The sequence below is a fragment of the Trachurus trachurus genome (genome assembly GCF_905171665.1).
Source record: "Trachurus trachurus genome assembly, chromosome: 1".
Taxonomy (NCBI): Eukaryota; Metazoa; Chordata; class Actinopteri; order Carangiformes; family Carangidae; genus Trachurus; species Trachurus trachurus.
The window spans coordinates 4,176,944-4,248,634 of NC_139891.1; the positions used below are offsets into that span (position 1 = coordinate 4,176,944).

Consider the following 71,691-nt stretch of genomic DNA (forward strand, 5'->3'; position numbering starts at 1 on the left):
TTATAAGCAGTTTGAAAGATGTGGATGCTGACCACAAGGACAAAATAGCTACATCTGATATGGATCATGGGAGATATCTTATTGTTGGCTGCATTAGACTTATGACCAATCTCTCTTTTTTTTAAGCCCCCATCTTTACATCACCATGGAACTACAACTGTAAATCACCCTGAAGGCTCAAGAAATGTCATTTATAGGCTACTCACCCTTGAAGGCTAAAGGAGTCCTTTAAGAGTCAGAAACCCATGGTGAGTAATAGCAAGAATACTCTGGAAAACTCTCCTTTGATTCGATTGAACATATCAACATGTTTATTTGATTAACATGAACCCACCAGAATATTCGGCTAATTTGATCTCGTGATTTATTTATTTATTTCACTAATGTATTGGCGGATTAACAGTGACGTCCGAGGGAAGACGTCATCGTGCGTCATTTTTTCCGCTTCCGCCTCCCCCTGTCTTCTGTGAAGTGTTCATGCGTCTCCAGCACCATATAGATTTTTTTTTATAATAGCCTTATAATTTGATTAATTCCTTGGGCGTAGAGAGCTTTTTTGTTCCCCCTTGCGTGATCAATGAGGTCTAACGTAGCTCTACGCGCATGCGCACTGTGGAGCAGCGACCTGCACATCGAGCGGTCGGAATCAGAGATGTTCAAAGAAAGTGAGATGCAGTCTGTACCTACTTCCGTGTTCGCTGACTACGTTTGGCCCCTCCTCTGTGCCCCTCAGAGAGCAAGTCATCCACAGTGGGCCCATGGATTACAGCTGCTGATGGAAACAAGAGCCCTTGACAAAGGTGCATTTAGCTGCTTCTTGTACCCGTTGTGGAAAGGAACAGTTAAAACAGCAGGGTAAGCGTCTCTGTACCATAACCTCACTTCCTTGAACTTCAACAACATATCAGAGGGAATATTAGGCTACTCATTATATAAAGATGTCAAGCAGCGTACTACAAAGCGAAAACAGATATGTCTCCAAACTTTCCTGTTACATTTAGACTTCCTTGTGTAAAGGGCCTGAGAACAGCTACACCAAAACGCTGCCTCAGTAAAATCTAATGTTATATTTTATCAGTGCTGAATATATTCCTTAGATTGCCCTCACAGAGGTCCTCTCTTCTTTAAACCTTCAGTTCTCTTAGAAAGTAAGACAAAAAAAATTATCTTCTTGTATTCCTTTTATTTCCTTAAATTTTTACTCCCTGTCTTATTACCTGAACTCCCTTAGTTGGTTTAGTTCCCCATTTTATCTCACAGTTTTACTCAGATGCTCTTGGTATTACTTTTACAACTTCTTCTATTTTAACTCTTGTATCCCATCTTATTTCCTTTTATCATGTATACCCCCTCCCCCTTTTTATTTATTTTAACTAATTAACTGCATCCTGCATTTTCATTTGAGTTCTCTGGTCTCGAGTTGTTGTTGGGGTCTTGTATTGCTTGGGCGCTCCATCTGCTGGCTTGTGACATTTGTATGTGACTTGTCATCTGTGGTCTTATATGTTGCTTTTGTCAAGCACATTTTAACTTGTGTTTAAAGGTGCTACATAAATAGAGTTTTTATTATTATTATTATTATTATTATTATTATTATTATTATTATTATTATTATTATTATTATTATTATTATTATCATCATTATTATACTCTCTATATGTTGCTGCTATTTCCTCTGTCGTGGGCTCCACAGCTGGCTGTGCATCGGGGCTCGCGGCTGTGCGCTTGTGCGACGTCCCTGTCGGTGAGTGATTATCTTGACATGTAAACACTCTCTGGTGAAGCTAGGTTAGCGAGGTAGCGGTCGGCCCAGCGTCACAGAGCGTCCTGCCTGATCTCCAGCTGCTTCTCTGTACAATGTTCAAGTCTCAGTGGGATTAGAGCCGCCGTCCTGCTCGTGTCTGCGACATGAGAGTCGCGTGGGAGACGTGGAGCTCGTGCCGTCCGCTGTCACCGTTGTTTACACTCCTCCACGGCTCTGTAGTACTGGTTTCCGCACATTAGCATCATCGGCCAGCAGCGATGTACAAGGAGGGGGGCGAGGCGCAGGACGACTGCGGCTCCCGGGAGGAGTGGACGCTGCTGTTCTGGACCTCGGTGGCCGTCATGGTCCCGGTCATCATCACGCTGTGGTGCAGCGCGCAGCGCTCCAAGCGGAAAACACACATGAAGGATTTCTTCCGCAAAAGCAAACACGGCTGGCACTACACCGACCTGTTCAACAAGCCCACCTACTGCTGCGTCTGCTCGCAGCACATCCTGCATGGCGCTTTCTGCGACTGCTGCAGCGTGTGCGCCGACGAGCAGTGCCTGCGCCGCGCGGACCGGAGCCTGCCGTGCAAGGAGATCATGGGCCCCCCCTCGGGCCCCCCCTCTGGAGGAGCCATGGAGCACCGCTGGGTCCGCGGAAACGTCCCGCTCGCTAGTTACTGTGCGGTGTGCAAACAGCAGTGTGGAACCCAGCCGAAGCTCTGCGACTTCAGGTAGGTAGAGTCAGTGGCTCTCTGCAGCTGCAGCCACATGTGCAGGGAGCCCTCAGCCAGATGTGAGGCTGTTGGTTGTGTTGTATTTATAGCTTTTGCAGTGTGCAGATGGTTACTACACACTGACATGTCTGCAGTGTTGGGCACGTTACTTTTAGTAATTTCCCCCAAAAAGTAACTGAGTTAGTAACTGAATTAGCGTTTAAAAGTAAGTAATTACCAGGAAAACTAACTATTGTGTTACTTTTTTCTGTTTTTTTAAAAAATAAAATACTCAAATATGTTAAAATTACTTGGAATCGCCCCCCTAACCATAACAATAACCCCCCATTTAGCCTATCTGGAACTAACCAACCCAGTGGGTTGCTTAGTTCCAGATAAACAGCTTTTATCCGACTAGTTGTTGGACCAGGAAAAAAAAGCGTATAGGAGATAGTTCAACATTTTACCAGATTCGCCTATTGCCATAATCCTTGGCTAAAGGTTCATTACCTTTAATGATCAGTGCATGTTGTTTTGAGATCAGCGGGGCAGAGACGCGAGCTGCTCAGTGAACACAATGGAGGTGAATGGTACAGGTCCCCCTGTGTTTAACTATGTAACATTACTACGCATGAAGCAAATACTCACTTGCGCTCCCTCCGCACAGCAGCCGTGTCTGGAATGTAGCCTAGTTCAGTCACTCCACTCCAACATATACACAGACACAATAATCCAGTTCCTGCTGCTGCACAGCGACCTCTCACTTTAATCTGTCTTTCATTTATTCTAATGGACGGCTGCTGCTCTGTGGGATTGTAGTCACAAAATGGCATAATCTGACTCTGTCAGTTAAATTACTCCACTAATCCCAAATGACCCTTTTACCCCAACCACCTTCTCAGGTCCAGTGATGGGATTAGCAGCGTTACTATAATGGCACTACTTTTTTTCAGTAACGAGTAATCAAAAAAGTTACTGTTGCCCCTGTCATAACGCCGTTACTTACAGTAAAACGCACTGTTACGCTACTGGCCGTTACTTGACTCAAGAAGTCCTGTCACAAAATAATACACCCCTATACACATTTTGCTTCAGTCTTCAAGCTGTTTATCTGGAACCAGTGTTAGGCTATAGTTACTAGTTACTTTCCCAAAAAGCAACTAGTAACTGAGTTTCTACATTATTAAAGTAGGATTACCAGGAAAAGTAACTATTGCCTTACTTCTGTTTTTAATTAAATCCTCAAATATGTCAAATTACTTGGACTTTCCTTCCTGTACCCTGTTTATCTTGATGAACTGAAAGAAAGTGTATTATTTTGTGATGGGACTTCTTGAGTCAAGTAACGGCGAGTAACGCCGCATTTTACTGGGGGTTATAAGTTATAAATTAGTTCCAGATAAATGGGAGGTAAGGGGGGCGAGTCCAAGTATTTGACATATTTGAGCATTTTATTTAAAAAAGTAACGCAATAGTTACTTTTCCGGGTAATTAATTGCTTTATAATGTAGCAAATCAGTTACTTTTGGGGGAAAGTAACTAACTAAAACAAATGACTTATTAAGTGCCCAACACTGCTGAAGTTAGGGGCCAGTGTCAGAGACGGAGCAGCACCTCTGAGCCTGCAGATTTAGTGTGTCTTTCTTTACAGTGGTTGCATCAGTGTCGTGTCCCTCTCTGTCCGTCCCTCAGGTGTGTGTGGTGTCAGACCACGGTGCACGATGACTGCATGGACAGCCTGCAGGACGCAGACCAGTGCGACCTGGGTGAATTCCGGAGCCTCATCATCCCTCCTCACTACCTCTACCGTGTCAACAAACTCCGCCGCAGGCACCCGGACGAGTACAGCAAGGTGCAGACTAGACTAGAGGATGAGTCGGGGCTGTTTGGAGGAGAGGCAGTGTGTTTTTCTGTGACATCCCAGAGCTGAGATGTCCCATGTGCTTGTGTCTCTGCAGCTGGCGTCTTCCTGCGGCAGTGGCTGGACTCCAATGTTGGTCTTGGCTAACACTCGCAGCGGTAACAACATGGGGGAGGCTCTGCTGGGAGAATTCCGCACCCTCCTCAACCCAGTGCAGGTCGGTCTGCAGCTCCCGTTTGTCACAAGGAACTTTGTTCTGCATGAGACACACGACAGTAACCGTCTCTCCTCACCTCTGCCCTCCAGGTGTTTGACCTGTCTGAGCTGAGTCCTTCCAAAGCCCTGCAGCTCTGCACCCTCCTGCCTCCTGGCAGCGTCCGGGTGGTGGTGTGTGGAGGAGACGGCACGGTGGGCTGGGTGCTGGATGCCATAGATACTATGAAGCTAAAGGTGAGACAGGGCTGTCTTTTTACACTAAATTAGATCAGATTTGATTTGAACTTTATTGCCATTACACTTGTCATGGCAACAAAATGCAGATTGCATCTAACCAGAGGTGCATAAGCAGATCAGATAACAATATTTACAGTTTATACAGAATGTACAAAAGTACAATGGTAGACACTAAAAAAATAGTGCAAGCAGATTAAAAGAGAATACTTAGTGGTTCGCAACCTTTTTTGGCTCGTGACCCCATTTTGACATCATAAATTTCTGGCGACCCGTCAGTCAAGATGTGCCAGCTCAGATATTTTTATATGCTGCATTTTATATGAACTTGATTTACATTCAAGAAAGATTTACATTCTGCTTTGTGGCTTGTCTGTGAAACGTGCACTGCTCTCCCCGACTCCGTTGTTGGAGATCTCCACACAGTAATAGAAATACACTCCCCCCCCCCCCCCCCCCCGCTCCACTTGAGCGCGGCTGAACCCGGCTTGAGCTCACAGGGCGCGAGGCTGCTGCAGCCGCCGCTCGTGCTGACAGCTGACTGAGGGAGATGCTTTGGTTGGGTTTAGGCAATGAAGAAAGGAGTTGGTTAAGTTTAGTAAAAAGACCAGGTAGAGGCTAGACAGGCTAGAAGTATAATGAACATATGTCATTAATATGAAGTATTTGCTTGTTTTGCAGTTAATTATGCACATGATCCATTTCGACCCCAAAAAGGAAAAAAGGATCAATGCGCACCGCATTTCCCCCAATAGCCTTTTCGGAATAGCGGGGTCTTTAGAAAAAATAGAAAACCCCGCTATTACGATGAATGGAAGTCTATTGTCGGAAAGGCGGGGCTTCGGAAAGGCGGGGTGTAACCACATTTTAGATTAGCTGGGCTAACCGTTAGCTGTTAGCCGTTAGCAGTGTCAATACAATAAACAATAACTTTATAAACGGCCCATGAAAAAAATATTTTTCCCAGCGGATATCCTAGTTCCAACATGACTGAGCTAACCGGAGTAGTTTCATGTCGTGTCCGACAAAGGGAGGGTTTTGACAGCTGACGTCCTGATGTTAGTTTGCTGCTGCTGTTAACTTAGCTGTCAGCAGCAGCAAAGCTAACAACTACGACAACCATGACTAATTACAAAAACGTGCACACAGAAATAGTAATGTTTGTTCAATAATTCGTTTTCTACACTTAACAAACATCAGATTTAGTCAAAACGGTTTTGGCAGCCCCGAGCCCCCACATTTGGTGCCTACACCGGTGGCTAACGCTACCAGTTAGCCGCTCGCTAGAATGCTACTAAAACCCACTTCCGTTGGGGGGGCGACCGCCATTCCGAAGGACCGCCATTCCGACGGTCTGCCAGTCCGAAAATTCCCGAAGGTCCGTCATTTCGAACTTCCCGAGGGGCCGCCGTTCCGAATGTGTTTTATTTTGAAAATTGACCGGATTCTCTCGTGGTTTGACTTCCTGCCCGGCTTGACACGACGCGCCGCGGGGACAGCGCCTGACCGGCCCCTCCCCCTCCCCCTCCCCCTCCGCCTCCAAAGTTTCACCCAGGTGCGAGTCTGATGCATTACATCCATGGTCTGATGCAGCCGTGGCACTCCTGCTGAAAATAAATGTCCTTGCTCTGTGCTTTGGTTAGGTTTAGGCAATGTAGAAAGGAGTTGGTTAAGTTTAGTAAAAAGGTTAGGTAGAGGCCAATAAAATCGCAGTTAATATGTATCTCCCCCGGGAGTCGAACCCTGATCCACCGCGTCAAAAGCAGATGCTCTGACCACTACGCTACCACCACAATTAGGCTTGTTTACTCCGTGCCGTAAACCATTCAAGATTTTTTCAGGTTCGGAATGGCACCCTTTCTTTCAGATTCGTAATGGCACCCTTTTCCCATAAATAATTAAGGGTCGGCATTCCGACAAATTAAAGTAAACGTTCGGAGTGGCGGCCCTTCGGAATGGCACCCTGGAACCCTTCCGTTGTGGTGTGACGCAATGGATCATGGGAAAATATAGTCGTGGATAGGATTTCTTGGTTTCCCTCATCAAACTCATCAAATACACAATCCAACAACTCCAAAACGCTCTGGTGGACAAGTTGTGACCTGCACATTCACCACGCTATGAGATAATAACAGAACATTACCAGACAGAGTTGTTTTAGGGAAATTCATGCAAAACCACTGATGCGCTTTCCCGTCGGAGGCAGTTTTTCGGCAAGCAGTCTCTGCATCTGCCTGTACTGAACTGAATCATTTAACCCTAACCCAAATAATCAGCATTTCAATGTTATAACAAAATTATTTTAACCTTTGACCCTTTCCTGACACCTTTGCCAATATTTCCAGGTGGTATTGGCGACTCAATGTCCTCATTGTCAAGCTAAAAACATTAACATCCTTGCTGCTTTTACTTCCTCCTGTGTCAGGGTCAAGACCAGTTCCTGCCCAGAGTGACCATCCTGCCCCTGGGGACAGGAAATGACCTGTCCAACACTCTGGGCTGGGGTGCAGGCTACGCCGGAGAGATCCCTGTGGAACAGGTTCTCCGCAACATCCTGGATGCTGAGGTGGTTAAAATGGACAGGTGGGTGTCTGACAGTGGGACATCATTTCATCAGCTGCTAACACAGAGGATCTTCTGACATGTCAACAACTTTATTGTTGCTTAGTGATGAAATAGCTCCCAAGTTCACTCAGAGGTCTGGACTCATGATGTTTTCTTTTCTTCCTGCTGATGATCTACATCAGATGGAAAGTGCAGGTGGCTTCAAAAGGCCTCTACTTTCGTAAACCAAAGGTGAGTTCGTTTTTTTTTTATCTCTTTTTTACTCGCTAATATTTTAGTAAAATGTTTGCAGGAGTTTACTGTGCACTTGACTAACTTCATAAAACCTACTGTCTACTCCATGTCTGCCTCAGGTTCTGTCCATGAACAACTACTTCTCCGTGGGGCCCGACGCTCTGATGGCGCTGAACTTCCACACACACCGCGAGAAAACGCCCTCCTTCTTCTCCAGCCGCATCATCAACAAGGTCTGAACCACTTCATTTGAACACATGGATCATGTGCAAATTTTTACACGTGAATTTGAATGTGAATGGTAGAGAGCTCGTACTAATGCCTACCTTTCTCTTTTCCCCAGGCCGTTTATTTCCTGTATGGAACCAAAGACTGTTTAGTGCAGGAATGTAAGGATCTGGATAAGAGGATTGAGGTACAGCAGCTTGTTTATGTGCTGAAGCTTCATGCTAATTCTGCCCTGGAATCACGTTTTGTTACTGCTTGTGGTACTCTTTGATAAGAAGAACTGACGTCTGCCTCAGGCTTTTTTCAAAGTGAAACTCTCTTGAGTTACTAAACCGTATATGGAAATAATAATACATGTTTTCAGTCGGGATGGCAATTTTCCTATTTCCTTTCATCAGAGATATTTTTTTGGTATTTACGCCTTTATTGAGTACGTAGAGATAGAGAGAGAGGTGATGACATGCAACGAAGGGTCGTGGGTCAGATTCAAACTTGCTTGATTCATGGTCTGTTCTTAAAGGGATAGTTCAACATTTTGGCAAATTGGCCCATTGCCATAATCCCTACATATATGTTGAACTATCCCTTTAAAAAATGCTTAATTGTCGGTGCAAGCTATTTTTTAGAATGGCGGAGCAGAGCAGCGAGCTGCGGAGGCTAATGGAATTTCTTGGTTTCCCTGTTTCCCCCGTTTCTCCGTTGCATAGCTCTGAGCAGCTTGCGGCTCTGCCCCGCCATTCTAAAAATAGCTTGCACCGACAATTAAAGGTAACGAACCTACTCCTAAATCTATAGGGATTATGGCAATGGGCCAATTTGCCAAAACGTTGAACTATCCCTTTAAAAAAAAGTCCCTACGATTTGGACAGTGCTCTTGAACATATTGTGATTTTGATAATATTTACATTTATTGTTCTGTGATGATGAAAAATATTCCCCTCCTGGATTTGACATTATAATTCTCATATTTGGTATTGACTGATAAACCCCCAGCTGCAGTGTCAGAGCAGACAGTAAGTACAGAACCGCTCCCTATAAAACTACAACGTCTGAGCTACACCACATGTCAACATTAAACAAAAGAGACAACGTGTTCATTATCAAATTGGGAGGTGCTAAAGGATTTTTGATCTTTTTTTTTTTTTAAGTATATTTTTTGGCGTTTTTGCCTTTATTTAATAGCACATAGTGAGATAGACAGGAAAGGAGGAGGCAGAGAGAGGGGGAATGACATGCAGGAAAGGTCTGCCCAACGCGGGACCCGAGCCGGGGACGCCTGCGTTGAGGACTGTAGCCTCTACATGGGGCGGCCGCTTTAACCACTGCACTGCACCACTCCATGGATTTTTGATCTTTTAGTCTGAGCTAAATCATCTCTTAAAAAATAGGTGAAAGTTACACTTCTCTATGTGTGTGTGTGTTCCCCTACCACAGCTGGAGTTGGATGGAGAGAGGGTGGCCCTCCCCAGTCTGGAAGGCATCATAGTGTGCAACATTGGCTACTGGGGTGGAGGCTGCAGACTCTGGGAGGGGATGGGGGATGAGCCGTGCCCCCCCACACGGTAAGACCTGCACCTGCACAACCGTCAGGGAGAGTTTTCCTCAGTCAGATGTTCCTCAGGAGCAGAAGATCATCTGTGATTGTTCACCTCTAGCCTCTTCTCGAGTGCTCCTGGTTACCATAACAACTGATAGTGAGCAGCGGTGTTGTTTCTGGTGTCCCCCTGCAGACTGGACGACGGCCTGCTGGAGGTGGTGGGTGTGTTCGGCTCCTTCCACTGTGCACAGATCCAGGTCAAGCTGGCCAATCCTGTACGACTGGGACAGGCCCACACTGTTAGGGTGAGGAAATGACACACACACACACACACACACACACACACACACACACACACACACACACACACACACACACACACACACACACACACACGCACACACACACACACCCTTGTTGCTCTGCCCTGCTTCCTGTTTACATCAGTAAGTGGCTTTGAAAAAAGAATGAGAGGTTGAAATTAGTTTTTGCTGCTGTTACTTGAGAATCTAATTAGAACTAATCTGATTTAACACACACCACCCGGCTGCTGCATGTGTTCATGAGCCTGATGAAATCTAAAAAAAAACCTCCTGTTGCCTCATTCACTGACTGAAAAGGTTTCCAAAGCACATGGAAGTGAGCTGTTAGTGCGGCAGTCTCCATGGTTCTCACTGAGAACACGATGCATTGGAGGGAGGAGAGTGAGTGTGACCAGAACCACAGCTACAGGGGAGAGATGGAGTAACTTATTTGACTTGTGTTTGAATCCCTTTCATATTTATAGTTTGGTACATACAGTTATCAGGAAGACAGGGTTTCAAACGAGAAAGAAAAGAAACTTTGTGAATATCAGATCAGCAGATAAGACAAGATGATGAAAGGGTTAGTACATTTCTGTAACTTTAATGGCCCTTTTTAAAGAAAGAGAATTCTGTAGTGCTTTAGTTTTAATATTTTGTGGGTTATTGGGTAGGCTGAGAGACTGAGCCTGGTGTAATCAGAGATTTTATAGAGCTGCTTACACCCATTAATGGAAGTGTGCACACATTTTATATTGTAAATTAAAATCTCTATTTTATATTTGCTATGAATTCTGTTTTAATCATTCATTCATTTATTTTTACATTTTTACATGATCTTATTATGACTATTGTTATCATTATGATTATTATTATGATGATGATAATTATTAATAGTAGTAGTAATAGTAGTAAAATATTGGATGTAAATTTAGTTGTAGCCATGGAGACAGAAATCAAAACAGAGCAAAAGCATCACAAGTGAGAAATTAATACAGGTGCATCTCAATAAACTAGAATATCATGGAAAAGTTCATTTCCAGTAGTTCAAGTCAAATAGCCCCAACCAAGTATTGAGAGCATATAGATGGACATACTTTTCAGAGGGCCAACATTTCCATATTAAAAAAGATTTTTGTTATACTCTTTTTTTTTTAAATTCTGAATTTTAAGTCTTCATTAAATGTAAGCCATAATCATTACAATTAAAATAAATGTAATAAATTAAGACATGAAATGTTCCATTCTGTGTGTAATAGATCTATATAATGTATTAGTAGACATAGATCAACTTTTCCATGATATTCTAATGTATTAAGATGCACCTGTATAACTGGTGTGGTTCCCTGTGTGTCCCACCTCTCCAGCTGGTTCTGAAGAGCTCCAAGATGCCCATGCAGGTGGACGGGGAGCCGTGGGCCCAGGGCCCCTGCACCATCACCATCACCCATAAGACCCAGGCCCTCATGCTGTACCACAGCACAGAGCAGACGGACGACGACGATGACGAAAGCAGCGCCTCCGAGCCGGAGAGCCCCACCCCTCAAGACTCGCCCAGGCCCCCGGGGCCGGCCTCCGCTCGTGCATGACCCGCCCTCAGACATCATGTGGTCCGAGGCTCTTCTTATCTGAGGTTTCTGTCCGCTTTCGTCAGCCCAGTTTCTATTAACCCCTCATCTGCAGTGGCTTGTAGTCGTCCTCCTCTAGGGTTTCTCAACACTCCTAATCCTCACATCATGTCGGTGAGAGTTCTTCATTTCTTGTGTAATGGTTGCAGGTCTTCTCTGAGGTCAGACTGGTTGGATTTTTCTTTGGGCTGGTGAGAGTTGTTTTTGGTCTTTAACCTCCACACTCCACACTCCACGTATATTGTAAGCCAGAGCTCAGGCCGTTCCTCCTCCTCAGGTGTGAGGTGGACAGTGAGGAGGAGGTGAATGTTACGGAGAAAGATTGCTGTTTATTTGCACTGATCCCTTGTGCCATAGATATCTATAGTCTATTCTAATGTATTTATTACACTGTATTTACAATTGAATGCTTAGTGCAGCCCTGCAGGTTATCAGTGAGCCATTCTTAACAATTGTCCAGGTTCAATTAAGAAACACCCTCAAAGCCATGTGCACCCTGACAGGTGGTGACCTCATGCCACAGGAGAGAACAGCACAGGACTGTTGACAGGATGGAGAGGAAGTTTTGCAAAGATGTATTGTCCGTTACTGAAATTGCATCACACAAAAAAGCACAAACAACAAACAGCAAACGTATGTCGCGGAAGCCAGAGTGAGAGAGGCAGCTGGACGAAAAGTGAAACTGCAGAAAGTATGTGGTAAATTTCACTTTGGGCCTCCTCATCACTGTTACAGGTTTTTTTTAATGTCTCCTGCATTTGAAAGTTTTGAAATGTGTATAGGTCAAAAGGTAAAGAGCAACGGCTCTGTTACACCTGTGATGTGCTGTCAATCACTGGACGTCCATATTGGTTTGTTTACTTCATCATGCACTGTCTCAATCAGCTTAGCAGATGTTTATTCCCATTCAGTCTTGAGGCTATATGTAACTTTACTGTAGGAGCCACAGGAAACAGGCTGACTGGTGGAGGTTTATTTTCAAAATTCAAGTAACTGTTGTTCTAAAGGTTTTTTTTTTTTGTCTTTTTCCTCCCCTCTTTTTTGTGTTGCACTGTTTTGGCACTTATGCTGATAAACACCTTACACTGCTTACATACATGAAACCACAATGTGTCTACCTATGGTGTTAACTGCTGACGACATTATGCTCTCTTTTTGTTTTACCATATTATCACCACAAGGTGGCGACTAAGACAGTGTTATAATGACATCACCATCACATGCATGTACTTTTTGTATGTGAAGTGTTTGTGTGTCAGAGTTTTACTGGTTGTATTTTCCTGCGTTCTCCATGGTGTGTGTCAGAGGGCATCTTGTCTGAGTCAGCCTTCCTGTAGGGGAGTTCTCTTCACCATTGGAGGTGAAGTCTGTAAAATGTTGCTTTATGCTCTCCAGTGAACCTGGAGCCGACACGATGCTCATGAGGCTGAACAGGGATCAGTTTATTTTGCCACGTGATGCCTATGCTTTTTGGAATATGCACGTAACCCGAGCCTCATGATGTCACCACCCTCCGTTTGTTTGGCGAGTGTCTTGTTGCTAAGGACAGCCGTTTCCACCCATTACCTTATCGTCCATGTTTACCAGAACTGTTTGTTTTGTGTTGCACTGAATTTCGAGTGTAACTGGTGTCAGGTTGTTGTTGTTTTTAGCCACGTTAGCAGAGTCCTGATCCTGATCTTATTGATCCTGTGAGGACTGATATTTTATTTGGGCCAATGAAACATTTCAGTTCATGACTTAATAGTCCAACCACTGACCCAACCTGTCCTAGACTTGACTGTAGGTTGAGACTATTGAGCATACTACATCCAACTGCACAGATGATGGTAACATACAAAAGGTCTTGCAGCTTAAAGCTACACTACCATCTAAAATGTTTGGACACACCTTCTCATTCAATGGTCTGTCTTTATTTTTGATCACTTTCTACATTGTAGATTCAAACTTAAGACATCAAAACTATGAAGGAACACATATGGAATTATATAGTAAACACAAAAGAAGTGTTATCTGACCTTAATTTAATTTAATATAAAACCTTTATTCATATCTCAGGATATAAATAAAGGACCAAAACCTAGCTGAGGTGGTTTGGGATGAGTTGGACCACAGAGTGAAGGTAAAACAGCAACAAGTGCTCAGCTCCTCTGGGAACTCCTTCAGGACTGTTGGAAAACTGTTCCAGGTGACGACCTCATGAAGCTGAATCAAAAGTGTGTAAAAAGCTGACATCAAAGCAAAAATATGGCTACTTCGAAAAATCTAATATATAAAACATCTTCTGCTTTAACACTATTTTGTTTACTTCCATATGTGTTCCTTAATAGTTTTGATATCTTCAGTGTGAATCTACAATGTTGAAAGTAATAAAAATAACACATAAGTCGCTGACTCCCCCCCTTTATGACCGGCAACTTCACTATTTCTACTCTCATTAGCAGAGTTGTTGTTGGACACCTGTATGCCCACGTCAAATAGCACAGAGCTGAAGTAGCTGTGCTGGCTCAGAGCTCAGAGCAGAGAGGGAGATGGCTACAGACGACAGCAGCAGAGAGTAGAGATTCAGTCAGACTGATTCAGATTAATGTCAGTATAGCTCCTCAGCTGTTGGCAGTGGACAGGTCTTTGTTTGCCAATATATTCAGCAATCAGTATACCAACATCACTGTATTAATATGTAAAACAGGTTTGGGTTATTCACACTAGAAACCAAAACAAACCTGATGACGCAGCGTTAAACAGTCTGCGTGACAGATGTGCAAACAGAGGATAAAACTTGCAACATTATGTAACATGGCTTTCGTGAGTGTGTAGTCAACACAGAGGGCTGCTGGCGTGGCTAGTGACTCGTTTAATCGTGGGGTGGAGGCATCTGACCCAGATGTTATAAGTTTTGAATGCTCCCATCTGTATTACCTTTGACCCTGGCAGATATACGACTGTATTTAACAGACAGAATTTGGCGAGAGAGTCAAACTGTCACATTGTTAATCTTGTTAATCAGATCATTAGCGTTAGCACTGGGCCTCTGTATTCAAATCTAATCGATCCTCACCTTTTACTATGTTGTGTGTACCAAAATGCTTTCGTTATTATCAATATGTTTGAATAGGATTACTTTTATTGCTGTCAGAGATGTGTGTAAAAATAAGAAAAACCCCGGAGGCTGGTGAGAATGTGCAGGAAACATGATGTTAAAGCAGCCTGATGTGGCCTCTGCTGAACACAAAGGAAAAAAATCCAGAGGAACAGTGTCTGGGAGAAACACAAGCTTTTATTGGTAACTAACAATCATGTCAATCATAGCTGTTTACAAAGATGGAGGTAAAGAAGGTTTTGGCGAATTTGCTACTGTCAGTGAGAAAAACTGATTTTGATTGAATTGAATGTAATGAATTTGACATTCCCATAAATATTTTCATACATAAACCATGTCTCTGTTGTGTTCAGTACCAAACAGCTACCACCACAAATTTAACACAACAATCATATGTATAGTAAATGACTTGAAATGATGGTGTGTTCATGCTTATTCTGATTATTTCAACAACAGGACAGTGCCACAGACATTCTCCACATCCTGCACCTCACTGTCCCTCATCATCTCAGGACTAATTCTTTTTCTTCGGCTGTGGATGGTGTTTGTCTGAAGGATGGTGGCCTTTGGGATTATCTTTCTTGGCGGAATCAGGTCGTGCCCCGCCTTGTTTATTCCCACCAGGAGTACTGGGTTTCTTTTTCTCTTGGTCTAAAAGGATAAAATATAAAAAGGTTGCTTTAATAGTTCTGTTCATACTGAAGAAACAAAGGAAACTAGGTCCCAAAAAGGTGCATAATAACATTTTAGCTCTCAAATAAAATCTTGATCAACTACTCTGATAAGGTCTGTAAAGCTTTCATATTTACTGAACAGATCCACATTGCATTTGAATAACCTCCTGGTGAGACAGCTTTGGAGAAGCTTTAAATTATTCACTAAATAAAATCCGTCACCTCACATGAAAACTTCACAGTTTGTTTCAACATTACAAGAAGTCATATAGTTCACCTCTCTAATTTGAGCATCACCTGAAGTTATGAAACTCTCAGAGCATTGGATTTGGAAATAAAGAAAACAGTTCAGTAAATGATAACAGTTCCAGACCAGACGAGATTTGCAATAATCAGTAATCTGAATTACCTAATAATCCCAAATTTGCAGAGAAAGTGTTTGAGATGCATGTGCTCCCTCCCTGCATCATTAAATGAGGCTACTGTAACACTTATTCCTAGAAAAGGGAGGGACTTTAGGACCAGCTGGGCTCAGAAAGGCCGCTGTCACTGATAAACACAAAGCAGAAAATCTTTGCTAATTTTGGCCTCAGAGCAGAAGTGATATTCCCACCCTGGGCAGGGTTCAGGAAGCAACCCAGCCTTTTTATGTGTGTGCCTGTGCCTGCGTATGTGCTTGTCTGTTGCTGTCTGTTGTATAAAGTGTACTCATAGTTCACAATGTGTGGAAGCTCCTGAATGTGCAGTGATTACAGTGGATTTCTGCTGACAGGAAGCTGCTCTCAAAGCCAGAATCACAAAAGGAAACGCAAACACCTTCAAATCCTCGCTAACAGCTTGGTACAGATGACAGGTAGTTCAGTAATGCAGGGCTATGGTGAACAGAAACAGTCTGTATAATAATAATATAAAAACCTATACTAGATAGACATTCTCAGTTTTAGACGTAACACATGATGTTTGACAGATGTGCAACATGCTTCCAGTTCAGATAGCAAACTTAAAACGTAAGAGGAACAACTGTTACAGCAGCAGATCATAATATTCAGTTAAATCACGCTCCAAACAAAAACTGAATTTGAAAAGAAAAAATAAACAAGCTACTTTTTTATTTGGCAGATTGTAATGTGTCAATATTAAATGGTTACAATGTTGTTATATCAATAAAGTCTGAGGAATCATAAAGCTGACCTGGTGCAAGACTACAAGAAGATATATTTGTAACATAACATTTCAGGAGATAGTTTGTAAAAGAATGGAAAGATAAATGACTCACTGTGGGGGTGGGGGTGGGGGTGGTGGCTGTCACTTTTCTTGTCTTTGGAGGAGAAAATGAAAACGGTGACAGTATTTAAGCACATGGAATGCATTTTGCACACAAAACAAAACATTTGAACTGAAGCATGACATGCGGTCATGTGTACTGTCTGCTGTCGGGCAGCAGAACCGAGCAGAGCATTTAACCATCAAAACCAGTTTTGTGTTGTCAACAAAATCAACAGGCTACATTTGCCTCTAATGTGTCTGTATGAAACTGGAATGGGCAATGCTGCCGACTAGTGCTTCTTATTGAATGATGTGCCCGGAAAGAGTGTAAAGGGAAATGACTCACGGTGGGGGGGCTGGTGGCCGGAGTCACTTTTCTTATCTGGAGAAGAAAAAAAACATACACTTACTTACACTTCAATGTGACACACATTTGTCCACTTCATGCTTCTTTGAGCCTCAGTGTAGCATTCACTCAGTTCATGACAGGACACTATGAAGCTGCTGTAATCAACATGTGCAGTACGTCATAAGAATTGGAGAAGGTGTTCTGACTAGTGCTTCTTATTGAATGATGCAAGAGCCAGAGTACAACACTTATGAACCACGAGTCAGACCTGCCAAGACTGTATGTCTCTGTGTGCATTGCCAAAAAAAAAAAAACACTGCAGGGGAAGGTTTGCAGAAGCATGTAAAAGAGAGATGACTCACGGTGGGGGGGCTGGTCACTTTTCTTATCTGGAGAAGAAGAAAAAAATGAAGAAAGCAACTTACATTTAAATGTGACACACATTTGTTCAACTAAAAAAAATATATATATATATATATATATATATATATATATATATATATATATATATATATATATATATATATATATATATATATATATATATATATATATATATATATATATATATATTTGTACAGTTCTTTGATGCTCAGTGCAGCATTCATTCAGTTTTTAACTGGACACCAAGAACACCCCTGGCCTGTGAAGGAATGCCAGGTGGCTGGTTTATTTCATGTTAAACCCCATAACACGTCTATGATTCACTAAAAACAAATGACAACACTTTTGAGCCACGTGACACGGCGGCTGATTCTTCTGACATTAAAATCACAAAACTCATATGGAAACATTGTAAATGCATCACTCAGTCCATGTACAGTGCAACATGTTGCATCATTACAGTCTGAGGCATACAACAACCTTGCATTGTGAGGAGACACCGGCTGCAGTGTCAAAAGTCTAAATTGTCTCCTGATGGAGAAGAACAGATAAGGACTTCAGAAAAGTCAACTGTCGCAGCAAAAACAACAAGTGGAAAAAAAGCTGGGCTATTACAGAAATTATGAAATAAAAAACAAGCAACTGAGCAAAGGATCAGAATAAATTATGTTAAGTAGCTTCCTGACATTTCTATACAGATTTTCCATGAACATGATTTAGTTAAACAGCTTGTTTAGATGATGATATTGTGATCAAGAATTTCAATATACTGGTTCATTATGACTACTCACTGCACAACTGAAAGAGAGGCAATGCTGCCGATGGATTCAGACTTCAGGTGATCAGACAATCATTTCCTCATGAACATAAAACAGGTGCCCTTCTGTCTCCACTTTTATGGGTAAACTGAAGTCAAAGGTAGTTTGTCACTGTTAATGTTGCTGCTTATCTTTAGTTAAGGGAGATCTAGTAGGAGATAAGACAGGAGGCAGGGAGCTCCCCTCCTCCATCATTAGAGAAGTGGGCCAGCTCCTATCATCTCTCTTCTCTGATACTTTAGGAAAAGTTTTTGACCACAGGCTACACAGCATGCTCCTGACATCATGATTATTATTTAAAGTTAGGGACTCTACAAAACTGCAGTTGTCTTTCTCTACAATAGCTGTGTTTGGCCTCTATATTTATGAAGTCCTCATTACTGAACACAAGGAAAATCCTTGTGTTCAGTAATGACTGCCTCCTTTTATGTATTTCATACCGGCCTTACACCTACGCCTCCACAGATTCCTGCTCACTATGAACTCTTGTTTCCTGATGCACAAGTTTTGACAGTGTTCATGCCATTCAACCTCACCTTGTGCATGAGTCAAGACAAAAACACAGTGTTATCTCTGAAACACTGTTGGAGGAGTGCTTCCTGGACTCAAGGTGTGTAAATACTTTACAACATGAGATCTTAAGACCAACAAACTGCGACACATTTTGGCATCAAGACTTCATTGGGAAGTCAAACAGATCTGAGGGGACAAAAGGCCCTTTTATATCAGCCTTCCACCAATAGGGACCTAATATTTTGAGTTGTGGCCTAAAAGAGCATGGATATAAAAAATTCTCCCATAGATGGAATAATTTTGCACACAATATACACAACAATTCACATGAGACAAGAAACTGTAAATGTTTACAAAAAAAGCAGTAAAGTCCAAGTCGTCATTTAGGCCAGGAAGTTTGGTAACGTGCAGTTGAAAGCTCAAAAAAGATTCCTGTTGGTTAAGTTATTTTGTTATGGAGGAATGTGATCAATGGTTGGTGTTGTGAAAGTCCAAGTAGTGTCTTACCTTTAGGTAGCTGACATTTCTTGTACTATTATAGTATGTCCTGCAAATGTCTTATTGTTCTCTCAATGTAAAAACCTTGCACCTGGGATATTCTACCCTATAGACCACAGATGTGTTTCCAGTTAAAGCAGAAGTGAGTGGTCCGGTCGTTTTCGCTAATGCTGCGTTCCAGGCAGGCTTTTGAAATCGTAAATTACAGCTTCAAGTCACAACTTACGACTTTGTAGCGTTTCAGGCAACCCACTCGTGTTTTTCCGACCTGTTTTACCGGTGAAAGTCACTATAACGGCCACTCGTAACTTCCGACCGGTGAACTCGTACCAGATCGAACTGGTACCACTTCACGGTCGGAAAAATACGAGTTTCCTTGAACGCACCATAACAGTCCTCGTCGCTACGTCACCACATTCACGGCGTTCCTTGGCTGCACACACAGCCCTGCATGCCGTTCTCTCTCCTCATTGGATAAAAACTGTAGGATACGATAAATGTTTTCTCCTCGGCTCAGAGCAGAGCAGAGTGACTGACAGACCCGTGTTTCAGTCCAAACACTCTATGTAAGTGATTGCTGTCGGAAGATATAACTATTTAAGACTTATATTAACACAAATATATCACTTACTTCTGCTTTAATGGTGAACTTCTTTTGGGACGTAAAGTCCTGCAGTAGTTGCACTTGCAGGATACTTTAAGTACTTTAAGCCCCACCATGTTGATTGTTGGGCTAAAACCGCTGCATACCAGTCTGAGTGGGAGCTGGGGTGGTGGGTTGGGGAAAATGTTGAATACCACAGCACTCTAAATTATACCCTACAGTTGTTCCTCCTCTGCCTCATGACTAGGTCGTGTCAAAAAACACTTTATTTTTTATTTGGAGGTGTTTAATAAGATTTTTTTTTAGACTTTTATCTATTTTATCAGGTCAAGATGAAAAAGGACTGGCTATCATCTTGCATCAAACCACGTTACATCTCTAGAGAAAATGTAATATTAATTGGACTGTATCAATGAAATAATTTGATCTGATAGAAATTGGTTTCGTGTGAGATCAACATTAGTAGTCTGACATTGGTGTTATTAATATTACTTACATGGCTTCTGTCCAGCATTGGAGGGAGGACCCCTCTTAAAATTGGGTGGCATGCCATGTGCATACTGGGATGGATTCCAGCCCTGCTGGGAGCCCATGTAGGAAAACATCGGTACAGGAACTGGCTGAAAGTACGTCTGAACAGGGGGACGGCCTGGACTGTGGGACCTTGGTGGTCTTGTCTGTTCTGGGGGCTCTGAAGCACAAAGTGAGATATTAATAAGTGATTAGTGTTGAACCTGGTGAGACAAAAAAGATACAAGACCAGCATTGAGCATCCAGCACCAGAACAGAGAATGGAGTTCACCGCAGAAAATTGTGAGGTCCAACAGATCCATCACCTTTTTTTTTTTACTATCTAAAATGTCAACAGGAAATTGTCATGTACTACAGTTGAACTAAAACAATATCTCTGTTTAAGGTTTTAAAGGAGGCAATATCTACAGGCTCTAAGTAGAAACTCCTAGGATCCAGGTAAACACAGTAGACATGACATGTGGAGCATCCTCAAATACCATTAATGTCTCTAGAGAAAATAAACGCCATCATTTTTCAAAGACATCTTGACACTATGTCTCAGTGTTTCCAACGTGAACACAGTTTAGGACTAATGCTGGGTACATTTGCTGACTTCCTCATACATTCACATTCACATCCAACACCGTAACATCAACACATCTCAACACCAACACAGAAACTTCCCTATCAGAGCATGCAGGTGGCTGGCACAGATTGTATTTTTAAACATTCAGTAGACCCACTGACTGGGAAAAAGGCTTTCTGTGATTTCAAAGCTGTGTGAATGTTTATCATACACATATGTTATGTCATTCAAATATGTACAGCAGCAGAGTTTAGATGTTTTACCACAGTTCACAGAGATGAACGCACCAGATTCTGGCTGAGATGCACCATGTGCGGGTCCAGAGAAACGAGCTGTCCTTTCACCTGTGAATGGTAAATGCACTGTATTTACATTATATAGCCCTTTACAATGTGCTTTTCACATACAGTACATGCAAATTTAAACATCCACACAAACTCACCAGACTCGCCAATGCCTGGGTTCAGCTCTGTGACAAAATTGGACACGGTTAGCTTCATTATACCTTGACAATACACCTCCAAATGTAGAGTCCTCCACTGAGAACTGACCCACACATTCACCTGGTTTAGTTATTGGTAGTCTGGACTCGACAGGCAGTTTAAAGCTCTCCGTCAGATGCTCCTTCAAGGCAACAGCATAAGCCTGTGTAGCCGTCACCTTCTTGGAGTCCAGGGTAATACGGGGCACATAAGGATCAATCTTAACAACCCAAGGCAGGTCAAACGAAACCTAAGAGGAACAAAGGGAACGGAGTAGTTTTAAAATGGGACGTGTTTTTTTGAAGAGAGGGCTGTTGCAGGTGTCAGGTTATTGCATTCTCTCTCTCTCTACTGAGGGTGTCAAAGTGAAAAATGTTTTCATTAGAACTACGATTAATACTTCAGATTACACTTTTAAAAATGTATATCTTAGACTTTAACACACTATTCTGGTTTATTTAAGCTAATCCTTAACATTGATTTTCCTCCCTCTCCTCCTCTTCCTCTCTCACTGATCATTTCACCTGGAGAAAGGCTGGCGTCTGGGCCTGACCCAGCAGAGAGTTGATATCTTCTCTGGCTTTTCTCATCTGTGCAGCGTTGTCAGTTAACTTCTTCAACAGGTCCTGAAGTTTCGCCTGACCCGTCTCCAGCTCCCGGTCTACTGCGGTTTGGGACTCACGCTCCTCTTGGGCTAACATATCCCGCACCTGCTGGTACACTGCTGCCATGGCTGCCTTTCTTTTGACTGCTCCGTCCTGGGAAAAGACCACAAGGAGCCACAGACAAACACAAGAGCAGGTCAACATGTATAAATATAAATTGGCTTTAATATGCAATTGCCTCACACTGTCCAGTGAAACTGTTGTCATGAAATATAATGTAGATAGTTTACCATCAGCTTGCTTCGCAAGTCATTCATCTGAAACATAACAGTGTCAGTCCTTTCAATCTTCCCATCCAGCAAACTCAACTTCTCTCTGAGTTCAGACTGTAAAGACAGAAAAACAGCTTTAATACACAGACAATGTTACCAGGTTTACAGCCTCTCCACAAGCCGACGGCATGATGCAAGTCCACAATGCATGCACTGATGCACACATGTATCAATCCTGCAACACACTCGATTTATATATTGTGTTAGTCTCCTGTGATATGATTAATGTAATCTTGTTTTTAGATGTCCTGAACTGAATAAAGACGTTTTTATTTCTGAACCATCTCTCCTACCATATGCCCTTTGGACTGATGCCTCTTATGTAAACAGTGGTGAATAGGAAATAACTGAGGATGTGCCAGTGTTTGTGTAAACTCACTGCATGTTTGTTCAGTCTAGTGCAGTGGTTCATAAACTTTTCACAAGAAAGGGCCCTAAACTGACACAAAATTGTCCCAGGGTTTCCTCCGGGTGCTCCGGTTTCCCCCACCACTAAAAACATGCTAGCTAGCCTGATCCTCCAGTCAGTGCCCCTGACCAAAGGCACTGGCTCATAATCTGGAGTTGGTCCCCGGGCGCTGCACCGTGGCTGCCCACTGCTACTCAGGGATGGGTTAAATGCAGAGAAAGAATTTCACTGTACTAGCTGTATATGTGACAAATAAAGTACCTTTACCTTTACATGTGATAGAATATCTTCCTATTACATTAAGTGTCTGAAACGCACAACTAAAACAGTCATCATGGGGAGAGAATCACTCACCTAGTTTAAAATGGTTACAAGAACTTAAAACAAAAAGAAGGCACAAAGCCACTAACTGCATTTCTCAAAACTGTGCAATACAACTGTGCATTGTGACCATGGACTGATTCGATTTAATGTGCTATATTTTTGTTGTTGATGTTTGTTTTGTATTAGTTTTTCCCCTTATTTCCTCGATTGTCTGTTCTGCAAATATATTAAAAAAATAATTGGGTGAAGAAAAAAAAACTGCGTCACGGCATGACACCCACACACCTCTTTCTGGCTCCTCTGCTCCTCGGGGGAGATGAAGGAGCAGCCTTTGTGCACATGTTGGAGGCACAGGCTGCAGATCGGACGGCCGTGGTCGCTGCAGAACAGCTCCATCAGCTTGGCGTGGTCCGGACAGATGCGCTCCGACAGGTCGCCGATGACATCGCTCAGCTGGTGGAGACGGAAATTAGGATTCTCCCGGTGAGGACGCAGGTGCTCCTCACAGTAGGAGGCCATGCAGGTGAGGCAGGTCTGGGACGCCTCCGCTTCCATACATGTGTCACAGCGGATGACTTTCTCCTCCTCGGCATTCGGGCTCTCTTCGCTCTTGCTCAGGCCCAAGTTGAAAGTCTCCACCACAGTGCTGAGGACCGTGTTTTTCTTCAGCTCCGGTTTGGTGGGAATGTCAGCTCGACACTGGGGACAGCTGCGGGTTTCCTCCCAAGTGGCGAGCAGACAGTCCTGACAGAAGTTGTGTCCGCAGGGGATGGTGACCGGACAGTCAAAGGTGCTCAGACAGATGCTGCAGGTCAGCTCATCTTCCAGACTCATCAGAGAAAACTGACTCTCCTCCGTTTCGGCCATGATGAGAGCTGAGGCGAGGCTGCGAGCATAGACGAGGGAGAAACCGGGAGAAACGAAACTTAACTGTTGCCCCCCTCTGGTGGGCCAAAATAGCAGAGAATAACAACAATAACAACTTTCACCTCTTCTTAATAATACTACGTCAGTTCCCCCACCATCATTTCCTTTATTCAACGCATATTCCACTGCGAACATATAATTGCATAATACTAGTTCACATCTGACTAGACTGAACCTGATCAGTAAATGTCGTTGAATACAAAGTTCAGTTTTCCCTGTCAAATGTCGTGGATTGGAAGGTCAAAGTAAAGAAAATTCAAATACCCAACTTCAAAGCATGTCCTACACGTTCAGATACTAATTAGCTAGCTAATTCAAGATTGACATTTCATTAACACCTCACAATGTCTGAACTTGACTCCAGCTTCAAAGACTAGCGTCCATTGTTATTTTAAACAGTCAAATTCAGAAACTCCAAAGGTAAGGAAGTATAGCCTACGTAACTTAATGTAAGCAGAAGTAAATAAAAACAAACAGCCAGCTGCTACTACTCACCCTTTTTACAGTCTATGTACCAGAGACGTTAATACTTCTTTTTACAGTTTAATACCTATGGTTAATACTCACCTCACATCCACCGACCGACCACGTCATGTGCGCGTGCTCACGAGCACGAGGAAGGCGGCCGGGTGTGACGCGCAGTTTAAAAAAGTCAAGGCAAATAAATGGTACAGTCCATTTTAGGGGTGTGTTCACAGTGTAGACTGTATATAAAAATCAAAAATGATTTAAATCGAGCTGTTCCCGTTCCCGTTTTCAGTGTCTGTCGTCAGAGAATGTAAAAAGTGCACTGTCACTCGGTGGAGACCTCACTGACAATGACAGGTGGATCTTTCGAGGTCATGTTCAATCAGTTGAATTTACCACAGGTGGACTCTGAAGATGTAGACAGCGTAAGTATATTCAGGAGAAATAAAACCATGCCATTGTCTGAGTGTCAATCCTTTGCATCAGTAGGCCTATTGACTGTCATTATGCTGTCACCTGTAGACAAGGGAACAAAAAAAGATATGACTAAAACGTTGGACTGCTCCTTGGGTCGGGTCCGGGCTATTTTTTTTTGGCAAATTTAGGCAAATTTTGAGCAATAAACAGGAAAATATTTAGACAAGCCAGTTGACCTTATAATATTAATTTTGCACTAGTTGAGGATTAAACCCACAACTTCTGGAATCTATCACACTGAGCTAATTGGCAAGTGGCAGTTTAACAGTGGCTTCACAAATTGAGTAAGCCATTCACTGTCGCGCAAGCAGATTTGAAACCACTGTTAACAAAAAAAAAGAAAGAAATTCAGTTTTTGAGGTAAAATTCTGATATGTATTTGTCAAACATCATCTACTATGAGTCTAAGATTTTGTACCTTTATTTCACAAAGACCATCTGGTATTTTGATGTATCATCACCCTTGCTGGGTCTGGAACCCACACCCCCTCACATCAAGAACCATCTCTTAACTCACTGAGCTAATTATCTGGTAGATAGAAATGCTGTGTAGCTTCATTTATTGACTCAGGGAGTCAGTGCCTGGGCAGCTGTTGTCAAGGCAGATTTAAAAAATGGTCAAAATGTCAGAAATTCTGTTAACTAAACAAAAATCTGATCATACATAAATTGCATCTTGGCAGCATGGGAATGTTGGTGATTTGTTTTTACCACTCTTAGATTGACTGCAGTTGTTCCCATGAGAGCAGAATTCAAAATGTTCTAGAAAATTAAGTTTTTGAGATAAAATTCTGATATTTGCCAAACTTCATCAACCACGACTCCAAGATGTTGTCATTTTTTCAGGAAGATTGAAAATGTATTTAGCAAGAATTGGATGATATATGTTTACAGTAGTGTTTACAGTCAAACGTTTTCATGCACTGTAGGCTCAATTTTTGATTAATCAAAAATCCGAAAAACAAATTTTGTGGAGGACAGTCTGAAAATGCTCTCTAGCAAGTTTGGTGTCAATTGAGCAAAAATTGTGGGAGGAGATAGGGTTAATACGTTTTAGAGTTATTGAAAAAAAACAGAGTGATGGACTTCATAATTTGTTATGTAATTTGTAAGAAGTTTCAGCAGTATTGGGGCAACATTTTGGTGAAAGTTGCAAAACTGTAGCATGTACCGTTGGTTTGGTAAAGTTTTTTTAATTTAAATGCTTATTGTGTCCCCCCCCTAGGAGTGGGGGGGGGCATACTGTATGTCCTATATATGGCATATGGGATGGGGTCGGACATTTCTGTAAAGTTTGGTGAGTTTTCGTCCATGGGAAGTATGATTTCCTCGGAAGAAGAAGAAAGAAGAAGAAGAATTCCTCGGAATACAATAGTGTCCTGGCAGCTTAGCTGCCCGGACCCTAATAACGTGTTTAAATAGACATAATTGGTTAATTTGTAATACAGATCATTAAATTAAACACAATACAGGAATTAATTAATTTCAATCATTTTATTTTACAAATTTGACCCATACACTGACTAACAACGAATCAAATAGCAACAAATAGCAGTTTGACTAAAATCCAATCCACGAGACAATAAGCGATGCGAAGACTAATGGAACAGATTTCTACTACTACAAGAAGGTCAGTGCTGTACAAGCAACATGAGCCACTCAAGTCTGCAGTTGGTCAAGGAAACATATTACTATCAAAACAGAAGCAATGATCAAGAAAGTCAAATGTTGCATTAAAACATAACCCCCTCATTACTAAGCACAGACACCAATACTATGTTAAACAAGTGTCAACACAATATCAGGAATTAAGAAATGATTTATAGTTTGGAAAACCCTTCGAACCAAACCAAAATTCATCAATGAAGAGGAGGAACGGCATGTAATAAACACAGTAGATTTCACTGTACAGGTCCAGGCTTCATATTCCATTATGCACTGTGCTTTACCCGATACAAAAATGGCCCATACATGAAGTGCACTGGCAGAAATGCTTTGCAAGAGATACAGCAGTTGTAACAATGCCTGAAACAATACCAGTTTATCAGTGAGGTCCTCTGGACAACAGTGTCCTCTGTGTCTCATAATGCAAACTGAGGTTACCTTTGTCATTAGGACAAAGACACCTGGCTGTTGATGTGTTATGTACTGTGTTGCACAGACAGACCTCTACTGCTTGACAACCATATTGTTTGTCATTTCACCTCTTTTAGCACCTGTAAGACACACGCTCAGGTTGCATCTGACTGAGAGTGATCAGCATGCAGTGCACAGTGACCAACCATCAAATGGTAAATTGACTCCAGTGGTACCACATTAAGAACTGAGCCACGGTGTCTCATATAACCAGTGTGCTTCAGCAAACACGTCTTGCAGGCCAGGGTAAACTTTGTATCAACCAACAAATAATTTACCCCTGTGCTACGGTGCAGTTCAAATGACTACCTTTGAACTACCGAACGAAAAGTCAACAGAGTATTCTGATGGCCTCTTGGTTTAATTATGCCGTTCCACACATAAAACGGTACAGCTTTTTTATTTCTATGGGCTATACCATCCGAGCATCTCATCCCAGGTGGAAATCTGGCCTAGGATCATTGCTGAACATTATCCCTTCCACTCTCCCCATTATTTCCTGGCTCTAACTCAACCAATACTGGCAAAGGGCCAAGAAAGTAAAAGAAAAGAAAACAACCAACCAAAACGGACTGTCAGAATTTGATACAGAGTCTATGTGACATCTGTTCTCATGAGCTGAACCAGTCAGAGAGTTAAGGAGCATTTAGGGCTGGGTGATACAAACAGGTCATACATTCACTGACTTATATGGTGGAATGAATGTGTGAAGATGATAGGACAATGAGATGCTTCAATACACTGTACGCTTTAGAAGAGTGACTGACTGTTTATGTTTCAGAGTTTGGATTGATGGAAGGTTCAGCAGCTCCACAACCACGAGGATATTCACATGGAGCGTTTATAAGAATTTATACTGTTCACAGTCCATCAATCATTTTCACAATCACCATATATGACTCGTACTGTGATGCATTACAATTTACTGTGCCATCATTTGCTGCATCACCCAGCCCTATAGCTTGGTAGGACAGGACACACCATTGTGTGTGCTGTTATAACATGTGCATCACAGTCACTTTGGATGCAGTTTATGTACGTTATTTGTTTTCTCTGGCGTTTTGAGACACCTGCTATGGCAGATGCTCATGCCATTTTCATTTTTGTTGTTGTATTGCATATCCACAAATTCAGCTGCTGTAAATCATAGTAAGTAAAGGGAAAAGCTCATCGCAATAGCTACTGTATGTAAGGCTATTAATATCCATTTCACCTGCAGCATTCCAAGCTCACTGCAAAAACTCAAAATCTTTCCAAAAATATTTGTCTTGCCTCGTCTCAAAATGTCTAATTTCTAATAAAAACTAATCTCACTTAAAATAAGACTCATTACCTTGAAAATTAACTTGTTTTCAGATAATTTTCACTTGTTTCCAACAAATTTTCACTTGAAAGAGTAGAAAAATCTGCCAGTGAAAGCATGTTTTTTTATTTTAAGTATAATGCGATTTGTTTTGACTATAAATAAGACAAATATTCTCGGTAAGATATTTGAGTTATTGCAGTGCTGTCTGAGTACTTATATTTTTATTTAGCCGCCTTCTTTTTTTGGTTAGAGTGCATGCAGTGTGCATCTATGTCTGGATATTGTATGTACATACTATGCTCTTCATGACTGCAGCTTGCACAAAGAAACGGATGAGCCACTTGAGAAAATCCAGAAAGCTGGATACACTGCCTCAGTAAAGGGAAACACAAAGGAGTGGAACGGGTACGCTCTGTCTGCCACATTATAGAACGTGGCCATGCCCCCATCACAATCCAACAGCACACCTACACGCTTTGGATTTGGATTGGCCAGCACGGTCTCACTGCTGTTATGCCAAGCTGACAGCTTGACGTTGAACCACTCGACACACCAGGACTGGGCGTTGCGGCCCAGACGACTGGTGGGACCCTTGCGGTCGATGCTACCGTACGCTAAGCCAATACCAATAAAGTTGTTGCTGCTCAGTCGGACTTCCCAGTAGTGGCGCCCACTAGCGAACCCCTTAGAGGTGAGCACCTGGGAGCAGACAGCAAATCGCTCAGGTGAGTCGGGGTAGTTGACGTGATCCTCTGCCACAGACGCCTTTTTGAACTCCTCACTCAGTGCAATTCGCTTGTGGGCGGTCCTTGGATCAAAACAGAGCACTGTGCCATCTAAAAGCAAGGAAAGACCATTCAAATAACAAACCAAGTGGCTACTTCACATTACTCACATGAGAGAAAGATCTCCTTCACTCCAGCACTTACATTTCAGAAGCTCACTTCTTTTTTCAGCAGATGTTATGTCTGGAGGAATATCTGTCGTTTCTGCAACACATCAAGGCAAACAGTCATTTGACAGCAGAGGGATGCAATAGATTAAGAAACACATCCAGAGGTCATGTGGAGTGCTGCTGCGTATGTGAAAAAACTGTATGTTTTGTAGATCCCTCAGGAAAGATGTACTGTACCAGGTCTCTGGTTGGGTTCACCTGCTGGAGGACAGCCTCTGGTACTGTCACTTATATCCAGGAGGTTTTCCATTGACTGGATTTTTTGTCTCAGCTTTTCTTCAGCTGATTGTGGAGGTTTCTTGGTTTGTTCTAAAAGAAAAAAATGTGGTTGTTTTATTGCTGATATAAAGATTCAGAGCTGTTAAGGCCTGCAAGTACCTAATACTTTTACTGTATTTTATTGTGTATATCTGTTCTGTATTTCGTTTGTTTTGCTTTGTATTCTCGTCTGCACTGTAAATGAGGCTTGCATAAGTGTACTTACGAGTTTAAATAAAGGTAACTAAACTTAACGTATAACTAGAGATGCCTTTTTAGTTTTTATTTCAATTTTGCTTATTTAAAAAAACAAAAAGAGAGAGAACGGCATGCAGGGCTGTGTGTGCAGCCAAGGGACGCCGTGAATGTGGTGACGTAGGGACGAGGACTGTTATGGTGCGTTCAAGGAAACTCGTATTTTTCCGACCGTGAAGTCGTACCAGTTCGATCTGGTACGAGTTCACCGGTCGGAAGTTACGAGTGGCCGTTATAGTGACTTTCACCGGTAAAACAGGTCGGAAAAACACGAGTGGGTTGCCTGAAACGCTACAAAGTCGTAAGTTGTGACTTGAAGCTGTAATTTACGATTTCAAAAGCCTGCCTGGAACGCAGCATTAGCGAAAACGACCGGACCACTTACTTCTGCTTTAAGTGCTCGATGAAAAAAAAAAAAAAAAAAAGTGAAGATTCTAAACTTTGTGAATATGGGATGTATTGTGTGCATTAGTTTCAATCCGATCTACCTAATAAACTGGTCAATTTATCTTAAAAACTGGACTTTTTCTTACTTGGAGGTCTCTTCTTTGGGCCTGCTTTGGGTTGGGAACCTGGACCTGGACTGTGAGACCTGGGAAATCTGGGATTCCCTGGAGGGTATTGTGACTCTGAAACAGGACCAGCATTTTATTCTTCCACCATCATCACCTTTAAATTGGTTTTATTTTTTTGATACACATCACAAAGCATGTGTGCTGGAAAAATTAACATACCAGATTCCTGGTGAGGTCCAGGTCCAAATCCGAAGGCAGCTCCTCTTTCACCTGAGAACATGCGATACAGTCATCTAGTCATCTTTTTCTTTTTTATCTTTATTTTCTTACTTAAAACAATAACCCCAATCATCTCCACCCAACACCGATCCAGCACCGATTACAGGAATATGAGTTCATTTGTCCATAGCTATTGATTAGATTTGTATTTGCACAAATCCACACATGACACAGACTCACCAGATGTGTTAGTGCCAGTGATACTTTCTGCAACAAAAGTGAATATTATTGACTTCACTTTACCTTCTTGAAGAATCGGCAGCTTCTAAAACATCTGCTTGATAGATAAATGTGTATATATAGTAAATATTCACCTTGTTTGATCATTGGCACTCTGGCCTCAACAGGCTGTTTTAAGACTTCTGCCAGGTAATCCTTCAGGGCAGCAGCAGACATCTGTGTTGCCAACACCTTCTTGGAGTCCAGGGTGATTCGAGGGGTGTAAGGCTCGAAGGATATAGCTTGGGGCAGGGTGAATGATGCCTGTAAGGGGAGGAACAAGCCGTACCATTTTATAATGTGGAATATGGCAAAAATGGTAATTTATCTCTCACTGGAATAATTAATAAAGTTGTTTTAGGAATATACTGTTTCAACCTTTAAAAAAATATTATTTTTTTCCAGCAGACCTGCAAATATTAAATTAAAAAGTCAATTAAAAAATTAACTGAATTCATAATCAAAAGCTTTCAATTCAATAAGGATTGAACAAATGATTTTCTCCGGCTTATTTGTCAGATGCATAGGGCATGGATATTCACTACACAGGCATAGGGGGAAAGAAACACTTCCTGTTGCCGTTTCGGTCACCCAGCAACATTGGAGTGCAGTATTGCGCTGTACCCCATGGCGCACATGGAAAACACTGCGTCCTATGTGAAAAGAGCTGAAGATGCCTGCCACATATGAATTTTAGAGTAAACTGAGCTTATTGATTTTACTTTAAGGTTCAGGACACTTAGTACACAAGCAAAACAAATATCTTGAGTTGTTTTGAGAGTATGGCCTGATCCGAGTGCTAATTAGGCTGTCTCACCTGTAGGAAGGCCAGTGTTTGGGACTGACTGAGAAGACTGTGGATATCTTCTTTAGCTTTACTCATGTTGTCTATGTTGTCAGTGAACTTCTTCATGAGAGTCCTTAGTCTGGTCTGGCCACTCTCCAACTCTCGATCCACTGCAATCAGAGCATTCTGCTCATCTCGAGTCAACATGTCGCGCATCTGCTGGTAGTCAGCTGCCACAGCTTTCTTCCTGTTGGTGGCAGAGTCCTAGTGGAGAAGATCCATGAACTCAACATTAATGAGTCAAGTGAACACAGAGGAAATCTATAAAAGTACAATGTTGTTTTAAATGTTAAGCAAACCTCAATTGGTGATGAGGATGGCTTCAAAATGTTTAACTTAAACAAAACTTGAGTTTTATTTATATGACAAGACAACCTGTTACTGTACATATGACAATGTGTTACATACAGTATACACCCCCCCCAGCCCTAGTCTCAGCATGTCTCAGCAGCCAGGATGAAGCAACCTCATGCACAGTGGCTGCACATTGCAAATGTCCCTGCTGAAAACTTTCTTGGCTCCTGCAAAATCTACCAGATGTCTTTCTATCAAAGTCTACAGATAGGCTCAACTGTGAAACCACAGCACTCCAAAGTACACCATAACACTTAACCAATCAGAGAATGTTAAGAACCTAGGTGTGGTCTTCGACTCAAACTTAACCTTTGAACACCACATCAGACATATTAGTAAGAACGGTTTTTATCATCTTAAAAATATTGCCAAAATGCGTCCATTTCTGTCACAAGCCTAGCCTGACTCTCGCCAGACCCTTGTAGTTCCGCAAAGCTACGCTGAGCTCCACACAAGGGTCTGGGACTGCTCCATAGGCGATTCATTTCAGAAGGCGGGGCCTTGTAAAAAAAATCTTGTATGTGATTGGATAAACCACTTGTCCGTTATCTTGAAAACATCCTTGCCACCAATAAATGCCTTCAAAACCGTTCTCTGTTCATCTTTCAAAGAATTAATATTCGATAGATTCGACAAAACAGTTGAAATAGCAGAATCAATGCCAACGCACGACTCCTCACTGCGAGCCGCCATTGTTGTTTGACTCAAACAGTCGCTTCAGCGCTACGTCACACCTCAGAAAGTCCCGCCCGGCGATCCTGATTGGTTCATTATTTTTTGCTCCGGGGAAGAAGTTTGCATTGGCCTCGAGTCCAGACCCTTGTGTGAAGCTGAGCGTAGCGCCTCTGGTGGAGCTTTGCGGAACTACAAGGGTCTGGCGAGAGCCAGGCTATCACAAGCCAACACAGAGACACTAATCCATCATGCTTTCATTACTTGTAGGATTTGCAATGCTCTTCTTTTTTGGTCTTCCTAAAAAGAATATTGCACCATTACAACTACTCCAAAACTCATCTGCATGTGTTAACTAAGTCCCTGCATTGGCTACCTGTATACTCCAGGATCGACTTTTAAGATTCTTTTATTGGTTTTTAAAGCTCTTAATGGTCTTAGTCCTTATCTATCAGATTTGATTTTAACTTATGAGCCATCCAGAACTCTCAGGTCTTCAGATAGAGACCTTATTAATACCTAAAGTCAGAACTTGTTATTACGGCCCACGACTGTGGAACAGCCTTCCTGAAGACCTGAGAGCAGCTGCAAATGTGGACATTTTTAAGAACAAACTTAAGACACAACTTTTTAGCCTGGCTTTTGATTTATACTTTTGATTTTTACTATTTTTCCTATCCTTTTATTTATCGATTTTTATCGTTTATTTTTTAGTCTTAACCTATTTATCGTATAGTTTTAGTTATCTTTATTATGTTATTTACTTATGCTAACTTTTAGTTACTTTTATTCATTTGGTTTTATCCAGTCTCTGGTGTTTCCTCACAGCAAATTGTTAAAGGGATAGTTCAACATTTTGGCAAATTGGCCCATTGCCATAATCGCTATAGTCATAGCAGTAGGTTCGTTACCTTTAATTGTCGGTGTAAGCTATTTTTAGAACGGAGGAGCGGAGCGGCAGGCTGCTCAGAGCTACGCTATGGAGGCTAAAGGAATTTCTTGGTTTTCCTCATCAAACTCATCAAATACACAACCCAACAACTCCAAAACGCTGTCGTGGACAAGTTGTGAGCTGCACAATCATCACGCTATGAGATAATAATGGAACGTTACGAGACAGAGTTGTTTTAGAGGTAAATTCATGCAAAACCGCTGATGCGCGTCGCGTTCAGGGACAGTTTTTCAGCAAGCAGACTCTGTATTTACCTCGAAAACTGCTCTGTTTCGTAACGTTCCGTTATTATCTCATAGCGTGGTGAATGTGCAGGTCACAACTTGTCCACGAAAGCGTTTTGGAGTTTTGGGATTTTGTATTTGATGAGTTTGATGAGGGAAACCAAGTAATTCCTTTAGCCTCCATAGCGTAGCTCTGAGCAGCCTGCCGCTCCGCTCCTCCGTTCTAAAAATAGCTTGCACCGACAATTAAAGGTATCGAACCTACTGCTATGACTATAGCGATTATGGCAATGGGCCAATTTGCCAAAATGTTGAACTATCCCTTTAAGGGTAAGATAGCGCTTCAGTTGCCTTCTTTCAAACTATATATGAAAGTGTGTGTGTGTAGTTGTGTAACTTTGGGTTTTAATTTTGCTTTTGTTGTGTCAGCTTTCATGGTGTGAAGCACTTTGTACTACATTTCATTTGTATGAGAAGTGCTTTAAAGTCTGACTGATTGATTGATTGATTGATTGATTGATTGATTGATTGATTGATTGATTGATTGATTACTTTTCCTCGAAGTGAGCGCTAGGCTGCTGTGGATGCTCTACCAGTCTGTAGTGGCGAGTGTTCTGTTGTGTGCTGTGGTGGCACTCAGACTTGTAGCAGCAAAACACTGCAAGAAGCTAGTGAGGAGGGCAAGTTGTGTGGTGGGGATGATACTGGACAGCGTTGATGGAGATGTAAACAAAAGAGCAGTGGAGGCGGCTTAAGAGCATGTTCAGCCACAGATGCATTCAGCCACTTATCTAAAAGCTTTTAGGGGGCTCCTCCCTGGCATCAGACTCCATCTCATAGTACATGTAGACTTTATGCAATCATGTTTGTCTCCGGGCTTCAAGGGCGCTGGTCCCCACTAGTAGCTGTTTGTTTGGATTAAAGTACAGAGCATTTCAAAACAAACTTACCTTCAACTTGTTCTGCGCCTCTCTCATCTGACTGAACACATTCTCATTTTTCATGATCTTCCCATCCAGCAAACCCAACTGGTTCCTCAGGTCAGACTGAACAGAGAAACATGACACAGTTAATTCCAATAGAGGCACACACCCAGTTGGCTGAGTCATGGTCTATTTTCCACATATTACTAGGATTCCTGTAAACTTTGAGCTTAATATGCATTTGTCACATTAAGTGTATCAAACCTTTATTAAGCCTGCCCGAGTCCTCACTAGTAGAATTTCTAAATCACCGCTATAAAAAAAAAAAATGGCCCCATGGACTCAGACACAAGTGCACAAGTCACAGACACAAGTAAACATATTGCATGTGGAAACCATTTGTGTCAGCAATTTGGACAAATAGTCGTTGGTAGATCTCACAATAATGAAGCCTACCTAGTTTGGGAACAGCAGACACACTTGGTTTGGCTTTTTTTTTTTTTTTACACACATTGCAGGCAAATTGCAATGCAAAAGAAATTGGTAACACTGGAATCAATGTTATGTCTGTATGTATTTGCTTTCTATGTATAAAATATGTCCCTTTGTATAAATGGAATGTGTATACATATTGTGTGTACATCTGCATGCAGGTTTTCCTAAGATGCATTTTTTGTCCTGCACCATTGTTAATCACATGACCTGTCCTCACTGGTTCATGTCTGATGAAGGGCAGCTCAATAAAACACAACACACACCTCTTTCTGTCTCCTCTGCTCCTCGGGGGAGATGAAGGAGCAGCCTTTGTGCACATGTTGGAGGCAGAAGCTGCAGATCGGACGGCCGTGGTCGCTGCAGAACAGCTCCATCAGCTTGGCGTGGTCCGGACAGATGCGCTCCAGCAGGTCACTGACCACGGCGGTCAGCTGGTGGAGACGGAAATTAGGATTCTCCCGGTGGGGACGCAGGTGCTCCTCACAGTAGGAGGCCATGCAGGTGAGGCAGGTCTGGGACGCCTCCGCATCCATACACATGTCACAGCGGATGACTTTCTTCTCCTCGGCTTTCTTCTTCTCCTCACTCCTCTGGCTCGCATCTCTCTTGTTCGACCTCAGGGAGAAGGTCTGCACCACAGTGCTGAGGACCGTGTTTTTCTTCAGCTCCGGTTTGGTGGGGAAGTGGGTCCGACACTGAGGACAGCTGTACGTCTCCTTCCAGGTAGCGAGCAGACAGTCCTGACAGAAGTTGTGTCCGCAGGGGGTGGTGACCGGACAGTCAAAGGTGCTCAGACAGATGCTGCAGGTCAGCTCTTCCTCCAGACTCATCAGAGAAAACTGACTCTCCTCCGTTTCGGCCATGATGAGAGCTGAGGCGAGGCTGCGAGGGAGAAACGAAACTTAACTGGTGAAGTGCACGAAAACGAAACTAGAGTTTCTCTTCCTCCGCAAAGTGAGATGTCATGCATATGTCGACGGTTTAATTAAGTCTGACGTATGATATTGACAAAACAGCAGTGATAATGACAGTAATGCCAGTGACAGTGTACAATGTAAACAAACGTTTCAAAAGATTTGAGCGCGACGCACGAGACTGACGTTCAAATCAAAGATTCATGCATTTCAATAGACGAGGCAGGGTTTCTGTCGGTAAAAGGTTAAAATATATTCACCATAAATGTCCCACAATACCTTAAGTCCTCGAGCGTACGGTAAATACGAGGTGAAACACTCCAACTCAGCGTTGCCGGGTGACCTGTCTCTGCTCCGGGAAGCGATTGAGTTGATATCAAGAGTTTGTCACCGGACGCGTCATGTCCATAGGGGTCATGTCCAGTCCCAGCAGGGGGCGTGTCTCCCTGAATGTTTGATATCTGGATTTATATATTCTAGCTATTTGATTTAGATTTATGACCAGTAATTTAATGTTGTGTAATGTGAGGATAATTTATATTAGGAGTTAAACGTATTCGTCAAAGCATGCCACAAAACGCACTTCAAAAAACAATACACACACACACACACCTCGCCCCCTTTACCTAGTGGTTTCTTCCACAAGTTGTGAGTTTGCTACCTCAGGTGAACCTGTACTCTATCATGTCCGCGAGACAGAAGCGCGTGACTTTGAATGAAGCTAATTACTGAACCTACAAACAGCTGTTGAGCACAAACATTGATTACATTAATTTTTCATTCAAATCTCATTAAATTAGAAGAACACAACTAGGTCAGCAGCATGATAGTCAGGAAACCATTGCAGGTGTTAAAAAGTGTGACATCATTAGGTTATAATAGTGAACATTTTCACTATTATTCTAATTGCTTGATTTACAGAATTTTGGGTTTTCATTAAGCCATAATCATTACAATTAAAAGACTTAAAGATTTCAAATTTAAATTTTTGTCATGTCTGTTTGTAATGAATCTATATAATACATGCATCACAAAAAGTTAGGGATATTCAACCTTAGGGTGAAATTTATGGGAAATGTAAAAAGGTCATGCTATGCTGATGAAAGTAGGTAATTTAAGTAGAAATAGGTAATTTCTTCATCTCAAACACTGTATTGAAAGAAGCAACAAAACATGTCCATAATGTCAATAGGACGTCCACTTGTCTGTCTTCTGTCCAACCTGCTGATGACACTGAGCTCAGTGGACACTTCCCTCTGACAACATCCTATCGTCTGAAGCCTCCACATGTCCATGTGCTGTTGATGGGCTGTTATACAGGTGTGGTTTTGGTCTCATGATGTCAGAATGTGAACAGCAGGATGAAGAGGACTGTTTCAATACAAACTGTCATTGAAGCAGAACATTTAGTGGTTGATTCATTCATGGATCAGACACTTGTTGTGATGTTTGTGGTTAATCACAAACAACATGTTATGTTGTTATACTGAAACACTGAGCAGTTGGACATGTGCATTCAAAAGCTTAGAGACGGTCACATGAAGTTCAGGTTAGAGTGCATTTTAGGTGCATTCTGAAATTTCATCCAAAAGCCCAATATCCCTAACTTTTTGTGAGTAGTATGAGTTTCACTATTTGAATTGAAATACTAAAATAAATGAACTTTTCCATGATGGCCTAATTTATTGACATGCACCTGTAAAGCATCTGCTTTTATCTGTGACACCTCCAACTTCCCTTCACATGAAGCCACTTTCAGAGCAGCACTTTTACATAGGTACAACAGCAACATTTTCCACTGCAGCTGCACACAATGAAAACCTGGAGGGTTCTTTACGCGTCTCTGCTTGGTTTACAAATGACCCACCAACAGTGGAAACATAAAAATACTTTTTTTTTTTCTTTTTTCTTTCTTTTTTTTTTTTTTTTTTTACAAAGGCTGTGTTTTTGAGGTGATTCATTTGTCGCTATATCAATTAAAACATTTCCCCAAGTCTAAGGTAATTTGTGTCTGTGACTTTTCTCACTGTGAATACAAATGATTGACCACACAGTGTTTATTGAGGAACCCTCTCTCACAACACTGTTATTGCTCACATTATGAGACACAGGGGGAGTGGGAGGGGGTGGGGTCTTCAGTCCATATAGTAGAAGTAAAGAGGAGAGATGCTGAAGGTGTGCAGTGTTGGGACTTTATGTGCAAGCTTCTCTGTCAGGAGTGTCTCCTCATCTTCCATGCTGGCTGGGTGGGGCAGCTGTTCACAGGACGCGGCGCACAGTGGGAGATGTTCAGACGTCTGTGGCGGGTCGTCTGAGCCAAGCACATGAACGGTTGCTGGGATGTCCTCGTGAGGAGCCTCCACCAACCCTGTGTGTGTGAGTGGATTCTCCGCTGTGTGTGTGTGGGGTTTCAGGGCGGCAGAAAGCTTCCTCACTGCTGCTCTCAATGGGCGCAAACGCACATTCATCACCTGCTCTGTGGCCTCCTCAGGTCCAGATACTGACGCTGCAGCACAAACAAACCAAACACCAATCAATTCACTGAGACTTTAAAGGTGCATGCTGCTAAAACGTTTTTGATACCAAGAATTTCTAATGTTGTTTCTAATGTTCAAATTTCTTTGTTTGCAAAGATAAACCCTGAACCTTTCAGCCTAAGTTAAAAGGAAGTGCTGAATGTCACTGTTATTCTCCTAGATGGCTACGACAGCGCCATTGGCATCCTTAAAGCAGAAGTAAGTGATATATTTGTGTTAATATAAGTCTTAAATAGTTATATCTTCCGACAGCAATCACTTACATAGAGTGTTTGGTCTGAATCACGGGTCTGTCAGTCCCTCTGCTCTGCTCTGAGCCGAGGAGAAAACATTTCTCGTATCCTACAGTTTTTATCCAATGAGGAGAGAGAACGGCATGCAGGGCTGTGTGTGCAGCCAAGGGACGCCGTGAATGTGGTGACGTAGGGACGAGGACTGTTATGGTGCGTTCAAGGCAGCCCGTAACTCGTGTTTTACCGACCTGTGAAGTCGTACCAGTTCGATCTGGTACGAGTTGGAAGTTGGGTCGGAAGTTACGAGTGGCCGTTATAGTGACTTTCACCGGTAAAACAGGTCGGAAAAACACGAGTGGGTTGCCTGGAACGCTACAAAGTCGTAAGTTGTGACTTGAAGCTGTAATTTACGGTTTCAAAAGCCTGCCTGGAACGCAGCATTAGCCAAAACGACCGGATCGCTTACTTCTGCTTTAAGTCTCATTTTCATCCTTCTCCAAGGAACCTTGGTGTTATTTTAGACATTGACTTTAGGTTTGATACGCAGATAAGCACTATAGTCAAAACAAGCTTCTTTCAGCTAAGACTGTTAGCAAGAGCAAAGGCATGTCTCCCAAGAAGCGATTTTGAGAGAGTATTTCATACTTTTGTTACATCACGTTTAGACTATTGTAAATCGTTGTTTGTTGGCCTAAACCAGTCAGCACTGCGCTGTTTGCAGGTGGTTCAAAATGTGGCCTATCCCTTGTATGTTTATTTATTTATTATTATAATGCCCATGATTAAAGGGATAGTTAAATATTTTGGCAAATTGGCCAGGATAATAACGGAACGTTCCGAGTTGTTTTCAAGGTAAATTCATGCAAAACCGCTGATGTGCGTTCCCGGCAGGTTTTTTTGGCAAGCAGTCTCTGCATTTGCCTCTAAAACAACTCTGTCTCATAATGTTCCATTATTATCTCATAGTGTGGTGAATGTGCAGGTCACAACTTGTCCACCAGAGAGTTTTGGAGTTGTTGGATTGTGTATTTGATGAGTTTGATGAGGGAAACCAAGAAATGGAGCTAAGCGAAAGTTCAGAGAGGAAGACTATCTCTTAAGCACAGCCTCTCCCGAGCTCACCCTCTATCTTCTCGCTCCGCCCTCTTCACCTAATTCATCCAATCACAGGCCGTCATCTCCTCTCTCTCCTACCAATCAGTCTCTAGCGTCAAATTTAAAAGTGTCCCCTTTCTCTGCTTTCCTCCCGCTGTCATCCAGCAAAACTCTCAGCCCACCTCCACCCCTTCTCCATCTCCATCTGATGCCGGCCATCTTCATCAGGATCTTCGACTAGGAGTCTACCACCACCAGTGTCTAGGCCCGGGGGGGATCATCATCTTCAGATGCAAGCTATCACCCATAGATCAGTACTCCACGATGATTTACTCCCCGGCGTCTAAGCGCCAAAGCCTATTTGTACGCACAATAAATGCAATTTAACTTTTCAGTCTGACTCTCTTTTCCTTATTAGTCTGTCCTGATTGAAATACCATTAGCCTCCGTAGCGTAGCTCTGAGCAGCTTGCGGCTCTGCTCCGCTGTTCTAAAAATAACTTGCACCGACAATTAAAGGTAACAAACCTACTCCAAAGACTATAGGGATTATGGCAATTATGGGCCAATATGCCAAAATGTTGAACACTATCCCTTTAACTATATTGTTTTTTTGTGTTTTTTACAACTATACAGCAATTTGGTCAACTGAGGTTTTTAAATGACGCTTTATAAATAAAATGTGACGTGACTTGACTGTTATTCGTTGCTTCAGGGGGAAGTTGTTTGCCTCATAACTGAAACCCAGTATTTCCTACATGGTCACATTTCATCTAGTTTTTGTCACATCTGACATGAGAACAGACCGTGACTCCCCTTGTCTTACCTTCAGCCATGGTGCAAACCTTCCTCCTGTCTCTCTTCATCTTTTTGCCCTGGACATGAAAACAAACACATCAGACTGATACTTGCAGCGTCTAGTGCAATGATGTAAATGTGGATGAATTATTTTGGAGTGTTGTGTACTTACATAGTTGTTTTTGCATGACCACTCAGGGAAATGCTGAGTGTGCAGCTGCTTCTCCTGTTTTGCTTGTTCATAATACTTGGCCTGCTCCTCCTTCAACAGGTTCTTCCACTGTGGGCACACGACGAGACAGCATTAACGGACACACACAAAGCCAATATAGTCCATAATATGCTTGTGCCACAAATGGGTGGAAATCCTCTGTTTCAATTTAGAAATGTTCTCTGGTCATATGACACTGAATAAAATGTGAACAAACACAACAGAACAGAACAAAAATGACGGTAGTACAGCTGTGAAGATTTGGACAATTTTAGAAGAAAAGTGTTAAACACTGTTCGGTGTGTTTGTGTGACTCGGAGCATCTCAAACACAGACAGACAAAAGACACTCACCCTCTTTCCGAGGACAGTATTTGCAGCAGCCCCAGTGATGTCCAGCTCAGCATTCACGCTTGGCGCCTGCTCCTTCCTGAACAGCATGAAGGCGTTGGGTGGCTTCTTAATGTATAGCCTCCCGTCATCTGGCTGCCTCTCATACTCATTTTTTATGTCGGAAACATCATGAGAACATGGATCTGCTCTGCATCAAAATGTGAGGGAAGAACAAACAACCAACAACACTGAGTCACGAGCATGGCAGATACATGACCCAAGGCCTGTAGGCAGTGAAATATAATGCAGGCTGTGATTTGATAGTCTGTCCTTTGTTCTGCTCTTCCAGTAAATCAGGCTGACTTACTCATCAGCGTTGCTTGGAGAAGCAGTTGGAACAGAAGGCTTGAGCACTGGCACGTTGTCACACTGGAGACACACACACACACACACACACACACACACACACACACACACACACACACACACACACACACACACGCACGCAACAGGTGATTAGACGAGCTGCATCATCAGCTGTTTCACATGTCGTCCACCAGGTGTCAGCGGTTCCCCTCTCTTTAAGTTGCAATAACCTGTGGAGTCAAAACACACATCTGAGTACAGCAGTGTGTGAATCAGGAGGATGTTGATGTGATTTCTGCTTTGTAGAAACAATCTCTACTGACTTGCAGATCTCAGCTGGGAAATATTAGAACCTCCGCTGTAAGCACACTGAGGCCAATTTGCCCTAGAACACTGTATAAAGAAATAATTTAGGCCAAATGCTGGAAATTTGAGGTCTGCTTTTTGAAAAATTTCAAATCCCTTGTGAAAACACTTCTTCAGTCATGAGAATGAACTATTTTGGTGCTTGAAATAGGATATGAATACAGTAATAATAGATAAGTGTAGAAAACAAGTCTAAAATGAAATTTTGTAAGATTGCTTTTTGAGCACAAATGTTGTCATTCTGCCATTCTATTTTCACCAAATGTCTCAAATGTGAGATAAAAGAAGCTGATTATTGACTTCAAATTACATATAAAGCTCATAGCGTGCACGTGCAGACCTCAGGATGTTTAAATGACTTGATGAACCCCGGTACCTTTCTGATCATGTGGCCCCCCACCTAACGGCTGTGGCCCTAAACAACCGCATAGAGTGTTTATGCCAGCGGCCGGCCCTGCTAGCAATGGATGGCAATGCTGGAAGATCACTAATGTGATTTTTATGAGGGGCATGTGTTCACATGTAAGCAAGCAAGCAAGCAACCTATATTTATATAGCACATTTCATTCCATGTGGAAGCGCAATGTGCTTCAAAGTAAAAGAAAACTCACATTCAATTTACATCAGAGGACCATCAGATGCAGTTTACCTGCCCTCTCAGACATCTTCACCAACCGATGCAGGGACAGAGCAACCTGCATCATGGGAGACTCCACCCACCCTGTACATGGACTGTTTTCCCTCCTGTACAGCAACTTTGGTTTGCCCATGACTGCTCCAACACATAAACCAACAGTCTCTCTCTCTTTTGGCCTCATAGATGTTTGAATAGTCTCACATTCAAACATGAATTTTGAATTATGACTGAATCACTAATTGATCATCAGAGCCTTATAGTTCTGTTGCATGGCTCAACACATTCAGCTTCAACCAGTGATGAATGTGTTCTGACTCAGGTGTTGGTATTCTGACTGATACATCTCTAACCTACCTGTCCCTGGCTGTGAGCACCTGCCTGCCTGCCCGGGTCACCTGACTGCGTAGGCTCGGAGTTTGTGTTAAACTCAAGAGGGGGAGATGGAGGGTTGGGTGTATTTTCAACCACTTCCTCCCAGTCTATCCCTGCAATAATTAGCTCTAATTCTTCAAGGAGATCCATCCTCTTTACCGCTGGTGGTGGTCGTGTCCCTACAGCCTGTCTCTTTCTGACTGAGCTCCTGTGACAGAGACAGCAGAGCTTCTTAAGTTACTATTTACTTTGCACATGGAGATTTCATGAAAATATGCCTTTTAACTGTAATTAATTTTATTGTAACTTTTATTCAGGAAAATGTTGAATATAGGCTACTTTCAGTATTTTCATATTTTGAATCATATCATATTTCATGTATTTATTCACCTTATTACTTTATTTATTAGCGTATGACCTTTCTTGAACCAATTATCTTTCTTTTGAATGACTGCCTTCTCCATTTTTAACTGTTGCTGTTTCAGACACCTGAATATATAAATAGAATAAGGTTTCAATCAATTGTGGTCCTGAACCTGAATAATTATAGACTATGTTCCAGTAAACTGAGTTTCTTTACTTTTCTCCACAGTCATTGTGTTGAGTAAAACTGTTACATCACAGAGGTGTGTGTGTGTGTGTGTGTGTGTATGTGTGTGTGTGTGTGTGTGTGTGTGTGTGTGTGTGTGTGTGTGTGTGTGTGTGTGTGTGTGTGTGTGTTCACGTACTGACATGCTTTTACAACTTCCTCAAACTACAGTAACTGCTGAGTAATTAATTAGTTAACCACAGTCTACACTTGAAAACAACTCAACTGATTCCCATCAAATAAACTAGTCATTTGAGCACCCACCTGCTGCCTTCACTGACGGTTCAGTTCACTTGCAATTGATATTCCGTGTCTTTAAATGACGAGCGCTTCTCCTCGACAAATGACATGAACATCTGATGTTAACAGTGTGGAGTCTGCAGATGAACTGAAGCAATTCAGTCCTAAGTCAGAATCTACCAACTGTGTGTCACGTTCCATAGAATGTCTTTGTCATCTAAATATTCTTTTTCTACTTCAGTTGTGATTCGTGTGAGTGCATGAAGCAGTAAAAGTATTATTTCAATGTAAAGAATACACAGCCCGTCCAAAAAAAAAGTCACCCCTTCATATTTTGTTGGGCTGCTTTTAGCTTTGTTTACAGCACGCATTTGCTGTGACATCGTTTCAATAAGCTTCTGCAACATCGCAACATTTATTTCCGTCCAGAGTTGCATTCATTATGAGGTCTGGACTCTGTGGTCACATTGGACCACGTTTCTTCATTGAAGATGATGGTTCCCTACTATCCTTCCAGTTTTTTATAATGCGTTGGACAGTTCTTAACCCAATTCTAGTCTCTTCAATCTCCTTAGATGTTTTATTTGCTTGATGCCAATAATTTGACCCTTCTGAAACAGATGAACATCTTCTCCTCGACCATAGGATGTGTCTTCTAATGGTTGTTTAAGAAATGAGACTGCATCATTTAGGGTTAAATAGGTTGTTGCCAGCTGAATCATAATTATCCACATGCAGTAATTATCCAATGGGAGGTGGCCTTTTTTTTGGATGGGCAGTGTAGGCCTACTTGTCATACTTGTCATAAGAATCTAATGTGGGGTAGTGCTTTGGACTATTTCTACATGGGATGTTATTATTTTACTGTTCTGAATACATCCTCCATCATATTCATCTCATATGAACTCATCCACTGCCATTGAAAGCAGATGAAGCAGATAAAAACAGGAGCATCATGTTGCTTTGCATGGATTTAACAAATTCCCACTGGACAAATCGGCCAGCAGGTGGCACTATTACACTACTGTAAGTGATGAGGCAAAGGCTGCTACTGCTGCCACCTGTCATCTTTTATGTCTGGACCATGTTTTAATTCTGCTACAGGGTAATTTAGCCTCCAGCCACTGCCACTTCTAACCAACCACATACATATCCAATTCTCCCACCGCTGTTAAATCTTTTAAGAGCATCACAAAACATACTTTAGCCTCTTAATGTGCCTGATTTTGATTTTCTTCTTGAATTTGATGTGACCATGGGACCCTGCGCTTTTCTGTTGTTACTGTCAAACTCATCGTCACTAATATTAGCATTCAGATTTCTTTTCTTTTGTGTTTGTTTACCTTTTTGTTGCTGTTTTGTTCTCTTTGTATGTGGAGCGCTTTGGATCAACTGTGTTGTGTATTACTCTAAGTGCCATAAAAAATAAAGTTGAGTTGAGTATTAGGGAAAATCAGTAATGGCTATGAGAAATGTTTAAGATCATTTTCTCTGTTGCCTCACAGAAGCTGATGTAACATCCAGTGTCTTCACCCTGGGTCAGTCAGGGGTGAGTAAAGAAGAAAGTGTGATGCAGAAGTGAAAAGTACATCGCACACAGGGAAGCGTGACACTGTGCTGAGGTGTAGAAGTCGGGCAGTAGTTTGGAGACATAAGGCAAACTGAAGAGAGATGTCTCAGTGCAGTTATGTCGAGGTAGGGGCCTCAAATACAGCTGGAGAGCATCATGAGGCGGTGGACAGGATGATCAGCATCTACGAAAGTGTAGACAGTCTGGAGGGTCACAGCATCGGTCTGAATGCCAGAACAGAGGTGACCCAAGGCAGCGTGCATCAGCAAACAGGTGAGTGAGACACATTAATATTGTTTAAATTGATCAATATCAAAATAATTCTTTGTAATGCAGTCTGGTTGATGGTGGGAAAATAACTATGTTGTGTTCACAGAAGTTTTCCACCCAGGCTGGATACTGTTGAGGTCAAAGACTCTGTGGCTGGGGCTGCTGTGTTTCATCCTCTTGACTGTCATTGTAGTCATAGAAGTTCACTGTAAGAAAATAATTTGTTATCATGGAGAATGGTGTGAAAGTTTTTATGTCTGATGATGGATCGTCACTGTGAATACTGTATTCCTTCCAGCCAGGAACAGACTGCAGACCCACATCAAGAGCGGGGAGAAAAACAGAAAACAGGTTTTGGATGAGCTCAGTGAGTGCAGACTTTGGTTTCTAGCTTGTGTCTGTGTGCTTGTGGGGGGACATTTTAAACTTTCACTTTTCACAATTGTCCACACGTACAGATCATTTCTGCAAGGATGGATGTACAGCATTCAACAACAGTTTTTACTACATTTCCTCTGCCGTGAAGAGCTGGGAGAGCAGCAGACAGGACTGTAAAGACAGAGGGGCAGATCTACTAATTGTAAACAGCAACGATGAGCAGGTAATTGAAATAATGTTGCCGTCGACTGTAACTCATCCACATCGATGCTGTCATTCTACAGTTTGTTGACTTTGGGTAATATTGCAGGCATTCATCATCTCCCTAAACCAAAGATTCTGGATTGGTCTGAGCTTCAGCACAGGAGAGGGGACATGGAAATGGGTGGATGGTTCAATTCTGAACAGCACAGGGTAAAATATGTTTTCTTCATTACCAGTGGCATTATCTGTGGATTAACACTTCAATGATACCTGTTGGTCCTTTGGTTGACTGTGCTTGTGCAGGTTTTGGGGAAGAGGTCAGCCCAGCACAAAGTCTGGACAGGTGAAGGACGGTTGTGTCAACACCGCACACAACAGATATCAGAAAGGCTGGAATAATGAAAACTGTGCCAAAACGCAACAGTGGATTTGTGAAAAAGTGCAGGACTAAATAAAAAAATGTGATGAGAACAACACTGTAAGACTCTTCATTTTTTTATTTCTCCAATTTATTTTTAATTAATTATGTATAGGCCAATATACTGTAAGATAAGGTAAGATGATTTATTTGTCACACGTATGTTTTATGTAAATAAAATGTAACAATCAGAAATAGATTTATTGCCAGGTATAACTTCGTTATACAGCTGCAAGGAATTTGCTTTGAAGATTGGTGACGGACAAGGTGTATGACACAAAAATAATTTTGATTTAATAATAACTTTTATTTATATACAGCCTTTCAAAATACCAGAACCAAATGAGCAGGCAAAAGTCTGCAAGAACAAGGACATATAGTAGCACAATACATACAAGGACATAATATACAGTATGTATGTATTCTTTCACAGTGAGAGGGCTCTGATAGACTTATTATATACAACCTGTCTATTTCCAAACAGCTGAAACAGACAGTGGGAAACTCCTGTAATGGCATCCTTTACAGAGATCTCAGAATATTTGGCTATGTTACATAATACTATAATTATCTGTTTACTGATTATTTTTTTCACTCATTGCATTTTGTCAACCTAAAATAATATAGTACCATTTTACAAAGTTGAGGTTTGCAGTGTGCAGCTTTGCTACTAAGACCCTGGTGGGGTTGGGGGGGCTTGTTTTGCTACTGGCCGTCCTCCTGAGACTCTTTGGAGGGGGGGCGGGGCTCAATTGGCTGCTGGCCGTCCTCATGAAACTCTTTGGAGGGGGGGCGGGGCTCAATTGGCTGCTGGCCGTCCTCATGAGACTCTTTGGAGGGGGGGCGGGGCTCAATTGGCTGCTGGCTGTCCTCATCAGATTGTGGGGAGTGGGGCTCACTTTGCTGCTGGCCGTCCTCCTAAGAGAAACAGGTTTGGTTGGTTTGGAAAAAAACTACCATCCATGTAAAACACTGGACTGCACATCATTTTTAAGTGTAAATCTGCTCCTTTGGAAATCTCATCCTAAGTGTCTTCATTTACAGTAAGAGGAGATTCTGTGGTATCTGAGTATCAGTTAGTATCGCACTGATCAATTTTGAGATTTTGGGCTACTTCTCTTCCTTAAAGGACAATTCCAGGCGAATTCAACTCGGGGGTGTATTTTCCGAACATTTTAGGTCTAAAAGAAGGAATCTGAAGATTTTCAGTTTAATTGCTCCTGTTTTGCGGTAGTTGTGTCTGTCGCCACGGCAGCGATGAATGGGAGAGGATGTAAGTTCCGCTGCTTAGGCTGTTTACATCCCTCAAAGCCGCAATTTTTTTCCACAGACAGCGTCAGATGGCGACTCAAACATGCACCGAGAAGTTTACTTACTTCAAGCAAGCCGACATGTTTGTAAAACTAGATCTAATTCAAAGTCTCCCAGAGTCTCGTGCGAGACCCAAGTTGCCGTGGTTGGTGTGTTCAGGTGCAGTGGGAGCTACCGTTTGTGTCATAAACACAGGAATATCAACTCTTGACTTGCTTGAAGTGTACATTTTTTTCCACAGACAGCGTCAGGTGGCTACTCAAACATGCGCCGAGAAGTTTTTTTTTACTTTAAGCAAGTCAAGAGTTGATATTCCTGTGTTTATGACACAAACGGGAGCTTTCCCACTGCACCCGAATACACCGCGCACGGCAGCTGGGTCTCGCGCAATCTAGTTTTACAAACATGTTGGCTTGCTTGAAGTAACGCTGACGCTGTCTGTGGAAAAAAATTACGGCTTTGAGGGATGTAAACAGCCTAAGCAGCGGAACTTGCATCCGCTCCCATTCATCGCTGCCGTGGCGACGCGGGGACGGACACAACTACCGCAAAACAGAAGCAATTAAACTGAAAATCTTCAGATTCCTTCTTTTAGACCTAAAATGTTAGGAAAATACACCCCCGAGTTGAATTCGCCTGGAATTGTCCTTTAACATGTCTTCTTTCAGAATAGTGGAAATAAATGGTAGAAAATCCACATTAAGGTGTTTATTTAACTTCATTTCTTTCATGGGTAGATTTCTCCTTAATTCACCAAAAATTAGTCTACTGTGGCATTCTGTGCCGTGCCTCTTGTCTGACCCAGGTCATGTCAGGTATTATTGTAAAGCTCTATTTCTATATCAGCAACAAATTGTAAAAGTACAATTGACAATAACAATCTGCAGAATTGTTAATATATCATTCGCAGCCTGATTTATACAAAATTCTATTCCTAAAAACATGGTGAGATTAGATTTCTTTTTTTTTTGGGGGGGGGGGGGGGGGGGGGGGGACTGGTGACAGTATTTTCTCATTTACAGAGTGATTAAAAACTGATATCCAAAATCCCCTCTGTAAAAAACATTTGACTCTACTATGTCAACAAAATAAAACAAGAATTTGGAAAGTAGCTTTATCCATTGTTCAGATTTCTTTTCTAGAAATGTAAATTAGTGCATATTTAATTAGATATTGCCTCATTTTACATATCTAAACATAAAATCTGACAAAACTTGAAATACAAAAATTAATTTTCTTAATGTAAGTAATAAACTTTGGAAGTTTCATGGTGATATCTGTTAGTCTAAATTGTTACCCTATTCCCCCACTTGTCTCATGTTAAGATCGTATGACGATGAAATCTTGAAACAAAGCTATCGGGGTGACTGTAACCGTGGTGTCTGTCTGTACCTCGTAGCTGTCCTCCAGCGCCTGCATGATGGCCCCCACCACCAGGTTCACCAGCACAAACTGGGCCATCATCACAAAGGTGGTAAAGAAGATGGGAGAGGCCCAGGACAGGTAGCTGAGGCAGCCGACGTCACCTGGGCGACACTTCCTCAACGTGTCCTGCAGTGAAACAGAAACACAGAACGAGTTTCAGAGAAGCGAAACAAAAAACAACTAAAAACGGTTTACTGACAACGAGTGGTAGCAAAAATACCATTAGAAACTGAAAAAAGAGCAAGAATATAGAAAAACAACGGTGTTATAAAGTTGTGTGTGTGTGTATACAGACTTTCATGATCCCGCTCCAGTTGTCTCCGGTACAAGCTTGGTAGAGTGCGAGCAGGGCCATGCCAAAGTGCCTGAAGTTTAAGTGTCCATGCAAACCTAGGCAGGGGTGTTCTTTGCTGCACTCTGGTCAACAGACAACACACAGCATGACACACACACACACACACACACACACGGTAGGATTTGTTCTTCTGCAAAGTGAACAATTAAATTCCTTCAGATGCGTGTTGGACTCACAGAATAGTTTGAAATATGCGAACAGCATCAGATTGAGTTTGACTACACTGTGGAAAAATGGGATCTGCATGTGTGTGTGTGTGTGTGAGAGAGAGAGAGAGAGAGAGAGAGAGAGAGAGAGACTGACCTAGGTTGCCAAAGAGCTCCACTCCCAAGACAGCGTAGATGAAAAAGATGAACAAGAAGAGCACACAAATATTTCCAACCTGGAATCAATAAAAAAGAAACTCATTGACTCTAACTCTACACTTACAATCAATCAACTCCACAGTGTGTGTGTTTGTGTGTTTGTGTGTTTACCTGCGACAGCGTCATAATGATTGTCCTCAGGAGGAGTTCTATTTTCTTGGCTTTCAGCACTGGAGAGACACAAGAGCTGTTCACACACTCACACACTACACACCTCCAGAATTCATTCAATTTCAACTTGTGTGTGTGTGTGTGTGTGTGTACCCTGTACTAGTCTTAGTGCTCTGCACACTCTGAGGATGCCGGGATTGAAGAAAGATGCTTTCATGTTCATACTCTTGAGGGAGATGCTGACGACGGAAATCAAGACCACGGCGATGTCCATCAGGTTCCATCTACACACACACATCATGGTAACTATACCTAACACATGGAAACAAGCTCAGAAGTTGAGTTCTCACTAATTCTAGCATGTTACAAGGAGGCGGTGTATCTCTTGATGCCGAAGGCTGTGAGCTTCAGCAGGATCTCCATCACCAAGATGATGGTGAAGACGTAGAAGCTCCTCTCTACCAGCATCTCCACCCACTGACAACACACAAAAAGAGCCGTTGCAAAAGTTAAACCTCCTCAGCTTGCAGGTCAAAGATAACCAGAGATCACAGTTTAGACTGGGCTTCAAAGTTCTGATGCAACAGATTTCAATTTTACCTTTTTAAGTAAAAACTAAACCGAGTTTAAAGGGAAAACAAGGAGTTTCGTTTAGCGAAGTGTTTCCACACTACATTTCCCATGAGCCTCCGCGCACACGGTTAAATTCATGGACCGGCACAAGACGGACGAAAGTGAAAACATTTGCCAAGAATCAAGAATGAAAGTCGGAGATTCGAAGATGATCAGATACCGTCGTAGTTCCTGCCATAAACAGCGATCTGGCGGCGTTATTCCCATGACCCGCCGGGCAGCGTCCGGGAAACCGAAACTAGGAAATGCTGGGCGAGTCGACCACTTATTAATAATAATATCAAAATAACTATAAAGACAAAACGATATATTTATCGAAAATGGACCCATTAACAAGTGTGGATAACGTAGATTCATTCACATTAATATGAGACTCTTTTATAAGCAAAGGCAAACTCCTCAGGGTCTCTTTAAATGGAGGTTTGTAGTTTGTATCTGTCTGAATTTGAAATTGGTTTAGTGCAACAGAATTTCAATTTAAACTGTAATAAAAATTCAAGTTTGTTGCAGCCACAGTGCCTGCATATGTGTGTGTGTAAGTGTGTGTGCATTACCGGAGGTTGGCCATAGTGCTGGAGGGCCATGACCAGGGTGTTGATGATGACTATGCTACTGATGGCGTGATCCAGGGCGCTGCTTATACAAATGGAGTGGATGTACCGACGCAGCGGGGAGTAGTCGGTGTAATACGGCTCCTCCTCAGTCTCTGCAGCTATACATGGGCACAAATCACAAATCACAGTCACCGCTGCACTAAACTCAACAGTTTCATGTCAGTAACGCATCACAGGAGCGACTGACTCTCTCTCTTTCTCTCTCTCTCTCCTCACCACTGAGTTTGTCTGCCAACGGCTGTGCTACTTCCTCTGCTTCATCCCGTCTCCTCTGCTTCTGCTGACACTCATGGAAGGTGTCCACCATCACACCGATGAACATGTCGAAGAGGAAGAAGCTCAAGACCATGAAGGTGATGAAAAATAGCACCATCCACTTATTGTGGTTCCTCACGGGCTAAATGAAGAAGAGGAAAGAAAAGCCATAGGCTCAGTATAATGCGGCATGTCTTCTCCAGCCTTTCATCACCACTTCGTCAGAAAAAACACACAGTACCCGTTGATCCACCCCCACAGCGTCCAGCCCGTCGTACATGACAGCAACCCAGCCGTCCTTGGAGTACATTACAAACAGGGTCAGCAGAGCCTGGACAGGAAAAAACAGACAGACCAATAATGTTTAGTCAACATGGGGATCTAGCAGTTCACAAATTCATATGATGGCTGAATATGTCAGGTTTTGTTTATTTGCATCTGGATCCACATCTGCCGACTGGTTTGAAACATTTGACCTGTTTTGATATATTTGTGTGCGTCACCTGAGGCAGATTGTCGAAGTTGTACGTCTTTCTCTCCCAGTTGTAGCCAGCCGACAGGCAGTCACTCTTGTTGGTGATGGTACTGATGTCCTCCCCCACACAGTCGTAGAACATCCCCTTAAACAGCTACAGACAGAGCAGAGACAGTTACTGTTTGTCAGCTGTATTAAAGTGAAACAGTTATGACATCCTCAATGGACAAAGGTCATTTTATTTTATTTTTTTCATTGCCAGTTTGGGTTAAATAAATGTACTCCTAATAATGTACGGACATTGACAAAATTGTTCGTATCCTTCAGTTAAAGAAGGAAACTTGAAACTGACAAGAGTAATAATAAACTAGAAAATTTCCTCTGGGAAATTTTGATAGGACCACAAGGGACTACTGCCGGTTTTGCCATCTCTGTCAACATGGGAATCAAACCCATGACCTTAAGGTCAAGACAGAACTGACCAGACAGACACATGATCATCTTTCTATAAGCGCTGATATGGAGGAGCTGTAGGCTAATCACATTAGGTTACCTGTGTGTGTGTGTAACTGTAATCACATTAAGTTACCTGTGTGTGTGTGTAACTGTAATCACATAAAGTTACCTGTGTGCTGGTGTTTGTGTGTGTGTCTGTGCGTGTGTGTGTGTGTATCTGTATCTTTAATCACATGAGTGTGTGTTTGGGAGTGTGGGAGAGGAGTGCGCGCATACGCGCGCATGTGTATGTTACCTGTGTGTTCTGGAGTGTGTGTCTGTAACTGTACCTGTGTGTTGGTGTTTGTGTGTGTGTGTGTATCTCTGTAACTGCATCCTGTCTGACAGATGTGACACACATGTTATGAGCTGCATCCTGTGTCAGTCTGATTTAGAGAGTGTATGTGTTTATAAACATGTTAACGAGCACCAGGTGAATTGTTTATAAACCTTAACGAGCTCTGGCCTGAGGATCAGAGGTTACCACGGCAACTTGAGCCGGTTGCCAATGACGATAGAGGCCCCCCAGGCTGAGGCAGACAGAAACGTCGAGAAAAAGAGCGATTTTCTGCCTCTGCACTGGTCTCACATTTAGGCTTATTCTGACAAAATGATAGCTCCTATCAGAAAAACACAGACCGTGACCAGACACAAAGACTTCCGGAACAATTCGGTATGATTTGGTGTTTCTACAGTAAATATTTTGCTGAAATGTGCTATTTTAAAACAGAGGTCCATTCTGCTTCTCTCAGAAAATCTTTGTATTGGAGTCAATGAGTAGCAGAGACGTGGCCGCACTTAGAGGCTGGTTCTGTAAATTCTGTAAGTCTCTCTGATATTTTGAGCACATTGTGAGAGAGAGAACAAGATTGTCTACAAATTTGGAAAAAAATCACGCGTGTAGAGTGTAAATTGTGGCCGGGCCGAGTGTGGAAAGAGAAAAATTCTGGAATTTTTCTGGGTTCTCTCCCACTCTAACCGACAGAGGGGAACCCTCTGGGCCTTCAAGGTATTCAGTGAAGGCCTAAGAAAAAAATATAGAAATAATTTTTGTGCTACTATATATTTATTTTATTTTTATTTTTAATTTTATTTTATTTATTAATTTTATACAGTGAGCAACACACAAGTAATATTAGATCATTGTTATAAAGTTGGACTAATATTTCTTGGGAAACAATGGGTTAATATAATGAAACGGGAAATGGACCAATCACAATTTTTCTTCCAATCATCGACTCCCCCTGCAGGGCCTTCAGTGGCTGTGACTGAAGGCCCGTGTAATGCAAGTCAATGTGGGCATGAATTTGAGATTGACAGGTGTCTTAGCCAATCATATTCCACTGAGTTGTGGGCGGGACCATACTACGACATCTTCCGGGTATTCGCGAATACCCAGCAGAACAACATTGCCGCCAAAATACTGAGGGAGCGGGTTGCCAAGTCCGCTTATTATACGTGACTTTGGGCTTGTTTTTCTGTGAAGTCGCTTATAAATATTGGTAGTCGTGGGTTGCGGGTTTTTGGGCTTGTTGTTAAAGTGTAGTTACTTATTTAGGGCTGCTTCCAGCTCCATGAGTTGTCAAGCAGATATTTTCGACATGTTATTTAAACGCAGGATAGTTTGTCCTCCTGCTGGATGTGTCACCCCCGTTCCCCCCGCCCCTCCCTCCCCCCGTACACACACGACACTTTGCCACGGTGACAACAACAACAACAACGAGATTGGCTTTCACCATTTCAGGGTTAACAGACTCATTTTTCACTAAACCTGCTTTGTGAAACGGACTCCTGCCCTGACTGAGACTGACTGACTGAGCGGGTGGTGAAGCTCCGACTCGCCGCGGTACGAGCACCCGGCACTCGGCCTGAACGCAGCCACACCCGGTCATGTTGCTCGGTCCAGCCCGTTGAGAACTCCGACTGACCGAAGGAAAGAGCGGAGCCTACAGTCTGTGGCCGGAGCGCACATTTATTTATTAAAAGTTTAAATGGTGCTTATTAAACGCCTGACTTTAAGCTGGGTCAGTTCTGCTGTTGAAGCCCCACAGACCCACAGACCCAGACCCAGACCCACAGACCCACAGACCCAGACCCACAGACCCAGCGTCGCAGCAGCACAGAACTGAATTTGTACTGTAAACCTACAATTTGCATATACCGGTAGTTTGATAGCCATTAAAGCCAGTGAAAAATGGCTGAGCATATACAAAGAGCTTGTGCCTTTTTCCCATTTCACCTCAGGAGGTGTTTGTTTTATAGCCACTTTTGGCAGAAATATTAAATCTACAGTGGAATTCAACTGTGTCTAAGCTCAAACAAACACAAAAAACATTATCAAAAATACATCTTTAGTTGTTGAACAGCTCATGATTGACGTTTTACTTTCATTCCAGCTAAACAAATAAGTGAATGTGTGATTTGCTAGTTTCTTTTTTTTTTTTTTTTTAAATAAGTGATTCATGATAGCCAGCTTTGAATGACTGTTTTTCCAGAATCACCTTGTGTGTTGTGAAGCCAGTTAGGGCAAAGAAACATGTAATATGCCGACCATCCATGTGACAAGGCTCTGGCTATTATTTATATTGCTATGTTTAATTTTTTATTGCTACATGGTCCTATTGAAGGCCCAGGGTCTGGGTCCACGGTTCGCCACTGCTAACCGATGATGTCACGCACTCTGACACGAACATTCCGTGCAATACACACCCATTATAATCTCATAATTTCTCCAAAAATGATCATGGTCATTGATCAGGGATTGATCAAAAACTATATGACCTATCAAAACGTGGAAAAATACGCCAATACACAAGACTTGTGTATGAATGAATAAAGTCTCTAGGTAAAAGTATGCCTGAGCAGTAGACGTTTGAAAAACTCCAATGACTCCTGACTCTTTTTTTTTCACCTGTCCCATTGACTTCAATTTTGCGCAGCTTTGCCCCGGGCACTGGTCCCTGCAGCTATTTCATAGCTGTAGGGGCCAGTGCCCGGTGTGCTTGCCCCGTGGCCCTAATTAAAACTTTGTGAAAATTAATGAAAATCAGACACTGCTTCTGAGTTGTGGTTACGGAATTATTTAAAAAAACACCTAAGGTCTACGACCCCCCCCCCCCCCACACACACACCCCTCCCCTCCGAGCTCGTAGGCCCTCCCCTCGGCCCACCACAAATAAGTTATGTCCGCCACAAATAGATTATTCTGCTTTTGGCTTGACCAACGCAATATTGGTTCATTCATCTCCGTTATTATCGTTCACACACAGACAAGCGTGCATCCATGACAGTAGTGCGCGGTAAAAGCGAAACTCAAAGGATCAGGATACGATGAGCTGATGTGACTTGCCAAAAAGCCCCAGTTTTGTCCTTTGGTCCTTTACTTTTGTCAGTTTCAAGTTATTTCAGTGACAATTCTGTTTTTTTTCCTCAACAGATGGGTACCAAAATTTTGTCCACATCTGTATCTGTGTGTTTGCGTGTGTCTGTAGCTGTCTCCCAATTCAGGGGCTGCAGCCTTTGGAGGCTGCATTTAAAGGCTGATTACGTCACGAAGGCTGTCCAAATTCAATTTAATTTGAAGGGTCCTCCAAATGTGGCCCACGAATGCAGCCTTCCTTTGCCTGCCGCACGTATCCTTTGTGGATAGCAGATTCTGTTGTTGTTATTAGCAACGTAGCATGCTATCGAACGTTAGTGGCTCTCCGCCGTACCCCCCACTCTGCGGCCGGCTTGGAGGCGTGGTTGCCCGCTGAGCCGGGCTCCACTGGCCGCACAGGTGAGGGGCGGAGGAACAGAAGAGCCGTTGCAAGCGGCACTTTCAAATGTTTAACGTTAGGACGTTGTTTACATTTGGACGCAATCAGAAAAGACCGTCTCATTTACCGACGGTTGACGCAGCCTCCGGAAGAGCCTCCGAAGCCGTTGCCCCCGGAGTCCGCGTAGGCTGGGTCCTCCGAAGGCTGCAGCCGTTGAATTGAGACACAGCTTGTGTATGTACCTGCACTCCCAGGACACCGTAGAAAAAGAAAAATGTGCAGCAAATGAGGGCGATGTTCCCAAGTGGTTTGAAGGAGGCCATCAGAGCCTCCACTGCCAGCCTCAGTTTCGGGGCTCGCTTGATCAACCTGGAACGCACAAACAGACGGACATTTGTTAAAGCCGGCCCGGCACAACTGAATACACACTAGAGCAGGAAATCTCCACACAGACTGAGCGCGTTAACATAAATAGATGATGCACCTCAGAGGGCGGAAGGCTCTCAGCAGACGGAACACCTTGAAGATTCCCAGACTGTTGGTTTTACTGCGGGTGGCCAGAGGGACGATGATGCCGACCAAGGACAAGATCACCAACATGCCGTCCATGGTGTTCCAGGTGGAGTGGCAGTAGCTCTCCTTCCCGTACAGCAGGCCAAGTGCTACAACCTGGTGTGAAAGTAACATCACATTGACGTACTTCATTTAAAAAAAATATTTCAAAGAATATGAATGAAAATCAGCTTGAAATGAGATCAATTAAGACAATCTAAAAGGATAAAAACCCAGTCCAGGCCGAGCTGACGTCAGCTGGGGTCAGAAAAGTCATTCAAACAGGTGTTCACCTTGAAAATCATCTCCACCAGGAAGACGGCAGTGAAGACGTAGTTGGATGTTTTTAGGATCCAGCGCTCCTGGAGGGAAGAGGAGATTCATTATGATATATGCTCATGTGTGTTTGAGTGGATGCGCACACACACAGGTCAGGTGTCTCACCGTGCCTGCTGGGTCTATACCGGGCCTCTCCATGGCAATAGTGACACAACTCAGGAGGATGAAGAACAGGATGGCAAAGTCAAACATCTTGTGGGAGATCAGACGTTGGCACAGGACACGGAACCTAAACACAAACATAAACACATGGGAGGTTGAGTGTTGAGCACTCAGGGCCACCGAAGTTTAAGCGTTGAGGTTCTGGCACATTAGATTCAACAAGCATCCAATCAGACCTACCTGTTGTGTGGGGAAAACATGAAGAAGGACCAGTCTTTGTGTTGTCTGCACCAGTCCAGCGCTCTGCCAATCCAGCTCAGAAACGTCTGTGCATGTGAACAGTTACATGGATCAGCAGGAACCACCACAGAGGAGTGGTCCACCAGCAAAACATTGCTTAGAATTAAATGCAAAGATCCCAAAACACTGATCTGAGTAAAGCCTGTACACACATAAAGATTTTATGAATCTCAACAGATTTTTATCTGTGAGAGACCCCTCACATAAAGATAAAAAATCTTTGATTGAACAGTTCTGATCGTGTTGTGTGTGGTGTGCTCTGATATTCCAAATACAGCACACCACACACATAAAGATTTGTCTGATAACACACTAGAATCACCCACGCCAGAAATCTCGTGTAATCAAATGTGATCTGACGTACTTTGTCGGTGGTAGCCATGGAGCCGTTAGCCACACTGGTTTGTTATGCTACGTATGCTGCAGTCAGCTCGCTTCTTTATTGGTTACATTCAATTTCACGTCACATTCAGCAGAGTTGGTGACTCGGGATTGTCGGCTTCCCACACACAAGCCGACTTTTGATCCAAACGGTGACGATTGTCGGGGGCGACAATCGTAAATATTGAACATGTTTAATATTTCCGATTGTCGGCGCCGACCGTTTTACGAGCCGATTGTCGGGAGAATTTAACTCTTAACATGCCACACACCACAGGAGAATCTCATAAAATAATCTTAAGAGCCTAAGATAATCAGGTGATTTTTGTCCTTGGTCGGGAGGGGGAAAATCGGGGCAAAATCAGCCAGATTATCTTTATGTGTGTGGTAGGCTTAACTCACCTTGTTGTTCCGTAGCGGGGTGGCGTTGGTCGTTCTGGGGATCCTGGGTCCAGACGTAGAGGAACCCTGAGACAACATGAGGTGGAGTTGAGTGAAGGTGTAAGTTGAAATGTGGATATATTTGGGGGAATATTTGAGGAATTTACATCTCGCTCAAATGTCTGGTCGGGTGGAGAGGAGCTTCTATCTTCATCTGGAAGGCGCTGAAACGAACAGAGTTTGACATGAGGGCGTATGCAGGTCCCTCAAAGACCGGCTGGGTGTATTCAATAACTGATAAAACATCACCCTCCTGCAGAGCAGAGGTGGTCTCACCTCGGTCTGGAAGCCCTTGACCACGATGCCCACCATGATATTGAGGAGGACATGTTTCCCAATCAAAATGATAACGAAAAAGTAGAGAAACGCCCACAGGGAGGTTGCAGCCACAGCATCGTATAGCACCAGGTTCCAGTCCTCCTCCGTCAGGACCTGGATAGGACAGGATAAGATAAGATAAGATAAGATAAGATAAGGTAAGATAAGATAAATACTTAATTTGTCCCACAGTGGGGACATTTGTGCACAAATAATGAAAAACAAGTAAGAGAGTATGGTTAATAAATAATAAGAATAAGAAAAGAAAAGATTATATATAGGCTATATATTCTTATCTATACACATTCCAGTCCAATCATGTTTAGTGCAGAGAACAGCTCTTGTTGGTGGAGTCTTACAACTGCAGGGAGGAAGGACCTGTGTTAACACTCCTTCACACATTTTGAGTGAAGGAGCCGGTCACTGATAGAGCTCTCTAGTCTGGTCAGTCCATAAGGGACATCCTGACCAGATGGGGTGGGATGTCCCACATGGTTGGTTGATTGGTTTCGTAATAGAGAACAAAAGACAGACAGATTGATGCAGAGACAGTGTGATGATGGAGCTGACCTGGAACACAGTGACCATGGACCAGTGGAGGGAGTCAAAGTTCATGCGTCTGGTGATGGTTTGTCCGTCCTGGGTCTGGAACTTGAATTTCCCTCCAAACAGGGTCCTTCCCACCACGCTGCAGAGAGACAATCACACCTCATCACAGCATTGTCATGGGACAGGACGTCTATCGACAAAAAATAAGGATTTGGTGTGTGCACGTGCCTGAATATGAGGATGACATATATAAGCAGCTGGTAGAGTAGTCTTCCCTCCTTCATGGTGTTGACCAGCACCAGCAGCTGTCGCTTCAGGTTGGGCATGAAGCGAAGCAGCCGCACGAACCGCAGCAGGCGCAACATGCGCAGCATCGATGAACTCCCATAAGCTTTGCTGCTGATCTCTCCAAGACTAAAAACAACAAGAAAGCACCACTGATCAGCTTCAGGAGACATCCTCAACCCAACAGTCAATAAACACGCTCGAGTCTCAGGGAGGGATCTAGGATTTGAACTCTACCTGACGACGACGACGATGAAGTCAATGATGTTGTTCCAGTCCTTGAAGTATCCCCACTTGAGGGCCAGCAGCTTCAGGCACAGCTCCACGCTGAATATGGCGGTAAAGACAAGGTTGCTGTTGTGCAGCATCTGTGCCACCTGTCGAGGCTGCAGGAAGAGAGAGAGAGAGAGAGAGAGAGAGGACATAAACAATCAATTTGAAATGAGTGAGCAAAAATAAAACATAAAACCCTGTGTTACATTGTTGATGAGACAGAGTTGCTCCTCACCTGTTCGTGGTGTTCCACTGCCATTGTGAGGACACTGAGGGAGACGATGAACATGATCATCCACTCAAACATGCTGCTCTCGATCATCCTCTTGATCCCCCTCATGATCGGCCTGTAGGCTTCTCCCTGGGAAGACAGGTGGAGTCAGTGAGCGAGTCAAAAGCTGCTGAAAAAACAAAACAACGTCCCACAAACAGCCTCACCAGTACACCTTCGTTGCTGCTCCCACTGCTCTCCTGCTGAACCCTGTTGCTTCTGTTGGAAGGAGGACATGATGTTAAAATTGTTCAGGCGCTGGGAAGAGTTTGACCATCAGATCCCAGTCTGACCTGATGTATCTGCAGGTGGCGGTCCACAGCCAGCGGAGGAAGCGGACACAGAGCTGCCCAATGGGGTTGGCTGTCCGCACTTTCGTCTGCCTGGTCATGCTCTTGGAGAATTGCGTGGCGATGACAACGGCACACACGTTCATGATGATGAAGTAGCCTATCTGGTTGGAGGAGGAAGCACACAACATAAGCACGAAGCCAACTGAAACACAACATTACTAACCTTGAACTGCTGCTTACAATGGTGGCGAGTATGAAGACTATCAAGCTGCTAAAGGAATGAGCGTCCATCACAAGAAACATGATGTCGGTCCAGCCCTCCAGAGAGGCGGTCTGCAGGAGGAGAGAACATCAACACTTCAGTACTGAGGAGTAATGATGGCTCTTCCATCCAGAGGAAAGCCACACTTGCCTATGATGATATATAATAATAATAATACACTTTATTTATAAAGCACCTTTCAAAACAAATATTACAAAGTACTGTACAACAAAGTGACAACAAATAAAATGACAACCAATACAATTAAATAAAAATCAAATCAAATCAGGAAAAGCTCTCTGTTAAAAATGAGTTTTTGGTAGAGATTTGACACATGACACTGATGTAGCTGACCTAATGTCCTCTGGCAGGTCGTTCTACGGTCTTGGGGCCCAAACTGAGAACACTGTGTCCCCCTTTGTCATCAGTCGGGCCCCAGGGACAGCTAAAAGACCTTTACCTGAAGATCGCAGAGTGCGAGCAGAAGTGTAAGATGATAAAAGGTCAGCGATATACAGGACCATTGAGTGCTTTAAAAGTAATCAATAAGATCTTAAAATCAATGCTTAAACGTACTGGTAGCCAGTGTAGGGAAGCTAAGCCAGGTGTAATATGCTCATGTTTCTTAGTTCTAGTTTAACGTCCCAGCAGATGACAGAATTTGTTAAGTCATCTGATGGGCCCCAATTTCTAGAACCTCAGAACCTTCTGCTGTTATGAAGTTGAAGAAAATGTTGTGACATCCAGTTTTTGACGGCAGTGATACAGTCTAATAAAGCACTCAGGGTCAGTGGATTTCACGGGCCGGTACAGCTGAGTGTCATCAGCATAAAAACAAAAAGACACACCATGTTTTTGTATTATGTGCCCCAGGGGAACATAAACCCTAACCCTAATTAAAAAAGTAAAGCACTAATGGACAGGTGATAGAGGAAGGAAGACCACTTGCTCTCTCACCTGGAACATGGCAATCATAGCAAGGCCGGTGTGGTCGAAGCTGATGGCCCCTTTGTAGGGGTTGTGGTCCCCCGGGCGACACACGTTGTAGTACACATTCCAATTGACACAGGCATTGGCAGCCAACCCATGGTTCAGAGGAGCCGACAAGCACGTCCTTCCATCCTGGACGTACGGCGGCACGTCGTGGCAGTGGCGCATCCCCCCACTGTTAAGGGAGCAAACAAATGCGCCCCCTTTGCCACTCACAGGTTCAAAGTACGGACTCAGGGAAACGCTGTGATTTATGGACAGAGAAAGAAGAATTATTCTCACAGTCAAAATCATTCAAATTTACACATTTTAAATGGGACAGAAAAGATGGATGTTATCCTTTATCATTTAGATTTGATTTTGAAATCATTTTAAAATAGTTTTCTGGCATTTAAAAAACACTTCATGAACAAAACATACTAGACACACAGACACATAAACCTTCTTCACCTTAGATTGGGTGAAGAAATGTGGCATAACCACGGGAGAAGGCTTTGTTTCATTTTATTTTGTTAAGCGCCGTCGCTATGACGGCCGGCTACTCTAAGGGCCGTGATATACTTGCTTATGTATATAGCAAACGCAAGCGTGTCATGACTGCCACGCGTTACCTGCGTCTCTTTGATGCGTCGGCCGCGACCGAACGCACATCTTGATGCGAGGTGACGCGGGCGCATGACGTCTGTCCGACTACCCATTTCTCCGACCATACATTTCTTTATTTTTGCGTCCATTGGTCCGACCTCCCACTTCTCCGACTTAAGTAGCCCTAACCCTTAACCTTACCCTAAACCTAACCTTAACACTGTAGTATTGCCATGCTCCATCAGGCAGGGGGACTGCCAACGGAAATTAGCCTTCTGGCTATAATTGGGTGCATTTACATTTTATCCTTTTAAAATGTTCATTGATGTACACTGTCCCTCTTAAACAAATAAAGGAATTAAATTAAGTATGGGTAGTCAGAGAAATGAGCCGTCTGACTTTTGGGCAGTCGGACTGACGGACTTGTTTACAGCAAGTATATCACGGCCTTAAAGGCGGTACTATCCTGTAATGGAAACGCTCTCTAGAATAGTACCTGGTACCAGCAACGAACTGCAACGAACAAAACTCCAGACCCTACCTTTAAACTATTAGCAAATTAATCATTTAGTCCAGTGGAATAATACTCACGAATCGATATACACGATAGATTCAAAACAAGCAATGCGAGCAATTTCCTAGCAATAAAATAATAATTGCTAAAATAGCTGGCAGGTTATTTTGATAATTTGTTCCTTACTTTGGGATGTCAGCTCCAAGGAAGCAGCGGTTGCGCAGCGCCCCCTCCCACAGCTGAACTCCCAGGATGCCGAAGACGATCAGGAAGAAGATGTACAGCATGAGAACATTTGTGAGCATCGGCAGAACGTCCAGCAGAGTCTCCACCAGATCCTGCATACCTGCAGAGGAGGACTCTGTCAGCAATCATCATTCTGACGACACTTCACAGACACAAACTAGGGCACAGGCTCTTATATTTGAAGGTAACATCATGGAGATAAGGAACATGTTTTTGCACTAGGTTCTAGGTAGCATCTTCAGGTAAGGAAACAGAGGATTCACAGGTGAAATTCACATTTGACACAAAGGTTGTTGACAAATAAGAAGTAAAAAAACATTTTTTGAAGAAAAAAAAACATTCATGTAGTTCGAAATCTGATATTTGAGAATACATAAGTGATCACTAACTTTTTCAATTCTTTAACTGTTTTTTTGAACATCTTCTCTGACCTGCACCATAAATGTGTCCTATGGTGTGACGTTAAAAAAAATTACGAAAAAAAAACAAACTTAAATTCTACACAAATAGCATGAGACAGATTTATCTTAATTGTGAGACACTTATTGTCATATAGTGTTATCTATTTAATGAGAAATTATGAATAACATGATTTCTTCCCCATGACTTGTTGACCGTTTTCAATAAATGCAATGAATGTGAGTCAAACTTTGATGTCAACCTTTCAAAACTGTTGAAAAAATTTAAATAATTCAAGGTGAATGATGATAATGCCCTGATGCAATACTCAACCGTTTTTTATGATATTTTCGATATACAAATACATTTTTGGTTATGTGTTATAGGACCTTATGTCACACTAAAGGACAGAAATAGTTATTAAAGAGAAATTGACAGATTTTTTTACAAACTATCAGCCAAATTTTTAAACAAAACAAAAAAATAATAGTTTTCACCTAACTAACGTATCAATTTTCAGCAAAAACAGAAAATATTTAAATTAATTTAGCTATTGCATTTAAAAACACTGAAAATGGGCAAGGTAAGAAAAATTGTTTAAAAAAAACTTTATTTAATTGTTTAAAATGCTTTTTTAAAGAGACATTGTCCTCCACTGTGACATATTTGTCCTTTGGTGTGATGGCTGAAGGTGTCACACTGAAGGACAAATATGTCACACTAAAGGACATTTCAGCCTTTTGTGTACCGTGCTATTCCTAGCTAACCTGTCTTTATACGTTTTTTCTCTAGAAGTAGCATTTGTATAATTTTCCGGAATTATGTAGTTTAACCAACAGTTTTTAATCAAAAAATATAATTTAGTGACGTCACACCAAAGGACAACAAAATTGAACACTTTCACGGAAAAAGTTAAATATTTGAATAATGCTGAGCCAAGAACTTACCATGTACTCATGTCAGTGGCTTCTTAAGAGGCTTCAGTAACAGGAATTTGATTGGGGTCCTTCAATTAAATAAAGTTGTCTGTGGAATTGCCCGATTTAAAATAAGGTGTCACACTGAAGGACATGGTTTTCTGTGACAAAATGTATCAAGTTCTTATGCATTTAGAAATATATGGATGAAAAAATTGATTGCCATTTATTAAAATAAGCACTTGTAAAATTATTCCTGAGTTATTTATAAACAAGTTGTAATGTGTTTAATTATGCATGTGACAGTCACACCATGGGACAATTTTGAGATTTGACTAAAAACTTTAAAAAAAAATCTAATAACAAAGCAGTTTTTATAACAACAGGTCCATGTAGAACCACACGGAAAGAACCTACAGGTTTTAATATAGGTTTGCTGCATATATGGTGCATATATACACATACAGTATATGCAGCATATATGCACCATATTTTATGCCAATTTTATGTACAGTATGTCACATATATTCAATCCTATATTAAAACCTATAGGTTCTTTCCATGTGGGGAACAAATAAATGTTTAACCATTTACTGTATTTTAAATGATGAGAATACTAATTATATTAATTTTTATCTTCTGTGACAGTGAAGAATACATGTCATGTCAACAACCCACAAATGCACATTAATGATTTGAGATACAAAATAATGTATGCCCAATATTCTTACACGAACAAAACAAAATGAAATACATTTCAAATAACTGCAAAAAAGAACAGAATGAGATCTGTGTTTTCTTCAAATATCACTTACTTGGGACTCTGAGGATGAGCCGCATCAGCCTGAGTGCAAAACGGAAGTGAAGTCGGACACCACAGAGAGCCAGGAAATAATCCAGCACCCTGCAGACAATAAAGAGGGAGGACATCATATACATATCTACTCACACACATGCAAACCTCATAACATGCTCAGTTACAGTGATACAGTAAGTATTGCAAGTATGAGAAGAAACTGTAATGCACTACTGTTGTTTTCCAGCAGAGAAAAGCTAAAGCAGGGACAAGAGATTTGTAGACTACTCACTCTCCAAAGTAGAGGAAGATGTCCCACTTGTTCCAGTTGCTGCTCAGGTAGCTTCCTTCATAGCCATAAAGCCCCAGCGCCAGCACCTTGATGGCCATCTCCAAAAGGAAGTAGGCCATGCTGAAGTGATCCAATATCTGACCACATGTGTAAAAAATAAATAAACATATGATACAAAATCGTATCTGGCTATTTAATGGCAAAACAAATTAGTCCATGGTACACATCTAACTGCAGCAAAAAACAGTGGTGTAAACTGTGTTGAAATGTGTGGTGAGTTCTCATGCTGAGAAATGAAAGTGTTGGCGGTGCCGTTTGACTCGGTGGGTAGAGCAGGCACCCCATATGCAGAGGCTACAGTCCTCGCTGCAAATGTAGAAGTCTGACCTGCAGGTTGGTCACGTTGTCATGGGGCTCATACATGCCCAGGAACACGCAGTTGATGAGAATGACCAGTACAGAGGCATTGTCCAGCCACGTGGAGGAGGAAGGTTAAGGTTAAAGGTCACAGGTTGAACACACATTCATTCACATCCTATCATGAGGTGTAGCATTATTCACATAAACACTATAGCATTTAATAATGGCTGGATTATTACAACACACAGTGGTACGATACTAAGTTTGAGCTAAAACAAATATTATAACACATATCAGACATAGATCATAGTCACAGCAGTGTAAGGATATAAGGTGCAGGTCAAGTTGAGGCACCACTTCCGTAGGAATGCAGATTGGTTGAATCCCAGGAAAACTGGGGTCACGTCCTGGTAAAGGAGCTGCTCCTCCTTCTTCTCCTCTACTTCAATAGGGACCCTGACCGCACCATCAGCCATGATGATGTTCAGCTAGGGTCTAGACGGAGACAGACATCATCATCAAGTCCCTGGGATGTTAGTGTCTCATTACACTGTTTGTTCATTACATTACAGTGGACTACGTCTCACATAATGTTGGGTCCTCAGGATCAGACTCCACTGGGTGTTTTTATTTTTATTCTATTAAATGTATTTCTTAAAATATATTACAAAGAATAAAAATAGCAGAACTGAAAATATAAAAAAGGTCTTAAAAAAGGGACAGGAGAAAAAATACACAAGGATTATAAGCAGAAGCAGAATCACACAAATTATTGTTTTGCCAATTTGTACAATAGAGTGCATCATCTCATGCTGTCGGCCTGAAGACTATCCATTCATTTCCTGACATTTATTGTTGTATTTGAGGTTATTGATTGATTAATTGTTTTTTTTAATTGTAATTGTTTATCTTTATTATTGATTGTTATCTTTAATTATCAAATGAAGTGGTTCATTAGCCTACTGTCTGTTTCAGAGGGAAAGGTGATGAGCAGTAGGTAAACATCACTTTCTACTCAGCTGTTGAATCTGTTTCTGTTCTATATCAAACATGCTGCAAATCTGAATCACTGGTTCAAACTATAAAGACCAAAGTAGCCTACTTTAATATCACTCATAGCCAATGTTGTAGCTATGAAATCACATTAGCTAAGCTGACGTCAGCTTAACTTTAAAAACATGAGAAAAGCACTTACCAGAATAAAAGCAAAGTTGTGTCGTTTGGCCAAAACGCGTTGATGATCAGAAGTAGGGAAAAGCTTGGTAGCAAGTTTTATCCTTGTCAGTATCAAATGTTCAGTGACTTACGAGTGCTCACAAGAAAAGCAGTGACGGGTTTTTGAATGTCAACAAACTCACATTCTGGGACTCTGTATACATTCAAACAATATCATCACTACCATTCTATCTTTTTTCATTTTTGCATAGGCTAGTTCTTTTGTTGTTGTTATTATTGCCATGGTAACAACTAATGAGCATCTAAAGGATTATCGCTGACCATACTGACTTCTCATCCAACACCACCAGCTCCCTTGCACTGATTATAGTCTAGGACAGGGATGGGCAACTTAAATGGTGGAGGGGGCCACAATTTTTCATCCACACTAACATGGGGCCACATAAGACCGCACACTTAAAGCAGAAGTAAGCGATCCGGTCGTTTTGGCTAATGCTGCGTTCCAGGCAGGCTTTTGAAACCGTAAATTACAGCTTCAAGTCACGACGTACGACTTTGTAGCGTTCCAGGCAACCCACAACTCACGTTTCTCCGACCTGTTTTACCTGTGAAAGTCACTATAACGGCCACTCGTAACTTCCGACCCGTGAACTCGTACCAGATCGAACTGGTACGACTTCACAGGTCGGAAAAACACGAGTTACGGGTTGCCTTGAACGCACCATAACGTCTTGTCAGCCGATGGAGTTAGCAGCCCCCGCCCTCATCATGGATCTATTGGTCCTCGTCCCTACGTCACCACATTCAGGCGCATCCCTTGGCTGCACACACAGCCCTTCATGCCGTTCTCTCTCCTCATTGGATAAAACTTGTAGGATACGAGAAAAGTTTTCTCCTCGGCTCAGAGCAGAGCAGAGTGACTGACAGACCCGTGTTTCGGTCCAAACACTCTATGTAAGTGATTGCTGTCGGAAGATATAACTATTTAAGACTTATATTAACACAAAAATATCGCTTACTTCTGCTTTAACCAGATATGATAAAACTGCCATTTTAAATATGTTTGCATATGTTTATTGAACCAACATACAGTGCAGTAGGGGAGCGCCAGGTCGATCACACTTTTCAGTTAAACGTCTTTTTCATACTCGACTTGAAGACCTTTTGCCTAAAATTATAAAAGAAGATCAAACAGGATTTATAAAAGGTCGTAACTCCCGTAATAATGTCAGGCGCCTTCTCAATATAATTCAGGCTTTCCAGCAAATGGATATTGATGGTCTAGTGCTTTCTCTTGATGCTGAGAAAGCCTTTGACCGGGTAGAATGGGCTTATTTATTTTATGCTTTAAACAAATTTGGTCTTGGGGATAATTTCATTGGGTGGGTTAAAATTCTGTATGATAATCCACAGGCGGCTATTTTGACTAATGGGCTTAAATCGGACAGTTTTCCATTGTACAGAGGAACGAGGCAAGGCTGCCCCTTGTCGCCCCTCTTATTTGCCATTGCCATCAAGCCTTTGGCAGAGGCCATAAGGATGACACCTGCTATACGAGGCTTGCAAGTTGATTATGAGCACAAGATAAGTCTGTACGCAGATGATGTTTTGGTATTTATAACCAATCCGGAGACATCAACACCAGCTCTACTTAACATTATTGATCTATTTAGCAAATTTTTCGGGGCATAAAATTAATTTGACCAAGTCTGAAGCCATGCCACTTGGGAGTCTCAATTCGATACCAGCTGCCTTACCTTCCTTTCCCTTTAAGTGGTCTCCTACGGGTTTTGTATATTTAGGTGTATTCATAACTCCTAAATTTAAGCAAATGTATAAAGCCAACTTCATTCCCCTATTTGAGAAGGTGAGGCAGGACTTGGAGCGTTGGAATTCTTTGCCTGTCTCCTGGCTAGGGCGTATATCCTTGGTTAAAATGAATGTACTACCTCGATTGTTATATCCAATCCAAATGATCCCGGTCATATTTTCAAATAGGGTGATAAAAGATCTGAATGGCTGGCTAAGCTCTTTTATATGGAGCAAGCGCAGACCAAAACTCAAAATGGCTACATTGGAGCTCCCAGGCAGGGCCGGCTCTAGGATTTTGGTGGCCCTAAACAAGATAAACAAGATAAATAAGAGGGCGCAAGGCCGTTAAGACATTTAAAAACTAGTAAAAGAACCTTGAAATCGATCCTGAAGCGTACGGGGAGCCAATGCAGCGACTCTAAAACTGGTGTAATATGCTCCCGCCCTCTGGTCCTCGTCAGCACTCGTGCGGCTGAGTTTTGTAATAATTGGAGATTTAAAATACTCTTTTTGGGAAGACCAGAGAGCAGGGCATTGCAATAATCTAATCGACAGGTGATAAAAGCATGCATCAGCACCTCCGTACTGGCCTGAGAGAGAAACGGGCGGACTCTGGCTATGTTTTTAAGATGATAAAAACCTATTTTTGTCATATTTTTGATATGTGGAAGAAAATTCAGCTCAGAGTCAAAAATCACACCCAGATTTTTTACTGACTGTGTTGGTTTAAGATCCTGTAGTTTTGGTAAAAGTTTCTCTCTCTGGCCTTCAGGACCAATGACTAAAACCTCAGTTTTGTCCTGGTTGAACTGTAGGAAATTCACTGCCATCCATGACTTGATGTCTAAAATGCAGTTAAAAAGGGCATCAATTGGCCCTGTGTCATCAGGAGACACAGCGATGTACAGTTGCGTATCGTCAGCATAACTATGGAAGCTGATGCCGTGCCTCCTGATGACATCCCCAAGGGGCAGCATGTACAGATTAAAAAGAAGTGGACCTAAAATTGACCCTTGGGGAACCCCACATCCAATTTCATGGATTTCCGAGGAACATGTATCCATACTTACATAAAAGCATCGGTCTGTGAGATAAGAACAAAACCAGTTAAAAACAGTACCAGAGAGGCCCACCAGGTGTCTAAGCCTATTTAATAAAATGTGATGGTCTACTGTATCAAAAGCGGCGCATATGGCGCATTTCCACTAGCACGGCTCGGCTCGGCTCGGTACGGCTCGGCACGGCACGGCTCGGCTCGGTTTGGTTGTGTTTCCATTACAACTGAGTATCACTAGTACCGCCGTGACGTCATTTACACGTCGCCGAGCAACGCTCTAAACTCTGTAAATATATAACTTTAGCAACATTTGAAACATTTTCAGGCGAGAAAGTAGTCGTTTAGATCCCCAACGTGTTGAAAATCTGACAAAATACCAGCTGTTTACAATTTTGTTTCAACGAAGTCGGCGTTACTAAAGCTAGCCGTAGTGAGCAACGCACTTCCGGTTATTTTCACAAAATAAAATACCCGTTGCCTTTTATCATAAGGAAAGCCATTACGATAGAATTGGTGCTTTTACTTTGAAAACAGGAAGTGAACCTACCCTCGCTGTAGCTAGCTTTAAACCGCCGTTTTGACTGCTCTCGTCCCGTTAACGGCATATATGCCTTACCGGAGAGTCTTGCCAGCTCTGAGATCGGCCTGGTTCATTGTAAAACATTTATTTATTGATGTAAATGTGGTGTTTTCTGTGCGTACAGACCCCAAGGCAGTGCTGCTCTTCTGTCTAACCACAAACAAACTTCTGCTACAGCCACAATTGTTAGATTTCATCAATGAGACCAACATTTAAGAGTTTAACCAGCCGGTGGTAAACCTCTAACAGCCATCGGGGAAGTTAATTAGCGGTCTGTTCTCCTCGGGGTGACGGTGGTAGGCTGGCCGGCGGAGCACGTCAGGAGCCGGGCTGCTGCCTCTGTGATGTCGCGGTCGCTGCTCGGACCTGGAGCTTCACACTCGAAAAACATCGGGGCAAACTTCTAAACAGCCGTCGTTTGGATAAACTAACCGCACATGGGGATCTAAACAGTTACTTTCTCGCATGAAAAAATATTAAAACTTAATAAAGTCACGTAATAACAGAGCCAGTCTCAATATTAGAAATTATCTGGTAATAACAGGCTTCAGGCTTCAGCAGGAACATTTCTGTTGTCGGTCGTCGCTTCCAGTGACGACACTCATCGGCCAATCAGTGGAAGGCAGTCGGCTGACGTCACGTTTTAGTAACGCTTCGGCTCGCTTGGAACCAGGGCTGAGGTGATACCAAAAATGTACCCGGTTGCAGGTACTGCGTGCTAGTGGAAACACGCAATAGCGCGCCGAGCCGTGCCGTACCGAGCCGAACCGTGCTAGTGGAAATGCGCCATTAGATCCAGTAGAACCAACACTGTGAGCTTTTTATTATCTAAATTCCACCTGATGTCGTTTAAAATCTTTGAAAGTGCTGTCTCGGTACTGTGGTATTTCCTAAAACCAGACCGATGCTTTTCTGAAATGTTCTTTCTGTTTAAAAAGTCATTAACTTGGTTAAAAACCAGTTTTTCTACAACTTTACTTAAAAATGGTAAGTTGGATACAGGTCGGTAGTTATTAAAAATACTTGGATCTAAATTGCTCTTCTTCAGAAGGGGCTTCACCACCGCCGTTTTAAAGGCGGTGGGGAAGACACCCGTCTGAAGAGAGCAATTCATGATGTTTAAAAACTAGTCCAGTCATTTTATGAGAAAAGGTTAAACAAATTGCAACAGAAGCAAACTCATCTGATTTTGTATCCTCAGCATGTCCTGAGTGAGGGAAAAAAAGCCCCGAAGAATCCCATTAGGGGAAAGTTTCGAAAAACACCAAACATATCCCAAATACGCA

At 42.5% G+C, this 71,691-nt stretch overlaps 3 protein-coding genes across 7 annotated transcripts; 1 reads left to right on the forward strand and 2 right to left on the reverse strand.

The window, feature by feature from the left end:
* The first annotated feature begins 1,789 nt into the window (after positions 1-1,789).
* dgke (diacylglycerol kinase, epsilon) lies at positions 1,790-38,688 on the forward strand. 3 transcript variants are annotated; one of them, XR_014595757.1, is made up of 12 exons: positions 1,790-2,483; positions 4,158-4,317; positions 4,424-4,543; positions 4,633-4,776; positions 7,202-7,359; positions 7,524-7,572; positions 7,695-7,808; positions 7,919-7,990; positions 9,238-9,365; positions 9,534-9,645; positions 11,010-13,016; positions 38,634-38,688. XR_014595757.1 is itself a non-coding variant. In XM_083982184.1 (11 exons), exons 1-11 carry the CDS (start codon positions 2,023-2,025, stop codon positions 11,229-11,231), a joined length of 1,740 nt encoding a protein of 579 aa, XP_083838310.1. In that variant the 5' UTR covers positions 1,790-2,022; the 3' UTR covers positions 11,232-13,302. The 3 variants fall into 3 exon arrangements, 1 of the variants encoding a protein (XP_083838310.1); XR_014595758.1 differs by lacking the exon at positions 38,634-38,688 and having other exon boundaries at positions 11,010-11,776; positions 11,809-13,302; XM_083982184.1 differs by lacking the exon at positions 38,634-38,688 and having other exon boundaries at positions 11,010-13,302.
* On the reverse strand, positions 14,718-24,692 carry LOC310993727 (E3 ubiquitin/ISG15 ligase TRIM25-like). The gene is made up of 11 exons (XM_083982171.1): positions 23,013-24,692; positions 21,953-22,048; positions 21,582-21,815; positions 21,139-21,307; positions 21,018-21,044; positions 20,863-20,919; positions 19,973-20,167; positions 17,022-17,048; positions 16,657-16,692; positions 16,321-16,362; positions 14,718-15,021 (listed from the first exon to the last, which is right to left on the reverse strand). Exons 1-11 carry the CDS (start codon positions 23,787-23,789, stop codon positions 14,885-14,887), a joined length of 1,797 nt encoding a protein of 598 aa, XP_083838297.1. The 5' UTR covers positions 23,790-24,692; the 3' UTR covers positions 14,718-14,884.
* On the reverse strand, positions 27,782-36,282 carry trim25 (tripartite motif containing 25). Of its 3 annotated transcripts, none has more exons than XM_083977829.1 (11): positions 36,183-36,282; positions 35,253-35,871; positions 34,522-34,617; positions 31,340-31,573; positions 30,618-30,786; positions 30,484-30,510; positions 30,244-30,294; positions 30,043-30,138; positions 29,174-29,305; positions 28,971-29,030; positions 27,782-28,877 (listed from the first exon to the last, which is right to left on the reverse strand). In XM_083977829.1, the coding sequence occupies exons 2-11, from the start codon at positions 35,850-35,852 to the stop codon at positions 28,345-28,347; spliced, it is 1,998 nt and encodes a 665-aa protein (XP_083833955.1). In that variant the 5' UTR covers positions 35,853-35,871; positions 36,183-36,282; the 3' UTR covers positions 27,782-28,344. The 3 variants fall into 3 exon arrangements, with proteins under 3 accessions (XP_083833955.1, XP_083833956.1, XP_083833957.1); XM_083977830.1 differs by having other exon boundaries at positions 36,164-36,251; XM_083977831.1 differs by lacking the exon at positions 30,484-30,510.
* Positions 38,689-71,691: the final 33,003 nt, after the last annotated feature.

Excerpts from the sequence above, each read along its gene's own strand:
- dgke (XM_083982184.1), top strand. The coding sequence starts at position 2,023 with ATGTACAAGGAGGGGGGCGAGGCGCAGGACGACTGCGGCTCCCGGGAG. Across the intron at positions 4,318-4,423 it reads ACCCGGACGAGTACAGCAAG|CTGGCGTCTTCCTGCGGCAG; the intron begins GTGCAGACTAGA and ends GTGTCTCTGCAG. Across the intron at positions 4,544-4,632 it reads CCCTCCTCAACCCAGTGCAG|GTGTTTGACCTGTCTGAGCT; the intron begins GTCGGTCTGCAG and ends TCTGCCCTCCAG.
- LOC310993727 (XM_083982171.1), bottom strand. The coding sequence starts at position 23,789 with ATGTTCGCAGTGGAATATGCGTTGAATAAAGGAAATGATGGTGGGGGA. Across the intron at positions 21,308-21,581 it reads AGACGCCAGCCTTTCTCCAG|GTTTCGTTTGACCTGCCTTG; the intron begins GTGAAATGATCA and ends TGTTCCTCTTAG. Across the intron at positions 20,920-21,017 it reads CCCAGGCATTGGCGAGTCTG|GTGAAAGGACAGCTCGTTTC; the intron begins GTGAGTTTGTGT and ends TACCATTCACAG.
- trim25 (XM_083977829.1), bottom strand. The coding sequence starts at position 35,852 with ATGGCCGAAACGGAGGAGAGTCAGTTTTCTCTGATGAGTCTGGAGGAA. Across the intron at positions 30,787-31,339 it reads AAACACTGGCCTTCCTACAG|GCATCATTCACCCTGCCCCA; the intron begins GTGAGACAGCCT and ends CTCCCCTTACAG. Across the intron at positions 29,031-29,173 it reads TGAACCCAACCAGAGACCTG|AAACGACAGATATTCCTCCA; the intron begins GTACAGTACATC and ends GATGTGTTGCAG.